The sequence below is a fragment of the Heptranchias perlo genome, unplaced genomic scaffold (genome assembly GCF_035084215.1).
Source record: "Heptranchias perlo isolate sHepPer1 unplaced genomic scaffold, sHepPer1.hap1 HAP1_SCAFFOLD_129, whole genome shotgun sequence".
In the NCBI taxonomy this organism is placed as follows: domain Eukaryota; kingdom Metazoa; phylum Chordata; class Chondrichthyes; order Hexanchiformes; family Hexanchidae; genus Heptranchias; species Heptranchias perlo.
The window spans coordinates 82,824-154,912 of record NW_027138527.1 but is presented as its reverse complement, the minus strand read 5'-3'; the positions used below and the strand labels follow the sequence as shown (position 1 = coordinate 154,912).

Below are 72,089 nucleotides of genomic sequence, written 5' to 3'. Positions count from 1 at the left end.
TTATAAACAGTGAGAGCACCATGCATTATAAACAGTGAGAGCACTGTGCATTATAAGCAGTGAGAGCAACATGCATGATAAACAGTGAGAGCACAATGCATTGAATGCAGTGAGAGCAACATGCATGATAAACAGTGAGAGCAACGTGTATTATAAACAGTGAGAGCACCATGCATTATAAACAGTGAGAGCAACGTGCATTATAAACAGTGAGAGCACCATGCATTATAAACAGTGAGAGCACCATGCATTATATACAGTGAGTGCACCATGCCTTATAAGCAGTGAGAGCACTATGCACATTAAACAGTGAGAGCACCATGCATTATAAACAGTGAGATACCAAGCATTATAGACAGTGAGAGCACGATGCATTTTAAACAGTGAGAGGACCATGCATTTCAACCAGTGAGAGCACCATGCATTATAAACAGTGAGAGCGCCATGCATTATAAACAGTGAGAGCGCCATGCATTATAAACAGTGAGAGCACTATGCACATTAAACAGTGAGAGCACCACGCATTATAAACAGTGAGATACCAAGCATTATAGACAGTGAGAGCACGATGCATTTTAAACAGTGAGAGGACCATGCATTTCAACCAGTGAGAGCACCATGCATTATAAACAGTGAGAGCGCCATGCATTATAAACAGTGAGAGCGCCATGCATTATAAACAGTGAGAGCGCCATGCATTATAAACAGTGAGAGCGCCATGCATTATAAGCAGTGAGAGCACCATGCATTTTAAACAGTGAGAGGACCATGCATTATCAACAGTGAGAGACCAATGCATTTTAAACAGTGAGAGCACCATGCATTACAAACAGTGAGAGGAGCATTGATTATGAACAGTGAGACCAATATGCATTATAAACAGTGAGAGCACCTTGCATTAGAAACAGTGGGAGCACCATGCATTATAAAGAGTGAGAGCAACATGCATTATAAACATTGAGAGCACCATGCATTGTAAGCAGTGAGAACACCATGCATTTAAAACAGTGTGAGCACCATGCATTATAAAGAGTGAGAGCCGCATGCATTTTAAACAGTGAGAGCACCGTGCATTTTAAACAGTGAGAGCACCGTGCATTATAAACAGTGAGAGCACCGTGCATTTTAAACAGTGAGAGCACCTTGTATATTAAACTGTGAGTGCACCTTGTATTTTGAACTGTGAGAGCACCGTGCATTTTAAACAGTGCACCTTGTATTTTAAACTGTGAGAGCACCATGCATTATAAATTGTGAGAGCACCATGCATTAAAAACAGTGAGAGCACCATGCATTGTAAACAATGAGAGCACACTGCATGACAAACTGTGGGAGCACCATGCTTTATAAGCAGTGAGAGCACCATGCATTATAAACCGTGAGAGCACCATGCATTTAAAACAGTGAGAGCACCATGCATTTTAAACAGTGAGAGCACCATGCATTATGGGCAGAGAGAGCACCATGCATTTTAAACAGTGAGAGCACCGTGCATTATAAACAGTGAGAGCACCGTGCATTTTAAACAGTGAGAGCACCTTGTATTTTGAACAGTGAGAGCACCGTGCATTTTAAACAGTGAGAGCACCGTGCATTTTAAACAGTGAGAGCACCGTGCATTTTAAACAATGAGAGCACCGTGCATTTTAAACAGTGAGAGCACCGTGCATTATAAACATTGAGTGCACCGTGCATTTTAAACAGTGAGAGCACCTTGTATTTTAAACCGTGAGTGCACCTTGTATTTTAAACTGTGAGAGCACCGTGCATTTTAAACAGTGAGAGCACCTTGTATTTTAAACAGTGAGAGCACCGTGCATTTTAAACAGTGAGTGCACCTTGTATTTTAAACTGGAGAGCACCGTGCATTTTAAACTGTGAGAGCACCTTGTATTGTAAACTGTGAGAGCACCTTGTATTTTAAACTGTGAGAGCACCGTGCATTTTAAACAGTGAGAGCACCGTGCATTTTAAACAATGAGAGCACCGTGCATTTTAAACAATGTGAGCACCGTGCATTTTAAACAATGAGAGCACCGTGCATTTTAAACAGTGAGAGCACCGTGCATTTTAAACAGTGAGAGCATCGTTCATTATAAACATTGAGTGCACCGTGCATTTTAAACAGTGAGAGCACCTTGTATTTTAAACTGTGAGTGCACCTTGTATTTTAAACAGTGAGAGCACCGTGCATTTTAAACAGTGAGAGCAACGTGCATTTTTATCAGTAAGTGCACCGTGCATTTTAAACAGTGAGAGCACCTTGTATTTTAAACAGTGAGAGCACCTTGTATTTCAAACTGTGAGTGCACCGTGCATTTTAAAATGTGAGTGCTCCTTGTTTTTTAAACTGTGAGAGCAACGTGCATTTTAAACTGTGAGAGCACCATGCATTTTAAACAGTGAGAGCACCGTGCATTTTAAACAGTGAGAGCACCGTGCATTTTAAACAGTGAGAGCAACGTGCATTTTAAACAATGAGAGCACCGTGCATTTTAAACAATGAGAGCACCAGACATTTTAAACAGTGAGAGCACCGTGCATTTTAAACAGTGAGAGCACCGTGCATTTTAAACAGTGAGAGCAACGTGCATATTTATCAGTAAGTGCACCGTGCATTTTAAACAGTGAGAGCACCTTGTATTTTAAACTGTGAGTGCACCGTTCATTTTAAACAGAGAGCACCTTGTATTTTAAACTGTGAGAGCACCTTGTATTTTAAATAGTGAGAGCACCGTTCATTATAAACATTAATGCACCGTGCATTTTAAACAGTGAGAGCACCTTGTATTTTAAACTGTGAGAGCACCGTGCATTTTAAACAATGAGAGCACCATACATTTTAAACAGTGAGAGCACCGTGCATTTTAAACAGTGAGAGCACCGTGCATTTTAAACAATGAGAGCACCGTGCATTTTAAACAGTGAGAGCACCGTGCATTTTAAACAGTGAGAGCACCGTGTATTTTAAACAGTGAGAGCACCGTGCATTTTAAACAGTGAGAGCAACGTGCATTTTAAACAGTGAGAGCAACGTGCATTTTTATCAGTAAGTGCACCGTGCATTTTAAACAGTGAGAGCACCTTGTATTTTAAACTGAGTGCACCGTTCATTTTAAACAGTGAGAGCACCTTGTATTTTAAACTGTGAGAGCACCTTGTATTTTAAACAGTGAGAGCACCTTGTATTTTAAACAGTGAGAGCACCGTGCATTTTAAACAATGAGAGCACCGTGCATTTTAAACAATGAGAGCACCATACATTTTAAACAGTGAGAGCACCGTGCATTTTGAACAGTGAGAGCACCGTGCATTTTAAACAGTGAGAGCAACGTGCATTTTTATCAGTAAGTGCACCGTGCATTTTAAACAGTGAGAGCACCTTGTATTTTAAACTGTGAGAGCACCTTGTATTTTAAACTGTGAGAGCACCTTGTATTTTAAACAGTGAGAGCACCGTTCATTATAAACATTAATGCACCGTGCATTTTAAACTGTGAGAGCACCTTGTATTTTAAACTGTGAGAGCACCGTGCATTTTAAACTGTGAGAGCACCGTGCATTTTAAACAGTGAGAGCAACGTGCATTTTTATCAGTAAGTGCACCGTGCATTTTAAACAGTGAGAGCACCTTGTATTTTAAACTGTGAGTGCACCGTTCATTTTAAACAGTGAGAGCACCTTGTATTTTAAACAGTGAGAGCACCTTGTATTTTAAACAGTGAGAGCACCTTGTATTTTAAACTGTGAGTGCACCGTTCATTTTAAACAGTGAGAGCACCTTGTATTTTAAACTGTGAGAGCACCTTGTATTTTAAACTGTGAGAGCACCTTGTATTTTAAACAGTGAGAGCACCGTTCATTATAAACATTAATGCACCGTGCATTTTAAACAGTGAGAGCACCTTGTATTTTAAACTGTGAGAGCACCGTGCATTTTAAACTGTGAGAGCACCGTACATTTTAAACAGTGAGAGCAACGTGCATTTTTATCAGTAAGTGCACCGTGCATTTTAAACAGTGATAGCACCTTGTATTTTAAACTGTGAGTGCACCGTTCATTTTAAACAGTGAGAGCACCTTGTATTTTAAACAGTGAGAGCACCTTGTATTTTAAACAGTGAGAGCACCTTGTATTTTAAACTGTGAGAGCACCTTGTATTTTAAACAGTGAGAGCACCGTTCATTATAAACATTAATGCACCGTGCATTTTAAACAGTGAGAGCACCTTGTATTTTAAACTGTGAGAGCACCGTGCATTTTAAACTGTGAGAGCACCGTGCATTTTAAACTGTGAGAGCACCGTGCATTTTAAACTGTGAGTGCACCTTGTATTTTAAACTGTGAGTGCGCCTTGTATTTTAAACAGTGAGTGCACCGTGCATTTTAAACTGTGAGTGCGCCTTGTATTTTAAACTGTGAGAGCACCGTGCATTTTAAACTGTCAGAGCACCGTGCATTATAAACAGTGAGAGCGCCGTGCATTATAAACAATGAGAGCGCCGTGCATTTTAAACAATGAGAGCACCTTGTATTTTAAACAGCAATTGCACCTTGTATTTTGATCAGTGAGAGCACCCTGCATTTTAAACAGTGAGAGCACCATGCATTGTAAACAATGAGAGCACCTTGTATTTTAAACTGAGAGCACCGTGCATTATAAACAGTGAGAGCACCGTGCATTTTTTTCAGTAAGTGCACCGTGCATTTTAAACAGTGAGAGCACCGTTCATTATAAACACTGAGTGCACCGTGCATTTTAAACAGTGAGAGCACCTTGTATTTTAAACAATGAGAGCACCTTGTATTTTAAACAGTGAGTGCACCGTGCATTATAAAGTTGCAACAATGTCCAGATCTGAAATTACATTCTGCACATTACAAGGTGGCTTGGACTCAGTCCATATCTGAAATTACATTCTGTACAATACACAGTGGGGTGGACTCAGTCCATATCTTTTATTACATTCTGTACAATACACAGTGTGTTGGACTCAGTCCATATCTTATATTACATTCTGTACAATACACAATGGGTTGTACTCAGTCCATATCTTATATTACATTCTGTACAATACACAGTGGGTTGGCTCAGTCCATATCTTATATTACAGTCTGTACAATACAAGATGGGTTGTACTCACTCCATATCTTATATTACATTCTGCACATTACAAGGTTGGGTGGACCCAGTACGTATTTTATATTACATTCTGTATATTACAAGGTGAGGTGGACCCAGTAAATATCTTATATTACATTCTGTATATTACAAGGTGAGGTGGACTCAGTCCATATCTTATATTACATTCTGGACAATACAAGGTGAGGTAGAGGTCGAGATTGAACATGGAGGGGCGAGCTTCGAATTCAAACAGGAGAAAACAGTTGAGGGAAAAGCTGTTGACCTTTCGCTGACAGCAACTGACAGAATTAAAGTTGCAACAATGTCCAGAGCAGGTGTGGGCGAGGCCCAGGGACAGAAGAGAAAACACACCCAGGGGGAGGGTTGGACCCTGCAGCAAACACTTAGCAGCTCAGACAGGCAGTGCGGCACCGGTTCGAGGCATTCAGAGGAAAGGCAGGGGAGAAACAAGCTGCAGACTTGGATTAGGGAGAGATTCTGTGCAACTGGGGGAGTGTGAGAGAGGGAGAGGGAGAGGGGTCGAGAGAGGGAGGGAGAGGGAGGGAGAGAGAGAGGGAGAGTGGGAGGGAGGGAGAGTGAGAGAGGGAGTGGGAGAGAGAGAGAGGGGGGAGAAAAAGAGAGAGTGAGAGAGGGAGTGGGAGGGAGGGAGTTCTGGCCTCTTGCTGTGCCTTTTTAATCCCTTGCTTTTTTATTTTAATCAATTCCCTCTCTCTCCCCTCAGGAATCTTTTTGATGAAATGCTGCAAGGAGATGATCCAGAAAGAGACATTTTGTGAGGAGGAGGAGGAGTGGGAGAAATCCTGGGCCAAGCATCGTTCTCTCCGCTGGGGACGGACTGACTGAGACCTTCACCACAGCCTGGACCCGATGGGGAGCACGTGAGTAATGTCTGGGTTACTCTGGGGTCACTGGGTGCACACTGGAATCACTGGGATATTCAGGGGACACTGGGGTGGGGTCACTGGGACATTCAGGGGACACTGGGGGGGTCACTGGGACATTCAGGGGACACTGGGGGGGGGGTCACTGGGACATTCAGGGGACACTGGGGGGGTCACTGGGACATTCAGGGGACACTGGGGGGGGGGGGGTCACTGGGACATTGTTGTGGTAGTTCTTATTGTTGTGGTGGTGGTCTGAACATCAAGACCGCCACTCTGACATCACTCTGGCATGACTGGGTGCAAGCTGGGAACCCTGGCTGCACCCTGGCATCATTGTGGGTTGACTGGGGGATCACTGGGGACACTCGGTTGGCTACTCATTAAATATCTGGTGTTCTCATTACATATCTTATATTACATTCTGGACAATACACAGTGGGGTGGACTCAGCACATATCTTAAATTACATTCTGCACATTACAACGTGGGTTGGACTGAGTCCATATCTCATATTACATTCTGCACATTGCAAGGTGGGTTGGACTCAGTCCATATCTTATATTACATTCTGTACATTACACAGTGGGTTGGACTCAGTCCATATCTTATATTGCATTCTGCACATTACACAGTGGGTTGGACTCAGTCCATATCTTATATTACATTCTGTACATTACACAGTGGGTTGGACTCAGCCCATATGTTATATTACATTCTGTGCAATACACAATGGGTTGTACTCAGTCCATATCTTATATTACATTCTGTACAATACACAGTGGGTTGGACTCAGTCCATATCTTATATTACATTCTGCACATCACACAGTGGGGTGGACTCAGCCCATATGTTATATTACATTCTGTGCAATACACAATGGGTTGGACTCAGCCCATATGTTATATTACATTCTGTACAATACACAGTGGGGTGGACTCAGTCCATATTTTTTACTACATTCTGTACAATACACAGTGGGTTGGACTCAGTCCATATCTTATGTCATATTCTGTACAATGCACAGTGGGTTGGACTCAGTCCATATCTTATATCACATTCTGCACAATACACAGTGGGGTGGACTCAGCCCATATCCTATATTACATTCTGTACAATACACAGTGGGGTGGACTCAGTCCATATCTTATATTACATTCTGTACAATACACAGTGGGTTGGACTCAGTCCATATCTTATATTACAGTCTGTACAATACAAGATGGGTTGGACTCACTCCATATCTTATATTACATTCTGCACATTACAAGGTTGGGTGGACCCAGTACATATCTTATATTACATTCTGTACAATACACAGTGGGGTGGACTCAGTCCATATCTTATATTACATTCTGTACAATACACAGTGGGGTGGATCCAGTCCATATCTTATATTACAGTTGGTACAATACACAATGGGTTGGACTCAGCCCATATCTTACATTACATTCTGTACATTACACAGTGGGTTGGACTCAGCCCATATGTTATATTACATTCTGCACATCACACCGTGGGTTGGACTCAGTCCATATCTTATATTACATTCTGTACAATACACAGTGGGGTGGACTCATTCCATATCTTATATTACATTCTGTGCAATACACAGTGGGGTGGACCCAGTCCATATCTTATATTACAGTTGGTACAATACACAATGGGTTGGACTCAGCCCATATCTTATATCACATTCTGTACATTACACAGTGGGTTGGACTCAGCCCATATGTTATATGACATTCTGCACATCACACAGTGGGGTGGACTCAGTCCATATCTTATATTACATTCTGTACAATACACAGTGGGGTGGACCCAGTCCATATCTTATATTACAGTTGGTACAATACACAATGGGTTGGACTCAGCCCATATCTTATATTACATTCTGTACATTACACAGTGGGTTGGACTCAGCCCATATGTTATATGACATTCTGCACATCACACAGTGGGGTGGACTCAGTCCATATCTTACATTGCATTCTGCACATTGCACAGTGGGGTGGACTCAGTCCATATCTTACATTACATTCTGTACAATACACAGTGGGTTGGACTCAGTCCATATCTTATGTCATATTCTGTACAATGCACAGTGGGTTGGACTCAGTCCATATCTTATATTACATTCTGTAAAATACACAGTGGGGTGGACTCAGCCCATATCTTACATTGCATTCTGTACAATACACAGTGGTTTGGACTCAGTCCATATCTTATATTACATTCTGTACAATACACAGTGGGTTGGACTCAGTCCATATCTTACATTGCATTCTGCACAATACACAGTGGGTTGGACTCAGTCCATATCTTATATTACATTCTGTACAATACACAGTGGGTTGGACTCAGTCCATATCTTACATTGCATTCTGCACAATACACAGTGGGTTGGACTCACTCCATATCTTATATTACATTCTGCACATTACAAGGTTGGGTGGACCCAGTACATATCTTATATTACATTCTGTACAATACACAGTGGGTTGGACTCAGTCCATATCTTATGTAATAGTCTGTACAATACACAGTGGGTTGGACTCAGTCCATATCTTATATTGCATTCTGGACAATACACAGTGGGTTGGACTCAGTCCCTATCTTATATTACAGTCTGTACAATACAAGATGGGTTGTACTCACTCCATATCTTATATTACATTCTGTACATTAGAAGGTTGGGTGGACCCAGTAAATATCTTATATTACATTCTGTATATTACAAGGTGAGGTGGACTCAGTCCATATCTTATATTACATTCTGGACAATACAAGGTGAGGTTGAGGTCGAGATTGAACAGGGAGGGGCGAGCTTCTAATTCAAACAGGAGAAAACAGTTGAGGGAAAAGCTGTTGACCTTTCGCTGACAGCAACTGACAGAATTAAAGTTGCAACAATGTCCAGAGCAGGTGTGGGCGAGGCCCAGGGACAGAAGAGAAAACACACCCAGGGGGAGGGTTGGACCCTGCAGCAAACACTGAGCAGCTCAGACAGGCAGTGCGGCACCGGTTCGAGGCATTCAGAGGAAAGGCAGGGGAGAAACAAGCTGCAGACTTGGATTAGGGAGAGATTCTGTGCAACTGGGGGAGTGTGAGAGAGGGAGAGAGAGAGGGAGATGGGTAGAGAGAGGGAGAGGGAGAGGGAGAGAGAGAGAGAGAGAGAGGGAGAGTGGGAGGGAGGGAGAGTGAGAGAGAGTGAGAGAGGGAGTGGGAGAGAGAGAGAGGGGGGAGAAAAAGAGAGAGTGAGAGAGGGAGTGGGAGGGAGGGAGTTCTGGCCTCTTGCTGTGCCTTTTTAATCCCTTGCTTTTGTATTTTAATCAATTCCCTCTCTCTCCCCTCAGGAATCTTTTTGATGAAATGCTGCAAGGAGATGATCCAGAAAGAGACATTTTGTGAGGAGGAGGTGGAGTGGGAGATATCCTGGGCCAAGCATCGTTCTCTCCGCTGGGGACGGACTGACTGAGACCTTCACCACAGCCTGGACCCGATGGGGAGCACGTGAGTAATGTCTGGGTTACTCTGGGGTCACTGGGTGCACACTGGAATCACTGGGATATTCTGGGGACACTGGGGGGGGGGTCACTGGGACATTCAGGGGATACTTGGGGTGGTCACTGGGACATTCAGGGGACACTGGGGGGGGGTCACTGGGACATTGTTGTGGTAGTTCTTATTGTTGTGGTGGTGGTCTGAACATCAAGACCGCCACTCTGGCATCACTCTGGCATGACTGGGTGCAAGCTGGGAACCCTGGCTGCACCCTGGCATCATCGTGGGTTGACTGCGGGATCACTGGGGACACTCTGTTGGCTACTCATTAAATATCTGGTGTTCTCATTACATATCTTATATTACATTCTGGACAATACACAGTGGGGTGGACTCAGTACATATCTTAAATTACATTCTGCACATTACAAGGTGGGTTGGACTCAGTCCATATCTTATATTACATTCTGTACATTACACAGTGGGTTGGACTCAGTCCATATCTTATATTACATTCTGTACATTACACAGTGGGTTGGACTCAGTCCATATCTTATATTACAGTCTGTACAATACAAGATGGGTTGTACTCACTCCATATCTTATATTACATTCTGCACATTACAAGGTTGGGTGGACCCAGTAAATATCTTATATTACATTCTGTATATTACAAGGTGAGGTGGACTCAGTCCATATCTTATATTACATTCTGGACAATACAAGGTGAGGTAGAGGTTGAGATTGAACAGGGAGGGGCGAGCTTCGAATTCAAACAGGAGAAAACAGTTGAGGGAAAAGCTGTTGACCTTTCGCTGACAGCAACTGCCAGAATTAAAGTTGCAACAATGTCCAGAGCAGGTGTGGGCGAGGCCCAGGGACAGAAGAGAAAACACACCCAGGGGGAGGGTTGGACCCTGCAGCAAACACTGAGCAGCTCAGACAGGCAGTGCGGCACCGGTTAGAGGCATTCAGAGGAAAGGCAGAGGAGAAACAAGCTGCAGACTTGGATTAGGGAGAGATTCTGTGCAACTGGGGGAGTGTGAGAGAGGGAGAGGGAGAGAGGTAGAGAGAGGGAGAGAGAGAGAGAATGAGAGGGAGAGGGAGGGAGAGAGAGAGGGAGAGTGGGAGGGAGGGAGAGTGAGAGAGAGAGAGAGGGGGGAGAAAAAGAGAGAGTGAGAGAGGGAGTGGGAGGGATGGAGTTCTGGCCTCTTGCTGTGCCTTTTTAATCCCTTGCTTTTGTATTTTAATCAATTCCCTCTCTCTCCCCTCAGGAATCTTTTTGATGAAATGCTGCAAGGAGATGATCCAGAAAGAGACATTTTGTGAGGAGGAGGAGTGGGAGAAATCCTGGGCCAAGCATCGTTCTCTCCGCTGGGGACGGACTGACTGAGACCTTCACCACAGCCTGGACCCGATGGGGAGCACGTGAGTAATGTCTGGGTTACTCTGGGGTCACTGGGTGCACACTGGAATCACTGGGATATTCTGGGGACACTGGTGGGGTCACTGGGACATTCAGGGGACACTGGGGGGGGGGGGTCACTGGGACATTCAGGGGATACTGGGGGGGATCACTGGGACATTCAGGGGACACTTGGGGTGGTCACTGGGACATTCAGGGGACACTTGGGGTGGTCACTGGGACATTCAGGGGACACTGGGGGGGGGTCACTGGGACATTCAGGGGACACTGGGGGGGGGTCACTGGGACATTCAGGGGACACTTGGGGTGGTCACTGGGACATTCAGGGGACACTTGGGGTGGTCACTGGGACATTCAGGGGACACTGGGGGGGGTGGTCACTGGGACATTGTTGTGGTAGTTCTTATTGTTGTGGTGGTGGTCTGAACATCAAGACCGCCACTCTGGCATCACTCTGGCATGACTGGGTGCAAGCTGGGAACCCTGGCTGCACCCTGGCATCATTGTGGGTTGACTGCGGGATCACTGGGGACACTCTGTTGGCTACTTGCCGCCATCTGACCAAGATGCCGGCTGGCGCAACCGCCATTTTTCCATAATGTTGGCCTGGCTGTCCTCCATTTGGTCCAATGAGGAAGCCAAGTTGGCCTCCATTTTGTCCAAGGTGGTGGCGACGCGGGCCTCATTTTGTACGGCATGGGAGCCGCGTGAGCGGCGACTTTTTAAAAAATGTTGGTCGCGCTCGCCCCCATTGTGTCCGGGACGCACTCCCCGCTGGCCTCCATTCGGTCCAAGCCCGGCTGCCGTACCTGCTGCCGTGCTGCCCCTGTGCAAATACACTTCCAAATATATAAATACATAATAAATATACAGGTAATATATCTATATTATAAACACAAGTCAGTCAGAGCTTGAGTGATTGGTGAGTGACTCACCAATCAAAAAAACAGTGGTGTGGATGGAATCCCTGGCGAGGATGTGGAGATTTTGGGGCCAAAGATCATGACTTCCCAATTTTTAACTGGAGGAACTGGTGGCTCATCTAAAACAGAATGTGGACCTGACAACACAAAGATATTGGAAGGGTCAAGAGAGGCGGTGGTTTTGTCAGCGTCCATCTGAAAGCTGGTCCATGTCTGTGGACTGTGTCACCAAAGGGCAGCATGTAGATGAGGAAGAGGAGGGAGCCAAGGATTGAACCTTTAGAAACATCAGAGAAAACGGTGATAGGGTGGGAAGAGAAGCTTCTTCTGGCTCTGATCAGATAGGTGAGTGGAATCAAGTGAGGGGACTCCCAGCAAAAGAGGCCAGTGTCCGATGAATGAGATGGTGACGGGTGGGTTGTCTGCAGGTCTGGAAATGGGGAGGGTTTTAAACCCAAGGATGAGGATTTTAAATTTAATGGATATGTAACTGGGAGCCAGTGAGGGTCAATGAGTCCGAGCAGGACCTGGTGCTGGTTGGACACGGACAAGAGTTTTGGACGAGCTCACGTTTATAGAAGGTGGGGATTGGGTGGCCGGCCAGGAGTGTATTGGAGGAATGGAGTCTGGAGGGGACAGAGGCATTGATGAGGGTTTCAATGGCAATGGGCTGAGGAAGGAATGGAGGCGGGTGAGGGAATCACCGGGCCTTGTGATGGAGGTGAAAAAGGGTCATGAGCTCAGCTCGGTTTTACACGGGGCCAATTTTACTGGAACCGTTAACCAATGTAGAATAAACGGGTAAACATCCGCAGTAAAATAGCGGAGAGAGGAATGTCAATGGGACACGTTCAGTGTCCGTCCCCTAATATCACCCACAGTCATTTCTAGGCTGCAATCCTCAACCTGCCCTTTAACTGTCCTCGTATCAGAGACTCACAATTCATATTTTAACTGGGAAACTGCAGGAACAGAGTGAAACGGGTCTGCTTGTGTCCCTGGGTTCAGTCTACACTGTGGAGACATCTGTCTAAATTATAAATGGAACACCAGGAGTGAACATGGTCAATGCAGTTATAAAGAAGCTGCAAATCCAGCCGTTTATTATTGTTGGATCAGTCCTGTATGAGATCAGATTTAAACTTTATTCCTGAGAGAGGTCTGATTAAGTAATATCGTGGACTTTCAGATGTTTGTGTTTTATTCACCACATTATTTACATCGGAGTCAAAGCTGCTGATATAATGTGTTTGTTAAACTGTCTGTAACTAATAGCAATGGTCAGGAGTATAACCGTGTCAGTGGAGACTTATCCCCTGTATAAATCAGGGCTTGTTGGAATGGATCAGCTCAGAGTGTCTGCTGGAGCTGTGGTTTCCAGGGTAACAGAAGTCAGTGCTTCTCACAGAAATGGAATATCCAGTAATCTATCAGATAGAACTTATTTATTATCCAGTTCTTGCAGCCATTGGAGTTCCGGGTAAGCCGTTATCTCATCTGTTAAAGGTGTAAATCGGTGTTAACTCTGCTGCTGTACTTGGAAAATTGTTTTGTGTCCCTACATATTTTACACAGTCACTTGTTCTGTTGTATTGGTTGAATGATGGAATGTGTTAAGTCTCTGCTCTTTCGGTATTGAGGCGCTGCATTATATCTGTCATGAATTTGTCTATCCAACCCTGGCATTGTTACTGCATTATTCTCTGTACTGAATGTATTGGGCTAAGAGTTGGTATCAGACCATCAGGAGCTGATAACAGTTTCTTGTTGTGGAACTAACCTGTCCTGGAATATGTTTTCATCAATGTGTTTTCAATGATTGATAATGAGACAGCTCACGGTCTCAGTGTTGCAAGGAGGCAGCGCAGTGTCCTCCCTCCCCAATAATATGCTTCAGTTTAACTGAGATTTCAATGTATTTATTGGTGATCACTGTTATGAAATATTATTTCATTATGTGTGTATCTGACGCCGCTTCAGATGTCTGGTTACTGAACTGAGTTTGCTGCTGACTCTTTCACATCTCCTTCTCTGCTTCACTGTGGATGAATTCACTGACTGTCACTGGACTTCACTGTAAAATGAAATGTTTTGATGTTTTGTGGTCTCAATTTGCACTGTCCCTGTTGGAATCAGCAGCCCTTCTATGTACCTGTAGGTTATAAGTATGATGTTGGCGTTTTGTAAATTGAACAATCCCGCCATCTGTCCCTTTACTTTATAATTACTGGAGAAGGAATCTCAATTATTGTGAGATCTGCCTGGGAGAGGGATTCGATTCTGTTTATTCCATGATTTGTGGATGAAGTGAACAGTGTTGGTGAACAGGTGGAGAATTGGATGATCTGTGGAAATATTAAACTATTCCACAGAGGCTTCACTATTTAACAAACTAACACTGAGAATAGGATCGGTGGAACACGGGGCTGGTGAACAGAATGCAGGCACAGGATGATAGGATTTAATCGGATATGAAAATGGACTTGAGATAGGGAGTAGAGTGAGTGATAGAGAGGGTGACTGAGAGGGAAAGCGAGAGGCTGTGGTGTGAATAATTCATCAGAATGAACTGCTGAAACTTCCAGTACAATTAAACATGGAAAATGTGATTTGAAGGTGTTATTATGAAGTGGTCAGATTGGGTGAGTTTTTATTGTGGGACTCGCTCCTCATGTTTATATCCCTGTCAGGTCCTCAGTCTGTTTTTGTGAATGTTCCTTGTTTTCCAACTTAAAATTAAACATAATGAAAACTTACTTCAAGAACACAATCAGTAATTTCTTGATCGTAATGAATTATTCGGATACTCTGTTTTTAAAGCTCGGCTGAATTCAATAAACAACTGGGTTGATTTAATTAATAAATGTCTATTTAATTTCAATTGAAGGTACAAAGTAAATTTATTGAACATATTTTACACCCAACACAGGTTCCCTGACATCAATAACCACAGAAATGAACTGTTGAATGTATTAGTTGGATTGTGTAAGTTGGAGCTATATATTTCATTGCCTCTAACACTCTGCTGCAGTCGCTCTCTCTCCGAATCCCAGCCTCTCCTCCCACTGCATTTTATCCTCTGTCTCCTCATCCCTTACTTCAGTTTGTCCACTTTCCCAAACCATCTGCTCCTGACTCCCCTCCAGCTCTTACATATCCTTTTCCTTGTCTCCCTCCCAATCTCACTCACTGGCTCGGTCTCCAACTGCCTTTCCCATTTAGTGCCTGCCCCTGTCGGCTCTCTTAACCCAGAACAACAAAGCAGCTGCACCTCCCCCTGTCCCCTCACCTTCACGGCCTTTCCCCTCTCTTTCCTCGTCCGTCTGGAGCCCAAACCCGGTTTAATCCACTGTATTCCCGGTGTGTAAAACCCCTTCTCCCTTCCCCAAGGCACTGCACCCTCACTCAGCCCTTCCACTAGATCCGGTGCTCACTTTATTCACTTTCTGTATCCATCTCCCAATTCATTATTGATCATTGTGTTTAAAAACATCTCTCTGCCCGAAAGCACTGCCCAGGTCAATCAATTACTTTCCACCCTTCGATGCAGCAACAAAGCTGGAAATTTCACCCCAGATCCTCTCAATCTGCTGCTTTGACTCCAGGTCTGATCAGTAATTTCTCTGCTTCCTTTTCTCTCTCACACAGTTAACTTGGTGGCGATTGTGATCCTGTCCCGAGGAAAGTGCGGTCTCTCCAAATGTATCAGTGCCTACCTGGTGGGAATGGCAGTGGCCGATCTCATGGTCGTTATCGCTGATCCGATATTGAGATGGATTAATGAGCTGTATCTCTCATGGTCATTCCTGCACATCACTCCCGTGTGTAGTTTTGTTATATTCTTGTGTTATGTAACCGCGAATGTTTCTGTCTGGTTCACAGTCGCTTTCACCTTTGATCGATTTGTTGCCATTTGTTGTGAGAAGCTGAAAACTAAATATTGCACCGAGAGAACGGCGGCTGTGGTTCTGGGAACAGTGAGTGTGCTGGGCTGTTTGGAGAGTGTCCCCTGGTACTTTATATATGAACCTCACTATATAATTGATAATGTTCCCTGGTTTTGTGTGGTTAAACCGAGCTTCCGTACTTCCCCCGCATGGACCGCATTTGACATGTTTCACCTCATTTTAACCCCTTGTGTCCCGTTCTGTCTGATTTTACTGTTCAATGTTCTGACTGTCAGGCGTATTTTAGTGTCCAGTCGAGTCCGCATGGGACTCCGGGGCCGCAGCAATGGAGAGAATCAGAGTGATCCAGAGATGGAGAACCGAAAGAAATCCATCATTTTACTCTTCAGTATATCGGGCAGTTTTATACTGTTGTGGCTGACATGGGTTGTATTTTTCATTTATGTGCGAATTGCAGACATTCGGAATTTTTACTCCTACACTGACCCTGTTTATCTCACACAACAGACAGCAAAGTTGCTGCAGCTTCTCAGTTCCTGCACAAACACGTGTATTTATGTCCTGACCCAGACTAAATTCAGAGAGGAGCTGAAGAACGCGGTGAAATACCCACTCAATCTAATTATTAAATTAGTGAAATCAGAGAAAGAACAGAAGGGTTTCAAGCACTAGAACTAAATCCCATTTCATTCTCCATCCCCTACACTTCCCGGGGGATGGAAAGTACATTTTATATTAGCAGCACAGAGCCATTAAATGATCTTAAATCTGATTCGAAGATTATATTTTATTGATAATCTGACCTATTGAGGCAGCATTTGCTTTGCAGACAACACGTGAATTGTTGCTCAAAATAGCGGCACCAAAGAGCTCAGCTGGACTTTAATTAACTGACCGCAAGGCAAAATGGGCAAAGCTGGAAATCAAAGTCACTTCTGTGGCCCTGTTCAGAATGTGTGTACTCCACATAAATTGTGAGAGAGAGGGAGAGAGGAAGGGAGAGACGGAGAGAGAGACGGGAGACAGAGAGAGAGAGCGTGAGAGACAGAGAAAGAGGGACAGAGATAGTGTGGAGGGGGAGAGCGGGAGAGAGAGAGAGAGAGTGAAAGAAAGAGAGAAGGAGCTAGAAGGAGGGAGAGAAAGGGAGAGGCAATTAGAGAGGGACAGAGAGAGGGAGAGAGAGAAAGAGTGAAAGAGGGAGAGAGGGTGCTCGAAAGAGGGAAAGAGAGGGATAGGCAATTAGAGAGAGACAGAGAGAGGAAGACAGAGAAAGAGAGACAGAGGGGGAGAGAGGGAGAGAGAGACAGAGAATGTGACAGAGAGAGACACAAAGAGAGAGGCAGGGAGAGAGAGACAGAGAGAAAGAGAAAGAGAGAGGGAGGGTAGAGACAGAGAGAAAGAGAGAGGGAGAGACAGGGAGGGCAGAGAGAGAGAGAGACAGAGAGAGGGAGACGGAGGGAGAGAGAACACAAGGACAAAAGAAATGTACCAATTACAAAAGTGCAGAAACAAAGAGGGGCAGAGACAGAGTTACTCGGAGACGAAGAGAAACAAGGAGTAGGTTATTTAGATTGGAGATAAAAATAAAGAGAGAAAAAATGCATATATTATAATGAGAGAGAGACAACACAAATATGGATGGAACGAGAGTGAAACACTGACAAATGATTATAAAGTGATCGGAGCGGAGAGGTAATTCGATGGAAGAAAGCAATTCAAAATAACTAGAGACTGAGAGTGAGGCAGAGCAGGAGAGTGTCAGACATAAAAAGACAATACGAGAAAGAGAGAAATAGGAACAGAAAGCAAGGAGAATAATAGAAAACAGGAGAGATGGGAGAAATACAAAGATTAAAATGGAGACTGAGAGAGATGGAATGAAATACTGAAACAGATGGAAAGAAGAGATCGAGAAGTCAAATGGAACCGGAGAGAAAGAAGGAGACAGAAGTAGAGCTGGAGAGAGTGAAAAACAAACAGAATAGAACAAAGACAGGTGAAAAGGGAAAAGTAGATCCACAGAGAGAAACAATGAGAGAGGTGATGCCGGGATGCCCCACAATAAAGTCACTCAGCCTTGTGTACCTGACCCTGACCATTACTTACTGCAGGAGTTTCCCAGCTGCTCTGTGCAGTAAAAAATCATCTGATAAACGAAAGGCTGAAATTAAATCAGCTTCAGCATGTCTGAAGGAAAAGGATGATTAAAAGGAGGAAGGACTGTTAAAAGGATTGTTAATGACACATTGTAAAAGATCACACAGCAGAGGATAGATCACCATAGCAACAAGAACGATTCAAGGAGGGCTCGAGGTCGTTTGAACACCTGCCGACTTAACTTGGTTACGTTGTGGACACTGAGAGACAACAAGTGAAGTGTCAATCAATCGTGGGTTATATTTGTCTGAACCAATTGTTGATAACCCACCGTCCCAGAGGTGTGATTCTTTGTTAAAGAGGTCTTTAAAATCTGGGCAGACGTTGATTGGAGAGAGACACAGATCCACCACGACTGCTCCAACCTCACCTTTCACTTCCTGGCAGCACCACCTCACCTGGAATCTTCATGACTGCTCGCTAACTCCCAGCTTGATGCCTCGATGCTGGTTTACAGATTGCCTGTGAAGCAGATGGCCTGGATACAAGAGAAAGTCACACTACACTACAACGGTCTCCATCAAAATACCTGGAATCTTCGCGGCAAGATTGAACCAACCATGAGGATATAACTGTTGTTATGGGATCAGTCTAAGATAGATATTTGATTTCCAAACAGTTACGTATTTTGGGAATTCAGAGTGTGTTGTTTTATTGTTGTTGAAGCAATTCTAAATCTGGCATAAACCAAAGATGTTGATTAAATTGTAATCTCAATTTTTCTAGTAAATTAATAATAATAATAAATGATTGTTTTGTTCATAAAGCCATGGTTTGTGCCTGAAGTTTCTTTAGGATAAAGAGCCCATTATTTCAATATAAAATTAAACATCGTGGAGACAAAAAGTCATTGATCCCAAATTAAAGTGTAAAATCACTTTGCACCTTTTTGCTCCTCCATCTGTACCATGTGTAACTTTCCCAGTGAGCTGCTGGATTCTGTAATAAATCACAATGTACTCTTACCCCTTCTGCTGTGTTACTAAACTGGACAGGGTCCCACAGCACTCTCCTGTTCTGTTACTGTTACAAATACTGTTATTGTTTCAGATTAAAGAAAAGTATTAATAATGGAGAAATGAATTAAATCCCAGATCAGAACTACATTCAGATTGAGTCCAATTTTACTCTGAATTATTTAACAGAAGCTAGAATTACATTCTCTACACAAAATGGCTAATTGGACCTTTCCTCCGAATGTCTGGTCTCTCCTTCTCGGTCACCATTACGTCCAAATAACCAAATGTTAATCCACTTTTTTTTCAGAAGTTCACCTTTTGTTGTTTAATTCCCTCACTGCACCGCTGTCTTTGTGTTACACACCAGCTGGTGCCGTTCTCACTCAGTTTGTAGTTCAACAGTGATTTAACAGGAACAACAAATGAACCCTCTCCATGTCTCTCACCAGAACAAGCTTCTCCTTGCCCCTCAGTAAGATGGCTGCCTTACTCATGTCCATTCAGTTTCACGTTCACGGCGTTGAAATTATTGTTCATCGATTCATGGTTTCATGGTGGGTACGATGCAAGAGGGAATCCATTCAGCCCACCATGCTTTTGCCAGCTCTTTGAAAGCGCTATCCAATTAGTCCCATTTCCCGCTCTGCTTTTCCCCCACAGCCCTTTTGGAGGCTTTGTAATAGTAGGTGTATAATGGAAATACATATATATGTGTATGTGCAAATTTAGTTGCAAATGATTGTCTCTCAATCTTTTACTCTTGAGATTCTTCTCCTTTATGAACTGGGCTTTGCTTGTGCGCAAATGAATGTTGCTGAGAGATTGTCCCTGCAACTGAGTGAGGGATCATGCTGTGCATTAGTTTTTTGAAAAAAACACTTTTTTGCTTTGGCTCTTTTATACGTCATGAATTTGTTTGAACTCTTTGGCAGATTGGAAAAAGCCACTAACTGTAAGTTGACCACAAACTACAGGCTTTTTGTCCATTGCTAATTAAAACAAGAGAAAAGAGCAAAGGTAAAGTTCGTTCACCTTTGCAAACTGCAACATAAAGGGGTAAAGTAGCAAAAAATGCCCAGAGTTTTGTCGCCTGCTCCAGCAACAGAAGAGAAAATGAGCACAGGAGTAATGTGGACCATGCAGAAAACACTAACCAGAACAGACAGACAGACCAGCACCTTTTAGGGGAGAGGTGAGAGGGAGTGGGTGAGTGAGGGAATGAATTTCAAAGCAGGAGAGAAAACCCTGCAAACTTGTATTAGAGAGAGAGAGAGAAGCAACTTGTGCTCTTCAGCCTGCCCTGAGTGTCTTTCTGTCTCTCTCTCTCTCCCAACTTTTCTCTCTTTTCTTTAGATTCTCTGATTTGTAACTGGGGAGTTTCTTTGTCAGTGGTGTTTGGTGAGAGATTGCCTGCCTATGTAATGGAGCGAGTGAGTGAGTGAGTGAGTGTGAATGTGTGTGAGTGAGTGAGTGTGAGGGAGCTCTGGGCTCTTGCTGTGCCCTTTCAATCACTTGCTTTGTTTTTAATCAATTCCTTTTCAGCACCTCTCTCTCCCTGCAGAGGATATTTTTTTGTGGAAATGCTGTAACATGAAGATGTGGAAAGAGAATTTTTGGGAGGAGGAGGAATCCTTGGACAAGAAGCTTTCTCTCCACAGGGAACTGACCGAGGCCTTCATCCCAGGCTGCATTCAATGTGGCTCATGTGAGTTTTGCCTGGGTCACTGTGGGATCGGTGGGAGCACTGTGGGATCACGGGTTCCTGTGGGATCACTGGGATACTGCAGGTTCACTGGGGCACTGGCGGCCATTTTGTTTCAGCTTCATGGGGTGACAGGAGAAACTACTTTACCCATTCTATGTAATATAGAAATATTATATACATATATATATATACATATATATATATATCTTATTTTATATAACATGAAAGTCTCTCAAACATTTACACAAATTCAGTTTGGATACTGGGACCTCTGGGTGCACTGTGGGATCACTGGGATCACTTTGGGAGCACTGTGACATTATCACTGGGTGTGCAGGAGGATCACTGTGTCACTCTGCGATCACTGTGGGATCACTGGGTTCAATGTGGATCACTGGGACAATGTGGATCACTGGGATACTGTGCATAACTGTGGCATAACACTGGGTGTACTGTGGGGGTCACTGGGTCACTCTGCGATCTCTGTGCGATCACTGGGTGCACTGTGGATCACTGGGACACTGTGGATCAATGGGGCACTATCACTGGGTGGAGTGTGGGATCACTGGGTCACTCTGCGATCACTGTGCGATCACTGGGTTCTCTGCGGATTACTGGGACAATGTGGATCACTGGGACGCTGTGCAAGACTGGGGCAGTAACACTGGGTGCACTGTGGGGGTCACTGGGTCACTCTGCGATCACTGGGTGCACTGTGGATCACTGTGACACTGTGGATCAATGGGGCACTATCACTGGCTGCACTGTGGGATCAATAATCACTGTGGGGACTCTATGGGATATTTATTTACCCAGTTGGGCCGAATGACCTCTGTTTCTCTGCTGTACATTCGATGTAATTCTATGTAGTATACAAATATAGATAATGTTGTTATGATGTTGTGGGAAAACAGGGAATCCCGGAGAGACTTCCTTACACAGATGGGCCGAATGGCCTCTTTCTGTGCCGTGCAGTATTCAATGCTATATATATATATATATATATATATCTCAAAAGATAAATATTTTATATATACAAGCAAATGTTGTAAAATAGAAATAGAAATCGGGCTGAATGGCCTCTGTACTATACTCTGTTGTACTGTACATTCAATGTAAAATATATGTAACTGTATAATTCTATTATATATTATATTATACCATATATTCAACAATTTGTTGTTGTTGTCAAATAAGAAATTCAGGGGAATTTCTTTACCCAGATGGGCTGAATGGCCTGTTTCTGTGCCGTGCTGTATTCTATGTAAAATATATATAAAGAAATGTACGGGGTTAAATTCGATAACCCCCGAATCCGGGCGCGGGGGGCGATTAACCCCCGAGTGATTAACCTGCACCCGGTCGTTGAGATGCAGACAGTCCGTGAGATTGGTGCTGCCTGGTGATTTACCTGATTCCTGCGAGCAGTCAGGCCTGGCTGTGCTGTTGAGCGGCTTCTCACCAGCAGGGGGGCCCTGATATTTCGTGAGTGGTGAGCGCCTCGAAAAGGCAGCCCGCACCTCTTCAAGGCAGGCCGCACCTCTGAAAGGCAGGCTGCACCTCTGAAAGGCAGGCTGCACCTCTTAAAGGCAGCCCGCACCTCTTAAAGGCAGGCTGCACCTCTGAAAGGCAGCCGGCACCTCTTAAAGGCAGGCTGCACCTCATAAAGGCAGGTTGCACCTCTTAAAGGCAGGCTGCACCGATTAAAGGCAGCCTGTACCGATTAAAGTCAGGCTGCACCTCTTAAAGGCAGGCTGCACCGATTAAAGGCAGGCTGCACCGATTAAAGTCAGGCTGCACCTCTTAAAGGCAGGTTGAACCTCTGAAAGGCAGCCCGTACCTCTTAAAGGCAGGCTGAACCTCTGAAAGGCAGCCCGCACCTCTCAAAGGCAGCCCATACCTCTCAAAGGCAGGCTGAACATCTGAAAGGCAGGCTGCACCTCTTAAAGGCAGGCTGAACCTCTGAAAGGCAGGCTGCACCTCTTAAAGGCAGGCTGCACCGATTAAAGTCAGGCTGGATCTCACAAAGTCAAACATTTGATTCAGATTCAAACCTCCGGGGTAATTTCCTCTCGTACAGTTTTGATTGGCAGCTTCTTTTGAATTAAACAAACCATTGCTTAAAATGACTGGCTCCCAGTCACTGTTTTGAAGCCATTTTTCACCTTGTCTTTTTCAAACTGGTGAGTCTGTTTGGAATCTCTGAGAATGTTAATCAAGTCGACAGCTTCCATAGTTTGTGATAAAAAGACAACAAAGAACCAGGATGTTCGAAAGTTCGGTCACAGTTTCGTATAGTATTTGTGAATTATTTATTATTTTCTTTTCCATTAAGGATCTGGTTGAGCTTTACAGTAAAACTGTTGTCTTACTGCTACTATTTTGTTTGTTCTCTTATTGTTTCATCAATTTGTTTAAAGTCTAAAACAAGCACTAGTGTAGTGTGAATCTATCTCCCTCTGAAGAGCAGGCACTTTTAGGCACTGGATAGAACGAGTGGGCTGAGATAATCTGAAGGGGATTCACTGTTCATTACCTGGAGCCCTTCAAATGTTACATTGATATCAGGACAAGCGGAAACACTGAGACATTGGGAGTGAAGCCTCACCTAACAGAGGAGCTGCTTTTTCAAGCTTAGAAATACAGCTGAATTTAAATCAGCAAACATTCACTTCATTAAAGTAGACAAAAAGGCAACTATCTCTGAACTGTCGCCACTCTCTTAAAAACATAGATATTTTACTGATCTGGGAATAATGGTCTTGTTCAAACTGTACAAAATAAAAATCAATTGTGATCTTTTTAAAATAATGAACTGATTTAAAGCATTGTCCAACCAAACAAAGGCACCAAGAATTCCCAGGACATTGAGAGATTATGTGAGTGGGCAATACTGTGGCAAATGGAGTTCAATGTGGGGAAATGTGAGGTCATCCACTTCGGATCTAAGAAAGATAGATCAGAGAGTTTTCTAAATGGTGAGGAGCTCGGAACTGTGGAGGAGCAGAGAGATTTAAGGGTCCAAGCACAGAGATGATTAAAAGCTAGTGGACAGTTACAAAAATAATTAAAAAGGCTAATGGAATGTCGGCCTTTATTTCAAGAGGGCTGGAATATAAAGGGGTGGAAGTTATGTTCCAGCTGTACAGAGCTCTGGTTAGACCACATCTGGAGGACCGCATTCAGTTCTGGGCACTGCAACTCAGGAAGGATATATTGCCAATGGAAGGGCTGCAGCGCAGATTCACCAGAATGATCTCGTGGCTAAAAGGGGTTAAATGATGAGGACAGGTTGAATAGACTAGCCTTGTATTCCCCTGAATAAAGAAGATTAAGGCGTGATTGAATTGAGGTGTTTAAGATGATGAAAGGATTTGATAGGGTAGGTAGAGAGAAACTACTTCCTCTGTTGGGGGAGTCCAGAACAAAAGGCCATAACCTTAAAATTGGAGCTCGGCCGTCCAGGGGTGATGTCAGGAAGCACTTCTTCACACAAAAAGTCGTAGAAATCTGGAACTCTCTCCCACAAAAGTCTGTTGAGGCTGGGGGTCAATCCGAAATTTCAAAACGGAGATTGATAGATTTTTATTAGTCAAGGGTATTGATGATTAAGGAACCAAGGCGGGTAGATGGAGTTAACATACTGATCAGCCATGATCTAATTGAATGGCAGAACAGGTTGAGGAGCTGAATTGTCTACTCCTGTTCCTATGTAACAGGCTCGTGTGGCTGAATGGACTTCTCTTGTTCCTATGTAACATGCGCGAGGGGCTGAATGTTCTCATCTTCTTCCTATATTATCATGCTCGAGGGGCTGAATGGACTCCTCTTGTTCCTATGTAACATGCTCGAGGGGCTGAATGTTCTCATCTTCTTCCTATATTATCATGCTCGAGGGGCTGAATGGACTCCTCTTGTTCCTATGTAACATGCGCGACAGGCTGAATAGCGTCCAGATCCTGTATAACAGTCTCGAAGGGCTGAATGGCTTCCTCTGTTCAAGTGCAACGAGCTTGAGGGGCTTAATGGCCGAGTCCTATTCCAGTGTAATCGGCTCGAGGTGCTGAATGGCCTTCAGTTCCCGTGGAACACGCTCGTGGGGCTGAATGGCCTGCTGCTGTTCCTATCTAACAGGCTTGAGAGGCTGATTGGCCTCCAGATCTGATGTTTCGGGCTCGAGGGGCTGAATTGCCTTCAATTCCCGTATAACACGCTCGAGGGGCTGAATGGTCTGCTGCTGTTCCTGTGTAACAGGCTTGAGGTGCTGATTGGCTAACAGATCTAGTCTAAGGTGCTCGAGGGGCTGAATGGCCTCCTCCTGTTGCTATCTTACAGGCTTGAAGGGTTGATTGGCGTCTAGTTCCTATATAACAGGCTCGAAGGGCTGAATGGCCTTCAGTTCCCAGATAACAGGCTCGAAAGGCTAAATGGCCTCCTCCTTTTGATATTTGACAGGCTTGAGGGGTTGATTGGCCTCAAGTTCCTGTATAACAGGCTCAGAGGGCTGAATGGCCTCCTCCTGATTCTATGTAACAGGCTTGAGGGGATGATCGGCCTCCAGTAACGATGTAACGGGCTTGAGGGGCTGAATGGCCTCCTCCTTTTCCTGTGTAACAGCCTTCAGAGGCTGAATGGTCTTCAGTTCCCATATTAAAGGCTTGAGGAGCTCAATGGCCTCCTTCTGTTCCTGTCGAACAGCCGTGAAGGACTTGCGGCCAATTTGTCCAAGATGATTGCCAGACTTGCTGCCATTTTGTCCAAGATGTCGGGCGAACTTGCCACCATTTTGTCTAAAAATTAGAGCCGAACCTTTCAGGAGCGAGATTAGAAAACATTTCGACACACAAAGGGTGGTAGAAGTTTGGAACTCTCTTCCGCAAATGGCAATTGATACCAGCTCAATTGCTAAATTTAGATGTGAGATAGATAGCTTTTTGGCAATCAAAGGTATTAAGGTATATGGGCCAAAGGCGGGTATATGGAATTTGATCACAGATCAGCCATGATCTTATCAAATGGCGGAGCAGGAACGAGGGGCTGAACGTCCTACTCCTGTTCCTATGTTCCTATGATATTATTTATATGGAATTCCGACAGGCATTTGATAAGGTTCCACACAAGAGACTGTTGGCAAAAATGAAAGCGCATGGAACTTGAGGCAATGTGTTGACATGGGTAGAGAATTGGTTAGGAGATAGTAGTCAGAGAGTGGGGATAATGGGTACATACTCCAATTGGCAGGATGCGACTCGTGGTGTCTCCCAGGGATCTGTAACTGGGGTCTCAGCTTGTCACCATATTTATCAATGACTTAGATGAAGGAACAGAGAGTCGTATATCCAAGTTTGCTGATGAGACTCAGTTAGGTGGTACAGTGAGTAGTGTGGATGCGAGTGGAAAGTTGCAAAGGGACATTGATAAATTTAGTGAGTGGGCAAAACTATGGCAGATGGAGTTCAATGTGGGGTAATCCACTTTGGACCTATGGTCAGGGTATTTTCCAAATGGTAAGAAGCTCGGAACTGTGGAGAAGCAGAGAGAATTAACGGTTCATTTACATAAATCAGTAAAAGCTAACGGACGGGTCCAAAAATAATTTAAAAGGCGAACGGAGTGTTAGCCGTTATCTCAGGGGGCTGGAATATAAAGAAGTGGAAGTTATGTTCCAGTTATATAAAGCTCTGGTTAGACTGCGTCTGGAGTAACTGCGTTCAGTTTTGGACACTGCACCTCAGGAAGGATAGATTGACCTTGGAGGGGGTGCAGAGCAGATTCACCAGAATGTTACCGCGGTTAAAAAGGTGAAACTATGAGGACAGGCTGCATGGACTGGGCTCGTATTCCCTCGAGTACCGAAGATTGAGGGGCGGTCTGAGCGAGGTGTTTAACATGTTTAAATGAGTCGATAGAATAAAGAGAGAGAGAATCAATTTCCTCTGGGGAATCAAGAACGAGGGGGACAGAACCTTAAAATGAGAACCATGCCATTCAGGTTCGAAATCAGGAAGCACTTTTTTACACAATGGGCAGTAGAAGTCTGGAACTCTGTCCCCCAAAAGACTGTGGATGCTGGGGTTCAATTGAAGCTTTCAAGACTGAGATCGATAGTTTTTTGTTGGGTGAGGGTATCGAGAAATAGGGAGCAAAGACGGGTGAATGGATTTGCGGTTCAGATGATCTCTGATCTAATTGAAGGGTGGAACAGGTTCAAGGGGCGAAATGGCCTCCTCCTGTTCCCAATGGAAATATTGAGAATATGCTTTATTGATGCTGTGATGCCAGGTCCCACACCTGTCAAAACAAGGCCACATTTGGGAGTTTAATAACTTTGAAATGAACATTTTTCTTTTGTGACTTGTGCAACTTCGATCAATTGAATAGTTATGAAAGAGAATCAATGCCGTCATTCTAATTTCTGGCTGACCACCAAAGCAAAGGTTTCCGTAGTGTAGTGGTTATCACGTTCGCCTCACACGCGAAAGGTCCCCGGTTCGCTTCCGGGTGGAAACATTATGTTGGGGCAGATGTTTTTTTCATCTGTGAAAGAGCCGGTCCTGTTAAATTTAACACAAATTCGTGGTCTCACGAGCACTGAACATTTTAAACCGAGCCCTTCAAAATACAGTGTGTAAAATGAGAAGGGATAAAAAGTTCATCGCACAAAAGAAATGATTTCAAACTTCCCTCAGTCGCCTTTCTGCAAAATAACGTTATCGGTTAATTAATGGTGATGAAAACAATGATCGTTTTTTTTTTCTTGCCACAGCCTTTCAATTAGTTCATGCGACTAATATAACAAGTGTTCAAAAGTTGCTTTTCTGACCGGGAATCGAACCGGAGCCGCGGCACCCGCTGAAGAGCAAGCACTATTCGGCACTGGATCGAACGAGTGGGCTGGAACCCTTCAAATGTTGCACTGATATCAGGATAAGCGGAAACACTGATACATTGGGAATGAAGCCTCACCAACAGAGGAGCTGCTTTTTCAAGCTAAGAAATACAGCTGATTTTAAATCAGCAAAATTCCACTTCATTAAAGTAGACAAAAAGGCAACTATCTCTGAACTGTCGCCGCTATCTGAAAAACACAGACATTTTATTGATCGGGGAATAATGATCTTGTTCAAACTGTACAAGTTAAAAATCATTTCGAATCTTTTAAAAATAACAATCTGATTTCAAGCATTCTCCAACCAAACAAAATCACCAAGCATTCCCAGGATATTGGGAGATTATGTGAGTGGGTAAAACTGTGGTAAATGGAGTTCAATGTGGGGAAATGTGAGGTCATCCACTTCGGATCTAAGAAAGATAGATCAGAGAATTTTCTAAATGGTGAGGAGCTCGGAACTGTGGAGGAGCAGAGAGATTTAGGGTCCAAGTACAGAAATCATTAAAAGCTAGTGGACAGTTACAAAAATAATTAAAAAGGCTAATAGAATGTTGGCCTTTATTTCTCGAGGGCTGGAAAATAAAGGGGTGGAAGTTATGTTCCAGCTGTACAGAGCTCTGGTTAGAGCCCATCTGGAGGACTGCATTCAGTTCTGGGCACTGACCCTCAGGAAGGATATATTGGCCTTGGAAGGAATGCAGCACAGATTCACCAGAATTATAGCCGGGCTAGAAGGGTTATATTATGAGGACAGGTTGAATAGACTAGGCTTTATTCCCCTGAATATAGAAGATTAAGGGGTGATCTAATTGAGGTGTTTAAGATGATTAAAGGAGTTGATAGGGTAGATGGAGAGAAACTACTTCCTCTGGTGTGGAATCCAGAACAAGGGGGAATAACCTTAAAATTAGAGCTCGGCCGTTCAGGGTTGATGTCAGGAAGCACTTCATTCTGTTGAGGCCTGGGGTGAATACGAAATTTCAAAACGAAGATTGCAGATTTTTGTTAGGCATGGGTATTAATAATTAAGGAAATAAGGCGGGTAGATGGAGTTAAGATACAGATCAGCCATGATCGAATTGAATGGCGGAACAGGTTGAGGAGCTGAATTGTCTAATCCTGTTCCTGTGTAACAGGCTCGTGTGGCTGAATGGACTCATCTTGTTCCTGCATTAACATGCTCGAGGGGCTGAATGGACTCCTCTTGTTCCTATGTAACATGCGCGAGGGGCTGAATGGCATCCAGATCCTTTATAACAGTCTCGAAGGGCTGAATGGCCTCCTCCTGTTCCAGTGCAACAAGCTCGAGGGGCTTAATGGCCGAATCCTATTCCAGTGTAATAGGCTCGCGGTGCTGAATGGCCTTCAGTTCCCGTATAACACGCTCGAGGGGCTGAATGGCCTGCTGCTGTTCCTATGTAACAGGCTTGAGGGGCTGATTGGCCTCCAGATCTGATGTTTCGGGCTCGAGGGGCTGAATTGCCTTCAATTCCCGTATAACACGCTCGAGGGGCTGAATGGTCTGCTGCTGTTCCTGTGTAACAGGCTTGAGGTGCTGATTGGCTAACAGATCTAGTCTAAGGTGCTCGAGGGGCTGAATGGCCTCCTCCTGTTGCTATCTTACAGGCTTGAAGGGTTGATTGGCGTCTAGTTCCTATATAACAGGCTCGAAGGGCTGAATGGCCTTCAGTTCCCAGATAACAGGCTCGAAAGGCTAAATGGCCTCCTCCTTTTGATATTTGACAGGCTTGAGGGGTTGATTGGCCTCAAGTTCCTGTATAACAGGCTCGGAGGGCTGAATGGCCTCCTCCTGATTCTATGTAACAGGCTTGAGGGGATGATCGGCCTCCAGTAACGATGTAACGGGCTTGAGGGGCTGAATGGCCTCCTCCTTTTCCTGTGTAACAGCCTTCAGAGGCTGAATGGCCTTCAGTTCCCATATTAAAGGCTTGAGGAGCTCAATGGCCTCCTTCTGTTCCTGTCGAACAGCCGTGAAGGACTTGCGGCCAATTTGTCCAAGATGATTGCCAGACTTGCTGCCATTTTGTCCAAGATGTCCGGCGAACTTGCCACCATTTTGTCTCAAAATTAGAGCCGAACCTTTCAGGAGCGAGATTAGAAAACATTTCTACACACAAAGGGTGGTAGAAGTTTGGAACTCTCTTCCGCAAATGGCAATTGATACCAGCTCAATTGCTAAATTTAGATCTGAGATAGTTAGCTTTTTGGCAATCAAAGGTATTAAGGTATATGGGCCAAAGGCGGGTATATGGAGTTAGATCACAGATCAGCCATGATCTTATCAAATGGCGGAGCAGGAACGAGGGGCTGAACGTCCTACTCCTGTTCCTATGTTCCTATGATATTATTTATATGGAATTCCGACAGGCATTTGATAAGGTTCCACACAAGAGACTGTTGGCAAAAATGAAAGCGCATGGAACTTGAGGCAATGTATTGACATGGGTAGAGAATTGGTTAGGAGATAGTAGTCAGAGAGTGGGGATAATGGGTACATACTCCAATTGGCAGGATGCGACTAGTGGTGTCCCCCAGGGATCTGCAACTGGGGTCTCAGCTTCTCTCCATATTTATCAATGACTTAGATGAAGGAACAGAGAGTCGTATATCCAAGTTTGCTGATGAGACTCAGTTAGGTGGTACAGTGAGTAGTGTGGATGCGAGTGGAAAGTTGCAAAGGGACATTGATAAATTTAGTGAGTGGGCAAAACTATGGCAGATGGAGTTCAATGTGGGGTAATCCACTTTGGACCTATGGTCAGGGTATTTTCCAAATGGTAAGAAGCTCGGAACTGTGGAGAAGCAGAGAGAATTAACGGTTCATTTACATAAATCAGTAAAAGCTAACGGACGGGTCCAAAAATAATTTAAAAGGCGAACGGAGTGTTAGCCCTTATCTCAGGGGGCTGGAATATAAAGAAGTGGAAGTTATGTTCCAGTTATATAAAGCTCTGGTTAGACTGCGTCTGGAGTAACTGCGTTCAGTTTTGGAAACTGCACCTCAGGAAGGATAGATTGACCTTGGAGGGGGTGCAGAGCAGATTCACCAGAATGTTACCGCGGTTGAAAAGGTTAAACTATGAGGACAGGCTGCATGGACTGGGCTCGTATTCCCTCGAGTACCGAAGATTGAGGGGCGGTCTGAGCGAGGTGTTTAACATGTTTAAATGAGTCGATAGAATAAAGAGAGAGAGAATCAATTTCCTCTGGGGAATCAAGAACGAGGGGGACAGAACCTTAAAATGAGAACCATGCCATTCAGGTTCGAAATCAGGAAGCACTTTTTTACACAATGGGCAGTAGAAGTCTGGAACTCTGTCCCCCAAAAGACTGTGGATGCTGGGGTTCAATTGAAGCTTTCAAGACTGAGATCGATAGTTTTTTGTTGGGTGAGGGTATCGAGAGATAGGGAGCAAAGACGGGTAAATGGATTTGCGGTTCAGATGATCTCTGATCTAATTGAAGGGTGGAACAGGTTCAAGGGGCGAAATTGCCTCCTCGTGTTCCCAATGGAAATGTTGAGAATATGCTTTATTGATGCTGTGATGCCAGGTCCCACACCTGTCAAAACAAGGCCACATTTGGGAGTTTAATAACTTTGAAATGAACATTTTTCTTTTGTGACTTGTGCAACTTCGATCAATTGAATAGTTATGAAAGAGAATCAATGCCGTCATTCTAATTTCTGGCTGACCACCAAAGCAAAGGTTTCCGTAGTGTAGTGGTTATCACGTTCGCCTCACACGCGAAAGGTCCCCGGTTCGCTCCCGGGTGGAAACATTATGTTGGGGCAGATGTTTTTTTCATCTGTGAAAGAGCCGGTCCTGTTAAATTTAACACAAATTCGTGGTCTCACGAGCACTGAACATTTTAAACCGAGCCCTTCAAAATACAGTGTGTAAAATGAGAAGGGATAAAAAGTTCATCGCACAAAAGAAATGATTTCAAACTTCCTTCAGTCGCCTTTCTGCAAAATAACGTTATCGGTTAATTAATGGTGATGAAAACAATGATCGTTTTTTTTTTCTTGCCACAGCCTTTCAATTAGTTCATGCGACTAATATAACAAGTGTTCAAAAGTTGCTTTTCTGACCGGGAATCGAACCGGAGCCGCGGCACCCTCTGAAGAGCAAGCACTATTCGGCACTGGATCGAACGAGTGGGCTGGAACCCTTCAAATGTTGCACTGATATCAGGATAAGCGGAAACACTGATACATTGGGAATGAAGCCTCACCAACAGAGGAGCTGCTTTTTCAAGCTAAGAAATACAGCTGATTTTAAATCAGCAAAATTTCACTTCATTAAAGTAGACAAAAAGGCAACTATCTCTGAACTGTCGCCACTATCTGAAAAACACAGACATTTTATTGATCGGGGAATAATGATCTTGTTCAAACTGTACAAGTTAAAAATCATTTCGAATCTTTTAAAAATAACAATCTGACTTCAAGCATTCTCCAACCAAACAAAATCACCAAGCATTCCCAGGATATTGGGAGATTATGTGAGTGGGTAAAACTGTGGTAAATGGAGTTCAATGTGGGGAAATGTGAGGTCATCCACTTCGGATCTAAGAAAGATAGATCAGAGAATTTTCTAAATGGTGAGGAGCTCGGAACTGTGGAGGAGCAGAGAGATTTAGGGGTCCAAGTACAGAAATCATTAAAAGCTAGTGGACAGTTACAAAAATAATTAAATGGTTAATAGAATGTCGGCCTTTATTTCTCGAGGGCTGGAAAATAAAGGTGTGGAAGTTATGTTCCAGCTGTACAGAGCTCTGGTTAGAGCCCATCTGGAGGACTGCATTCAGTTCTGGGCACTGCACCTCAGGAAGGATATATTGGCCTTGGAAGGAATGCAGCACAGATTCACCAGAATTATAGGCGGGCTAGAAGGGTTATATTATGAGGACAGGTTGAATAGACTAGGCTTTATTCCCCTGAATATAGAAGATTAAGGGGTGATCTAATTGAGGTGTTTAAGATGATTAAAGGAGTTGATAGGGTAGATGGAGAGAAACTACTTCCTCTGGTGTGGAATCCAGAACAAGGGGGAATAACCTTAAAATTAGAGCTCGGCCGTTCAGGGTTGATGTCAGGAAGCACTTCATTCCGTTGAGGCCTGGGGTGAATACGAAATTTCAAAACGAAGATTGCAGATTTTTGTTAGGCATGGGTATTAATAATTAAGGAAATAAGGCGGGTAGATGGAGTTAAGATACAGATCAGCCATGATCGAATTGAATGGCGGAACAGGTTGAGGAGCTGAATTGTCTAATCCTGTTCCTGTGTAACAGGCTCGTGTGGCTGAATGGACTCATCTTGTTCCTCCATTAACATGCTCGAGGGGCTGAATGGACTCCTCTTGTTCCTATGTAACATGCGCGAGGGGCTGAATGGCATCCAGATCCTTTATAACAGTCTCGAAGGGCTGAATGGCCTCCTCCTGTTCCAGTGCAACAAGCTCGAGGGGCTTAATGGCCGAATCCTATTCCAGTGTAATAGGCTCGCGGTGCTGAATGGCCTTCAGTTCCCGTATAACACGCTCGAGGGGCTGAATGGCCTGCTGCTGTTCCGATGTAACAGGCTTGAAGGGCTGATTGGCCTCCAGGTGTGGTGTAACGGGCTCGAGGGGCTGAATTGCCTTCAGTTCCCATATAACAGGCTCGAGGGGCTGAGTGGCCTCCTCTTGTTCCTATTTTACAGGCTTGAGGGGCTGATTGGCCACCAGATCTGGTGTAAGTTGCTCGAGGGGCTGAATGGCCGCCTCCTGTTGCTACCTTAGAGGCTTGAAGGGTTGATTGGCGTCTAGTTCCTGTATAACCGGCTCGATGGGCAGAATGGCCTTCAGTTCTCAGATAACAGGCTCGAGGGGCTGAATGACCTCCTCCTTTTGCTATTTGACAGGCTTGAGGGGTTGATTGGCCTCAGGTTCCTGTATAACATGCTCGAAGGGCTGAATGGCCTCCTCCTGATTCCATGTAACAGGCTTGAGGGGATGATCGGCCTCCAGTAACGATGTACCGGGCTTGAGGGGCTGAATGGCCTTCTCCTTTTCCTGTGTAACAGCCTTCAGAGGCTGAATGGCCTTCAGTTCCCATGTAAGAGGCTTGAGGAGCTCAATGGCCTCCTTCTGTTCCTGTCGAACAGCCGTGAAGGACTTGCCGTCATTTTGTCCAAGATGGCCACCGTACTTACAGCCATTTTGTCCAAGATGTCCGGCGAACTTGCCACCATTTTGTCTAAAAATTAGAGCCGAACCTTTCAGGAGCGAGATTAGAAAACATTTCTACACACAAAGGGTGGTAGAAGTTTGGAACTCTCTTCCGCAAATGGCAATTGATACTAGCTCAATTGCTAAATTTAAATCTGAGATAGATAGCTTTTTGGCAATCAAAGGTATTAAGGGATATGGGCCAAAGGCGGGTATGTGGAGTTAGATCACGGATCAGCCATGATCTTATCAAATGGCGGAGCAGGAACGAGGGGCGTGATTGGCCGACTCCTGTTCCTATGTTCCTATGATATTATTTACATAGAATTCCGACAGGAATTTGTTAAGGTTCCACACAAGAGACTGTTGGCAAAAATGAAAGTCCATGAAACTTGAGGCAATGCATTGACATGGGTAGAGAATTGGTTCGGAGATTGGAGACAGCGAGTAGGGATAATGGATACATCCTCCAATGGGCAGCATGGGATGAGTGGTGTCCCCCAGGGATCTGTAACGGGGTTCTCAGCTTGTCACCATATTTATCAATGACTTAGATGAAGGAAGAGAGAGTCGTCTATCCAAGTTTGCTGATGAAACTAAATCAGGTGGTACAGTGAGTAGTGTGGAATGCGATTGGAAAGTTGCAAAGGGACATTGATAGATTAAGTGAGTGGGCAAAACAATGGCAGATGGAGATCAATGTGGGGTAATCCACTTTGGACCTATGGTCAGGGTATTTTCCAAATGGTAAGAAGCTGGGAACTGTGGAGAAGCAGAGAGAATTAACGGTTCATTTCCATAAATCAGTAAAAGCTAACGGATGGGTCCAAAAATAATTGAAAAGGCTAACGGAGTGTGAGCCTTTATCTCAGGGGCTGGAATATAAAGAAGTGGAAGTTATGTTCCAGTTATATAAAGCTCTGGTTAGACTGCGTCTGGAGTAACTGCGTTCAGTTTTGGACACTGCACCTCAGGAAGGATAGATTGGCCTTGGAGGGGGTGCAGAGCAGATTCACCAGAATGTTACCGGGGCTGAAAAGGTTAAATTATGAGGACAGGCTGCATGGACTCGGCTCGTATTCCCCCGAGTATAGAAGATTGAGGGGCAGTCTGAGCGAGGTGTTTCACATCTTTAAATGATTCGATATAATAGAGAGAGAGAATCAATTTCCTCTGGGGAATCAAGAACGAGGGGGACATAACCTTAAAATTAGAACCATGCCATTCAGGTTCGAAATCAGGAAGCACTTTTTTACACAATGGGCAGTAGAAGTCGGGAACTCTGTCCCCCAAAAGCCTGTGGATGCTGGGGCCAATTGAAGCTTTCAAGACTGAGATCGATCGATTTTTGTTGGGTCAGGGTATCGAGGGATAGGGAGCAAAGGCAGGAAAATGGATTTGAGGTTCAGATCATCTCTGATCTCATTGAAGGGCGGAACAGGTTCAAGGGGCTGAATGGCCTCCTCCTGTTCCCAATGGAAATGTTGAGAATATGCTTTGTTGAGGCTGTGAAGTCAGGGTCATCCCCTGTCCAAACAAGGCAGGCCACATTTGGGAGTTTAATAACTTTGAAATGAACATTTTTCTTTTGTGACTTGTGCAACTTCGATCAATTGAATTGTTATGAATGAGAATCAATGCAGTCATTCGAACTTCTGGCTGATGATTGAACAGAGGTTTCTGTAGTGTAGTGGTTATCACGTTTGCTTTACACGCGAAAGGTCCCTGGTTCAATCCCGGGCAGAAACATTATGTTGGGGCAAATTTATTTTCTCATTGTGAAATAGCCGGTCCTGTTAAATTTAACACAAATTCGTGGTCTCACGAGCATTGAACATTTTAAACCGAGCCCTTAAAAATACAGTGTGTAAAATGAGAAGGGATAAAAAGTTCATCGCATAAAATAAATTATTAAAGTTTTCCAAATTCCCTCAGTTGCCTTTCATTCTGCAAAATAACCTTATCGGTTAATTAATGGTGATTAAAACAATGATTGTCTTTTTTTTTCTCTTCCATGCGATTGATATAACAAGTGATCAAAAGTTGCTTCCCTGACCAGGAATCGCACCGAGGCTACGAAGGTAACAGCGCCAAATCCGAACCACTAGACCACCAGGGAACTCTGCTGGTTGTATTATCAGATTTAACATGGAATTCCCTTTCTCTGTGATTCAACTTTTAATTCTTTTTAGCTCCTGATTGCGGATATTCCCGTGTTTCAATAGGAATAAAGTGCAATAGGCTCAGGAAAACCCGGGGAGGTGGCATCCCGCTCACCGAGCCTTTCCAGCAGCATTCATCTCACCAAGCACTGGAGTGAGTGAAACTGTCTCCTGGCGGGGGGTCTCAATGTGGAAAGGGTGGCGAATGAGGGAATCATTTGTCAGTGAGGATGGCCGAGCGGACTAAGGCGCTGCGTTCAGATCGCAATCTCATTTGGAGGCGTGGGTTCCAATCCCACTTCTGACATCTGCTATTTTATTTGCCGCTTGAGCTGCAGTTGATTTTTCGGCCCAGTTGATTTGCTCTTCCCGCAACAACCAACCCGGTCTCGATCCACGGCACGTTTTGACGCCCACCGGCTCGTCCCTGAACCGAGCTTTAAACGAAAGTATGCTGGAAGCACAAGGCGGTCATTCAACAACTATGGAGAGAACAGACACTTGGGGAAATGTACCATAGGAACAGGAGTCGGCCATTCAGCACCTCGAGCCCGCTCATCCATTTGATAAGATCATGGCTGATCTGTGATCTAACTCCATATACCTGCCTTTGGCCCATATCCCTTAATACCTTTGGTTGCCAAAAAGCTGTCTATCTCAGATTTAAAATTAACAATTAAGCTAGCATCAATTGCCCTTTGCGGAAGAGAGCTCTAAACTTCTACCATCCTTTGTGTGTAGAAGTGTTTTCTAATCTCACTCCTGAAAGGTCTGGCTCTAATTTTTGGACTGTGCCCCCGAGTCCTAGAATCCCCAACCAGAGGAAATAGTTTCTCTCTATCCAGAAAACGTCAATGACACAGTCAATGAAAGGTGCAGTTCACGAAGGCGGCTCACCAGCACCTTCTCAAGAGCAATTCGAGATGGGCAATAAATGCTGACCTTGCCATTAACACCCACATCCCATGAATGAAGACAAAAAAAGTCGCCTGCATGGCCGAGTAATTTCCTGCTGCTAAACGACGGGAGGAATGAAACCGTCGGCTTCAGTCCTTTGAACGAACTGTATACACTTGCCGTCCAGCTCAATCCCCACTTGGTCCTCTGCCCCGAATATCCACTACATCAGAAAATCCTCCATAACATAGAATCGCAGCAAGGAAACATCACAGAAGGAGGCCATTCGGCCCATCGTGCCCGTGCCAACTCTTTGAAAGAGCTATCCAATTAGACCCGCTCCCCTTCCCTTTCCCCATCGCCCTGCAACATTTTCCCCTTCAAGTATTTATCCAGTTCCCCTTTGAATGTTATTATTGAATCTTTTTCCACCACCCTTTCAGGCAGTGCATTCCAGATCATGTCAACTCGCTGCGTAAAAACATTCTCCTCATCTCACCTCTGTTGCCAATTACCTTAAATCTGTGTCCTCTGGTTACCATCCTTTCTGGCACTGGAAATAGTTTCTCCTGATTTATTCTATCAAAACCGTTCATGATTTTGAACACCTCTGTTAAATCTCCCCTTAACCGTCTCTGCTCAAAGGAGAACAACCCCAGCTTCTCCAGTCTCTCCACCGCACTGAAATCCCTCATCCCTGTCATCATTCTAGTAAATCACCTCTCCACCCTCTCCAAGGCCTTGACATCCTTCCTAAAGTGTGGTGGGCAGAATTGTGTGATGACCAGCTGGGGCCTAACCAGTGATTTATAAATGTTTATCATAAGTTCCTTGCTTTTGTACTCTATGCCTCTATTAATGAAGTCAACGATTCCGGACATTTTTTTTTACAATCTATTCAACTTGTCCTGCCACCTTCAAAGATTTGTGTGCTTATGCCCCCAGGTCTCTCTGTTCCTGCAACCCCTTTAAAATTGCACTATTAAGTTTAAAGAGCTGGCACAGGCACGATGGGCCGAATGTCCTCCTGTGATTCTATGATTCTATGTTTTTGATTACACCTCCATGAAGCGCTTTGGGATATCCCCCAGAAGTGGGAGTCAGCAGTTCACTTTCTCCCTTAACACTTCCATCTGACCTGGGCTGGACTAAATCGATATTTTCGCGGTGTAATGGTTATCATGTTGGCCTCACACTCGAAAAACTCCCGGTTTAATCCCGGGTCAGAAAAAAATTGATGGAACTTGCTCCTCACAAACTTCCAGGCGCGAGCTTTCTATCGTGCAAATTGGGCTGCAATCCTTTCACATTCAACAACGGCTGCACCAGATTCCTGGTCTCAAAACCAGTGAACAGTTTTAAGCATTGCGTAAAATGAGAAGGGATGAAAGTTACAAAAGTTAGCGTAGTTTCGACAGTCACTCGGCAAACTTGTTAGCATTTCATTCAGTGCGAAACAGAAAGTTGTGGGTTTATTAATGGTGATTAAAAGAATCATCTGAGATATTGAATTATTTTGTGCAATTCAGTGAACTGTTTGGTAAAAATAGATTCCCTGATCGGAAAACGAACCCGAGCCGAGGTGCTAAAAGCGCCGAATCTTAACCACAAGACCACCAGCGAGTTTTGCTCACAATATTATTAGATTTAACGTGGATTTCCCTTTCTCTGTGATTCAGATTTTAACCCTTTTTAGCTGCTGATTGCGGATATTCCCATGATTAAATAGGAATAAAGTATATTAGGCTCAGGAAAACCCGGGGAGGTGGCATCCCGCTCACCGAGCCTTTCCAGCAGCATTCATCTTACCAAGCACTGGAGTGACTGAAACTTTCTCCGGGGTGGGGGCGGGCTTTCAATCTGGAAAAGGTGGCAAATGAAGGGATCATTTATCAGTCAGGATGGCGTTCAGGTCGCAGTCTCCTTTGGAGGCGTGGGTTCGAATCCCACTTCTGACATCTGTTATTTTGACTCCTATTTTATTTGTTGCTTGAGCTGCAGTTGATTTTTCGGCCCAGTTGATTTGCTCTTCCCGCAATAACCAACCCGGTCTCCGTCCACGGCACGTTTTGACGCCCAACGGCTCATCCCGAAGCCATTCGAAGTAATTGCCTTTCATGACTGCTGCTTACAAATGCATTTACATGTATCTGTATTATTTATTCATTTATTGGGGTATATATAATGTCAATGTATTTTCCGGATATTTATTTCTCTATTTCTTATTTTTTATTACACACAAATACATAACACAGATACACAGAGATATAATGATAACCACCACACAGTTACACCCAAATGTATTTATAAGTGTCACAGATGCAATCATATATATTTATAACAAGATATATCATATTGTAAAAATAATCAAAATAAATTTATAAATGGCACACATAATATAAACACTCACTTTATAAAGAAGCATGGCATCCATTTATGCACATCCATTGTTTAAATTTTCACACCGTCCTGTTCGCAGTCATGAACAAAGTCCACACACAGAAAGTCTCAGCGTTTTTTCAGATGCTGCCGGTCCTGTTATGCATTTTGAGCAGTTCCTTTCCTGTGATGTGATGATTCTGGGTGCCGGGTGTGTGTAATTGGATTTGCTGCAGTCATGTTGCCACGGACAGGTGACGGCTGCTTCTGAGGCTGCCTGACACCCGGTGGGAGTGGGCGGGGATTTGGTAATCTGAAATAAATTAAACGGTGTATGAGAAACTTTCATAAAGGTAAACATACAAATCTTTGTTATCAGACCTCGTGGCGCAACGGTAGCGCGTCTGAATCCCCATCAGATGGTTGTGTGTTTCAATCACGTCGGGGTCACGGTTGTCCTTATTGTTTTTAGGAGGCTGGATAATGCCCGCTTCCTTATTGCAATCCCTTTTTCACAATAAACAGAACCCTGCTCTGAATTCTGCCTCACTCGTTCCCCAGTGTCAGGGAGAGAAGAGTCTGATTCCCTCATTATTAATTGCAAGAAACATACACAAACACACTTATTAATTCAAAATCAGCCTGCAGCTCCACACGCACATAAATAAACACAGCCAGAGAGACAGGCAAACACCGGGAAATACATAAAGCGGTTTCTCAGAGAATTGCCTGTACCTCCACGGTCGAATGTAAGGGCTTTTGTTGTTCGCTTTCGTTCCACAACTTGGAATTCAGGAGAATCTGGTACATGGTTTGTCGGACAAGGCACGGGCGCGATGGCCCGAATGGCCTGCTTCTGAGCTGCATCCTTCTCTGATTCTGAACTCAGCCCCTTCGGGGGGGGGGGGGGCAGCCAGCAGCCGCCTCACTGCAATAACAGACCAAAGTGAGATAGTTCAGCCGGCCCGGCTAGCTCGGTCGGTAGAGCATGAGACTCTTAATCTTAGGGTCGTGGGTTCAAGCCCCACGTTGGGCGAATTCTGTTTTAAACTTTTCCGCTGCTTTCACGAGTGAACCGTCCGCTTGCTTGACTGTTGTTGCAAGAGACGAGTCTGTTCGTGCCGCGTAGTGTGCAATGGTCAAAACTTTAAAAGGAGCAGAAGGTTATTCGGGATTCAGATACACAAACCTCTCTCATGAGCCTGAGATTTTGTCAGAGGTTGCTGCCTCCCCTACATCTCTTGCCCTCTGACGAGGTACTTGCTCCGGTTTCAATTTACAAACTGGGTGAGTTGATGATCGGGTGTAGGAGAGCTGGTTTGTGATCTGCGTAGGAGACTCAGCGGCCCCGGGTGAGAGGGAGAAAAAAAAATCAGTCGAGGCCCGGCCCTAATCTGCGGATGTGGAAGAAAACACGGGAGGAGAGTGCGGTGTGAGGTCCCTGTCAAACCAACTGCCCGAACAAAGCTGGCCACAGTCACAGAATCAGAATGGCTACTTCCTGAGTGGAGGGGGAGGCCGGTTCATGTGGAAAAGGATCCGGACGAGAATGATCTGATTCATAAGGTTAGGGGAGGGAAATTAGGGAGCTCCTTCGGAACGTTAATAACTTGAAAATGAAGACTTTTTCCTGTGTAGCTTGTGTGGTTTTGATGAATGAAATGTTTGTAAAAAGGCATCCGTGGAGAAGGATTGAGAGCTTTTAGGACTAGAGGGGAAATGAGGAGATTTTTTTTCACACAGAGGGTGTTACGATCTGGTAGCCACTCCCTGAAAGGGTGGTGGAAGCAGCTTTCATAGGAACTTTCAAAAGGCAATTGGACAGGGACTTGAAGAGGACTGATTTGCAAATTTAGGGGGGAAAGGCTGGGTTTTTTGGACTAAATTGGACAGCTCTTTGAAAGAGTAGGCAGGGCAACACTGCCGAATGGCCTCCTTCTGTGCTGTAATATTCTATGATTCTATTCCATGGTTTTAGTGTGGGATAGGAGAGATGTTGTTTAAAGAGAAGTAAAACTGTCCCAATCAGAGCAAAGAGATGTGACTGGTCAGTTCCACTCTGTCCAGTATAAGTCACCAGCGGTTTTTTGTGGTGAAGTGGTTACCAGTTCGATTTACAGGGGACCGAGTGTAATGTATCCAAGTTTGCTGATGATACAAAGGTAGGTGGGAATGTAAGCCGTGAGGAGGACGCAAAGGGACGTGGAGAGGTTAAGTGATTGGGTAAGAAGGTGGCAGTTGGAGTATAAGGTGGGAAAATGTGAAATTGTCCACTTTGGAAGGAAGAATAGAAAAGCAGAGTATATTTAAAAGGTGAGAGTCCAATAAATGTTGGTATTCAGAGGGAGTTCGGTGTACTTGTAAACAAATCACAGAAAGTTAACATTCAGGTACAGCAAGAAATTAGGAAGAACAATGTTCTGTTGGCCTTTTTGCAAGGAGGTTGGAGTATAAGAGTAAGGAAGTCTTGCTGCAATTAAATAGGGCTTTGGTGAGAACACACCTGGAGTACTTTGATGTAGTCTGCATAGATTTTAGCAAGGCTTTTGACCAGGTCCCAATTGGCAGACTGGTCAAAAAAGACGTGCTTGCAATGGAGAGGGTACAGAGGAGATTTACGAGGAGGTTGCCAGGGCTGGAAAATTTTGGCTGTGAGGAAAGATTGCATAGGCTTGGGTTGTTTTCATTGGAACAGTGGAGGCTGAGGGGTAATTTAATTGAGGTGTACAAAATTATGAAGGGCCGAGGTAGAGTGAATGGGAAGGACCTATTTACCTTAGCAGGGAGGTCAATAACCAGGGGGGCATAGATTTAAAGTGATTGGTGGAAGGATGAGAGGGGAGCTGAGGAGAATTTTTTTCATCCAGAGGGTGGTGGGGGTCTGAAACGCACTGCCTGAAAGGGTGGTAGAGGCAGAATCTCTCGTTACATTTAAATAATACTTCGAGATGCAACTAAAGTGGCGTAACATACAAGGCTGCTGACCGAGTGCTGGGAAGTAGGATTCGGCTGAGGTGTCTCGCAAAGGGCAATAGAAGTATGGAAGGCTGCAACCTCTGACAAAATTTCATTCCCATTCGAGGTTTGTGCATCTGAACCCCGAACGCTTTCTGCATCTTTTAAAAGTTTTGACATTCACTGTCCAGGACGCGGCACCCAGAGTCTCGTCTCTTGCACTCACAGTGATGCGTCCGGCCGTTTTCACTCGTAAAAACAGCTATTGTGATATTGTGATATTGTCTTAGACTCCCTCACCAGCGGAAAGGGTTTGTCTATCTATCTTTCAAAATCCTAAAAAGCCTTCTATATTCCAGGGAATACAAGTATGGAACCGCTCCTCATAATTTAACCCTTCGAGCCCTGCTAACATTCTGGTAAATCTGGGCTACGCTCCTTCCAAGGCCAATATACCCTTTTAGAGTAAAAGGGAATAAAACTTGAAATGAGCATCACTGAGGATCAGTTTTCTCTCACTCAAAGTTAACTATTTAGTGAAGTAAAAGATGCAGCTTTTCAAGAATAAGGGAGCAGATACTGTCGCCCTTTTTGGCAGGAGAAAAAACTCCTCCCTGGATGTTTATCGTGAGCAAGGTTCAACATAATGTTTACACTCGGGAACCTTTCGCGTATAAAGCAAACGTGATAACCGCTACGCTACGGAAACCATTACTAGCTCGTTAAAAACAATGGGGAACTGACTTAGTCTCCTGTCTCTGTTCTGACTTGGAATGCGTTGCTTCTCGTTCCAGCAACACTTGATATGTTACAACACAGAAGGAGATCATTCGGCCCATTGTGCCTGTGCTTGCTCTTTGAAAGTGCTATCCAAGATGTCTCACCACCCATAAGCTCTTTCCTCATAAGCCCTGCAATTGTTTTCCTTTTCAAGTATTTATCCAATCCCCTTTTGAAAGTTACTATTGAATCTGCTCCCACCGGCCGTTCAGGCAGCGCATTCCAGATCATAACAACTCGCTGCGTAAATTATGTTCCCTCATGTCGCCTCTGGCTCTTTTGCCAATTACTTTAAACCTGTGTCCTGTTGTTACTGACCCTTCTGCCACTGAAAACAGTTTCTCCTTATTTGCTCTATCAAAACCTTTCATAATTTTGAACACCTCTGTCAAATAATCTCCCCTTAACCTTCTCTGCTGTCAGGGGATAATCCCAGCTTCTCCATTCTCGCCACATAACTGAAGTCCCTCATCTCTGTTACCATTCTCGTAAATGTCCTCTGCACCCTCTCCAAGGCCTTGACATCCTTCCTAAATTGTGTTGCCCAGAATTGAACACAATACTCCAGCTGCAGCCTAACCAGTGTTTTATAAACGTTTAGCATAACTTTGTTGCTTTTTTATCGATGCCTCTATTAATAAAGTCCATTTCACCAGGCAGTCTGTGTCCTCCTGAAGTCTGATACTGTCCACCACATTGTTTACTACATTCCCGAGTTTCATGTCATCTGCAAACTTTGAAATTATACCCTGTATACCCAAGTCCAGGTCATTAATGTATGAAGCAAAAATGAAAACTTTTTGCAGTGTGACTTGTGTGATTTTCAGCCTAGTTTATATCACATCTTCTCATAATTTAACGCATTGCACCCTGGTTACAATCTGGTTAATCTGTGCTTCACTCCTTCCAAGGCCAATATATCCTTTCAGATTAAAAAGGTATAAACTTGAAAAAAGCGTCACTGTGGATCACTATTCGCTCACGCAAAGTTATCTGTTGAGTGAAATAACAGAAAGCGCTTTTAAAGAATAAGGAAGCAGCCACTATCGCCCCTTTTGACAAGCCTACTTTGTGGCACTTTATCAAACGCCTTTTGAATGGCCATATACACAACATCAACCACATTGCCCTCATCGGCCCTCTCTGTTAACTCATCACAAAACTCAATCATGATTTGCCTTTAACAAATCCACAGTGGCTTTCTATTATCAATCCACACTTGTCCAAATGACCATTAATTTTGTCCCAGATTATCATTTCTAAAAGCTTCCCACCACTGAGGTTAAACTGACTGGCCTGTAGTTGCTGGGTTTATCCTTACACCCTTTTTGAACAAGGGTGTAACATCTCGAATTCTCCAGTTCTCTGACACCAAACCCTGTATCGAAGGAGGATTGAAAGATTATGGCCAGGACCTCTGCAATTTACACCCTTACTTCCCTCAGCAACCTAAGATGCATCCCATTCCGTCCAGGTGACTTATCTACTTTAAGTACAGCCAGCCTTTCTAGTATCTACTCTTTATCAATTTTCACCCCATCCAGTATCTCAACTACCTCTTCTTTTACTGTGATTTCGGCAGCATTTTCTTCCTTGGTAAAGACACGTGCAAAATACTCATTTACTACCTCAGCCATGCCCTCTGCCTTCATGCGTAGACCTCCTCTTTGGTCCCAAATCGTTCTTACCACTCCTCTGACTACCCGTTTACTATTTATATGCCTATAGAAGACTTTTAATGACTTGTTGAAGGGATCGAGTGTAATGTATACAAGTTTGCTGATGAAACAAAACTAGGTGGGAAAGTAAGCTGTGAAGAGGACACAAAGAGTCTGTAAAGGGATATAGACAGGTTAAGTGTGTGGGCAAGAAGGTGGCAGATGGAGTATAATGTGAGGTTATTCACTTTGTTTGGAAGAACAGAAAAACAGAATATTTTTCAAATGGTGAGAAAATATTAAATGTTAATGTCCAGAGAAACTTGGGTGTCCTGGACACCTGAACTCCAGGTTGTGCTAACCTAGTATAAGCATCCAAAACCAGATGACGGAGAAAGGCTAAATAAACACGGAGAGATGAAACAATCCTTGGTGGTTTCTGAGAGTCAGCAAAGTGGGATGGTTTACGACCATGAGTTAAGATCAGTGGTGCTTACGTACAGAACAATGCAGCCGAATCGTATAAAGATAGGACATGCTCCCTTCTCAAATGTTAGAGCTCTCAATAGGGGTCAGTCAGAAGTCCATTGCCACAGGCAGTCCGCAAATGTCAGGTCCGATATTCCAGGATTCGCAGACAGGTCAGGTTGTGTTGATTGCTTGCCATTACTGTAATCTGTAAACAGTTGTATTATAATAATAATACTGTTGAATGTAATGTTGAAGACAGCTGTAGTGCAACTCTGTTGTAAGTCAATCTATTAAACTTGCTATTTTGTAACCACTCGGGCTAAAATCAAGCGGAAGTTATTGTTGATGGATTAACAACCCATAGTTGCCACAGTAACGGGAGAAATCCGCGAACAAACATTCACTTTATGTATAAACATCACACCCATAGTTTATATTTTCTCACGTTCTTTTTTGCAGTTCTAATCGAAGTCGAAACTCCAAAAGTCTAAGTGTTTCACAGAAGTTTCCCCTCCTGTTATGTAGCTTGAGCAGTTTCCCACATCTTTTTCCTGTGATGTGATAATTCTGGGCGCAGGATGAATGTAATTGGATTTGCTGCAGTCCGCTGACAGCAGGCGATGGAAGCGAGCGCCATGCTGCCGCTGACAGGTGAAGGCGACTTCTGATGCCGCCTGACATCCGGTGGGAGTGGGCGGGGATTTGAAAGCCAACCCATTCCACCAATCTCAGAGCTATAAAGTGGTGCTTGACAAACATTGATTGAAACAGACACCCATTGTATCAGTCTGGCCTCTTTGCGCAACGGTAGCGCGTCTGACTGCAGGTCAGAAGGTTGCCTGTTCAAATCACGTTAGAGGCATAGTGTTTTTCCCTCAGAGCTGGTTTGTATAATCCCGCAATTAATGTTTTCTTTGCGTCTTCACAATTAACAGGACCCTGCGCTAAAGTCTGCCTCTGGTTCCCCAGTGTCAGGGAGGGAAGCACTTGATGTCCTCATTTAATTAATGTAACAAACAGATGACAAACACACGTCTTCGTTCAAAAACCACCCTGCAGGTGGACACATAGTGAGATAAAAACAGGGCAGAGATGCAGACAGTATCCGGAAACATCGGGAAATAGACAAAAGAAATAGATTGAGCGCTTTGTTCTCAGAAAATTGTCTGAACCTCCACGGTCAATGAAAGGGCTTTTGTTGGTCGGTTTCCCATTGAACCGGAGAATTCGGGAGAACTTGGTGGATGGTTGGTTCGTATTCCCCTGTCCCCCACCAGCGGAAAAGGTTTGTCGTTCCCACCCCACTAACTCCTTTCAAAAGCCACTCTGTCCAAAGACAATATATCCTTCCAGATTAAAAGGGAATAAAACTTGAAAAGAGCGTCACTGTGGATCAGCTTTCTCTCACTCAAAATTATCTGTTTAATGAAGTCAAAGATGCAGCTGACAAAGAATAAGGGAGCAGCCACTGTCTCCCTTCATGGCAGGAGAAGAAAATCGATCTGGATGTTTATGGAGACCAAGTTCCAACATAATGATTCCGCCCGGGATCAAACCGGGGACTTTTTGCGTATAAAGCAAACGTGATAACCGCTACACTACGGAAAACGATAGCGTTGCACTCAACAAATTGAGCTAATGAATGGTGTCCTCTCTCTGCTCGGACTTGGAATGTGTTGTTTCAAGTGCAACACGAGATACCGACAGTGGCTGCTCCCCCTTTTCTTTAAAGTGCAGAAATTATGCAGAATGAAATCACAGCCCGGTAGTCAGGATGGCCGAGCGGTCTAAGGCGCTGCGTTCAGGTTGCAGTTTTTTCTGGAGGCGTGGGTTCGAATCCCACTTCTGACATTTTTTACTTCTCCGTGGAAATATTTTTTTTGTGGATTGGGCTGCAGCTGATTTTTCTACCAAGTTGATTTGCTCCTCCCACAAAAGCAACTGGCTTTGTCATGGAAATGTGACTTGAGAAGATTCGAACGATGAAATGGTTGACATATTAATGACCTGGACAAAGAAATAGAACAGCAGTGGGAAACATTTAAAACAGTGATCAATGGAGTCCAGGAGAAACATATCCCACTAAAAACAAACTATCCAGAAATGACACACCAGGGATGAATAAAGAAATAAGTGCAAATTTGAAACTAAATAAAAAGGCCCACACTGGACAATAAAGGAGAGAGGGGAAGTCTAAAGAACTATTCGAAAGGCAAAAAGGAATATCAAAAAAAGCAGAGTATTCCAGACACATCAACAGCCAAGGATAGGAATCGGGCCACGAAGGGATACACATGACAAACTCACAGGCAATGACAGCGAAATGGCAGAAATATTAAATAATCACTTTGCTTCGGTATTTGATAGAATCATAGAATCATAGAAGTTACAACATGAAAACAGGCCCTTCGGCCCAACATGTCCATGTCGCCCAGTTTATACCACTAAGCTAGTCCCAATTGCCTGCACTTGGCCCATATCCCTCGATACCCATCTTACCCATGTAACTGTCCAACTGCTTTTTAAAAGACAAAATTGTACCCGCCTCTACGACTGACTCTGGCAGCTCGTTCCAGACACTCACCACCCTTTGAGTGAAAAAACTGCCCCTCTGGACCCTTTTGTATCTCTCCCCTCTCACCTTAAATCTATGCCCCCTCGTTATAGACTCCCCTACCTTTGGGAAAAGATTTTGACGATCTACCTTATCTCTGCCCCTCTTTATTTTATAGACTTCTATAAGATCACCCCTTAACCTCCTACTCTCCAGGGAAAAAAGTCCCAGTCTGTCTAACCTTTCCCTATAAGTCAAACCATCAAGTCCCGGTAGCATCCTAGTAAATGTTTTCTGCACTCTTTCTAGTTTAATAATATCCTTTCCATAATAGGGTGACCAGAACTGTATTTACCAGGGAGACTAGTATTGTGGGCATGACAGTAGAAGAAGAGATCAACAAAATATGAAAATACATTTAAGATCGAAAGGGGGGGAGATAATTGATAAACTAATCAAACCTAGAGAGGAAATTTCCTGTTCGGAGCCTGACCAGAGTTTCAAACCGTTCAGTCACGCTAATTTCCGTATTACTGTTCAGGAGCTCATTTCACAGGGACACGATTACTGCGCTCCATTTAGGGAGGCTCAGTGAAAGGCGGAAATTGATCTATTTATAGAATCATAGAATAAGAAAGCGCTATTCGGATGCCATTCGGCCCATCGTGCCTGTGCCAGCTCTCTGAAAGAGCTGTCCAGTTCGTTCCATTCGCCTGCTGTTTCCCATTTCGCCCTGAAAATGTTTCCATCCAAGCGTTTATCCAATTCCCTTTTGAAAACTGTGAGTTAAGAAATACAATATTGAAAGGGGTGCTGGGGTCTCTGCAGCGTCGATGTAGAGTGTGCGATGATTGAAGTTATCAAGATGGTTGCTTTACACGTGGTATGTTGTGCAATCATGTTGAAATATCTTCAATATCCAATACAAATTGAATTGCAATCCTGACGGACAAACACTGGAAAACAAGTCACGAGTGAACGCAAATCATCTGGGACCCGTTTTCAGCCTCACGGCACTTTAAGTGAAGTGAAATAACTTTGCATTGAAAAGATTTGGAACTTGCATCTGTCCCTTTATCTGTTCCATTTCTTAAAGTTGCTGGTGTCTGATGATGTACACGCCTCTGCTCCCTCTATTGAACAAGAAAGGAGGTGTTTGACGATGACGGGACCTGTTGGTTGTGAGTTCATCCTTTACATTGAGTGGGTTCGCATCTTTTAAACGGCGTCAACTTTAGTACAGCGGTGAACTTCGAAGCAAACAAATTCATCACCGTCTCACCGCGGGCGCTGACTGACATGTTTATTGTTATTTCTTTCAGACCTAAATAAATAGTAACCGTGATTTTAAATTTGCACTAAGTGATTTTTAGGTAGTCGCCTTCAAATGTTTCACAGGCGACTCCTAATTTATGATAGTCCGGCCATTTCACCAGCCGTGTTGAAAACAAAACATGTCTCTGCTTTTCGCGTCTTTTTTCGAAAGGCAAAAAATATATTTCCCGTGACCTATGAAGGATGGACAAGTACATTTCAGAAAGCTGAAGAAAGTTCACCGAGCTTAAATCGTCTGACCACGTTAACTGCACTATATATATATATATATATATATATATACAAGTACTTGCTGTCTGTTTCTGTGGTTGTCATTTTTCTGTGTGTGTCCATCTGCAGGTCGATTTTGAATCATGTCAGTTTGTTGCATGAAACAAATGAGGGTATCAGGCGCTCCCCTCCCTGCCACTGGGTGGATACTGAGTCAGGGTTTAGACCGAACTTCTGTTTTTTTTGTGAAAAAGCAATTAAAACCTTCATTCTGGAATTATCCAGTCTCATGTGAGCGGTGAAAGAAACAGTGACCCCGATGTGATGTGAACACGCAGCCTTTTGATCTGGAGTCAGACTTTTGCGCCACGTACTCTGAAGACAGGATCCTGGATGTTATCATATATGTCAATGTTTCTCAAACACCGTTTCATGTATTGGTTGAATGGATAGGGCTTGTCAAATCTCCGCCAGATCCCACCGGGAATGAGACAGTATTGGAAGCAGCCTTCACCCCCAATCGCCTGCTCTCAGCGGACTGCAACAACAGGGCTGGCAGAAATGGACTTTGTTCACATTATTCAGCAATGTGAATCGTTTAATATTTAATCATTTTTAATGGGGACAAGGTTTCAAAATGTTTCCGCCCGGTTTCGAACCGGGGACTTTTCGCGTGTTAGGCGAACGTGATAACCACTACACTACGGAAACCTGACATTTGACGCTCCGTGCAAGGAGCAAACCCCCTCAGCCAAACTAACTTCCGTATTACTGTCCAGGAGCTCATTTCACAGGGATACATTTACTGCGCTGTATTTCGGAAGGCTGCAGAGAAGGATCGGTGACGATGGTCAGGCAGGGAATCCCAGAGCATCGCGCCGACACAAACATTTCACTGTTTTTTTTTCATGTGCCTGATATCCGACCGCAGTGTAAATTATGGCGAATCAGGCATGCTCAGATGACATTGTTCACAGAGTGTTTTCTTGCAGCCAAATCACACATTAGAAAAATTGAAATGAGATTAAGAGATCGGAGCCATTTAAAGTGCTCCCAGTTACTGCTGATCATGAATTAAAACCTGGTACCGGCTTCAGGGCTATCAGAATGAGGCAATGTATCGGAAAGTGGGAAGAAAAAGGTGCAATTTCCGTTCCTGGGTGGGCTCAAATCACCAACTTTTTGGTTAATAGCCGAATGCGCTAACCGATTGCGCCACAGAGACCGCCCGCTGGTTTTGTTCTTGCAAGATACACTAAAGCAGCGTGTCACCTAGCCAAAGTTACATGTTGCAGCAACAGAAATGCAATTGACAACTATCAGTGTTACTTTTCCAGAAATAAAGGATGGGACATTGTTTGTGGAAACATGGAAACGGTCTGGTCTCGCTCACAGCATCGATATCACCGCCAACCAGCTCTCCTGCAATCGGCGCGCCCACCGGTGCTTTGTCTGTTGCCAAGTCGGACTGTGGGAGAACCTTCACCACACTGACTGCAGCGGTTCAAGAAGGCGGCTCACCACCACCTTCTCAAGGGCAATGATGGATGGGCAATAAATGCTGGCCTCGCCAGCGACGCCCATATCCCATGAACGAATAAAAAAAATGTATTCTGAGCGTTCAGGGGAGGTCGTGTCTCACTGACCTGATTGAATTTTTCGAGGAGGTGACAAGAAGGATCGATGAGGGTAGCGTAATTGATGTAGTCTACTTGGATTTTAGCAAGGCTTTTGAAAAGTTCCCACATGGCAAATTGGTCAAAAAAGTAAAGGCCCATGTGATCCAAGGGAATGTGTCTTGGTGGATCCAAAATTGGCTCAGTGGCAGGAAGCAAAGGGTAATGGTTGACCGGTGTTTTTGCGGCTGGAGGCTGTTTCCAGTGGGGTGCCGCAGGGCTCGGTACTTCGTCCTTTGCTTTTTGTGGTATACATTAACGATTTGAACTTTAACGTAGGGGCAAAGATTAAGAAATTTGCGGGTGACACAAAAATCGGCCGTGTGGTTGATAGCGAGGAGGAAAGCTGTAGACTGTCGGGGTTCAGGCAATTTTCTGATAAAAAAGCACTCAATCTATCTCTGAACGAATTTTGAACGAATACGTGTGCTTGACCCGGCACAGGCACGATGGGCCGAATGATCTCGACTCCCCTCCAAGTCACACACCATCCCGACTTGGAAATATATCGCCGTCCCTTCATCGTCGCTCGGTCAAAATCCTGAAACTCCCTAACTAATAGCACTGTGGGAGTGAGAACTTTCACCACACGGTCTGCTGCGGTTCAAGAAGGCGGCTCACCACAACTTCCTCAAGGGCAATTAGGGATGGGCAATAAATGCTGGCCTTTCCAGCGACGCCCACATCCCACGAACGAATACAAAAATAAAAAATAATTCACAGTCCGCCCTTTATTTAATAAACATTCCCAAGGGGATTCACGGAGAAGTAAAAGGAGTAACAATATATCAGGAGGACTGGTGAAAGAGTGGTTTTAAGGAGGGTGTTTAAAGGAAGAGAAGTAAATGGAGAATAGGAGGGGTTAAGATTGGTTTTCAAGAGTAGAATTTCGATGTCTGAAGGACAAAAATGGACCCCCGGCCGAAGAAGGTGATATTAGGAGGGATGACAAAAGCTTGAAGCAAGAAATAGTTTTCATGAAAGGTCTGAAAGAAGGAAAGAACTTGCCTTTATAATGCGCTATTCAAGGTGTCAGGACGCCCAGAACAGTCAATGAAGAACATTGTGAAGTGTAGTCACTGTGGTAATGTAGGAAACGTGACAGACAATTGGCACACAGCAACATCCCACACACTGCAATGAGATAAATGTCCAGAAAATCGGCTGCAGTCATGTTGGTTGAGGGATAAATATTTGCCAGGACACCGGAATGAACTCCCCTGCACTTTTTCGAATATTGCTATGGGATCTTTTACATCTATCTGAGAGGGTAGATGGGCCCTCGATTTAACGTATCCTACTGTTGGCACCTCCGACAGTACAGCGCTCCCACAGTACTGCCCCTCCAACAGTACCGAGCTCCCGCAGCACTGACCATCCAACAGAGTGCCACTCCCTCAGTACTGACCACTCAACAGTGCAACAGTTCCTCAGTACTGACTCTCCAACAGTGCAACACTTCCTCAGTACTGACTCTCCGTCAGTGCAAAACTCCCTCAATACTGAGCCTCCGACAGTGTAGCACTCCTTCAGTACTAACCCTCCGACACTGTAGCACTCCCTCAGTGCGAAGCCTCCGACAGTGTAGCACTCCTTCAGTATGAAGCCTCCGACAGTGTAGCACTCCTTCAGTATTAACCCTCCGACAATGTACCACTCCCTCAGTACGAAACCTCCGACAGTGTAGCACTCCCTCAGTACTGATCCTCAACAGTACTGAGCTCCCGCAGCACTGACCATCCAACAGAGTGCCAGTCCCTCAGTACTGAGTCTCTGACAGTGCATCACTTCCTTAGTACTGTCTCTCCGACAGTGCAGCACTTCCTTAGTACTTACTATCCGACAGTGCAACACTTCCTCAGTACTGACCCTCCGACAGTGCAGCACTTCCTCAGTACTGACCCTCCGACAGTGCAACACTTCCTCAGTACTGACCCTCCGACAGTGCAGCACTTCCTCAGTACTGACTCTCCCACAGTTCAAAACTCCCACAGTACTGACCCTCCTACAATGCAGCACTCCCTCAATACTGACCATCCGACATTGCAACATTCCCTCGGTACTGACTGCCCGACAATGCAGCACTCCTTCAGTACTGAGCCTCTGACAGTATTACACTCCCTCAGTCGTGACTTTCCGACAGTGCACCACGACCTCACTACTAACCTGCACTGGTGGCCCCTCAGTACTGCACTGCAATGTCAGCCCGGATTATGTGTTCAAGTCTCTGGAATTGGACTTCAATGCACAGCTTTCTAACTCACAGATGAGACTGCGAACACTGAGCCACGTCTGACACCTGAAAGGAGGAGAGGGCGATGGAGGGGCTTCGGGAGGGCATTCAGGAGCGTGGCCATGGCTGAAGGCACGGCTTTCAAAAATAGGACAAATGGACTGCGGATGCACAAGTGGCCAGAGGTGGAGGAGTAGAGTGTTTGGGAGGGGCTGTCGGACTGGGGAGTTTACAGAGATAGGGAGGGGTGATGCCCTGATTCAATTAAGTGTAAGAAAGAATATAAATAAATTACAGGCTTAGGAGACTGGAATCCAATACAGGTCAGTAAGGGCTTCGGTGGTTGGTGAGCAACTCACCAATCAAAAAGCCAGGGATGGGGATGGAATTCCTGGCAAGGATGTGGAGATTTTGGGGCCAAAGATCATGACTTCCCAATTTTTAACTTGAGTGAATTGTGGCTCATCTAAGACAGAATGTGTGCCTGACAACACAAGCATATTGGAAGGGTCAAGAGAGGCAGTGGTTTTGTCAGCGTCCATCTGAAAGCTGGTCCATGTCTGCGTACTGTGTCACCAAAGGGCAGCATGTCGATGAGGAAGCATGTACGAAGAATATCCAAACACTGGACAAACAGGGGGCTCGAGGGGGGGGGAGGAGCTAAATACGATTAAAATCACTAAGGAATCGGTACTCAGTAAAATAATGGGACGCAAGGCGGATGAATCCCCTGGACGTGATGGCTTACATCCGAGGCTCTTGAGGGAAGTGACAGTAGGGATTGTGGATGCTTTGGTAATAATTTTCCAAAATTCTCTGGACTCGGCAAAGGTCCCAGCAGATTGGAAAACTGCTAATGTAACACCCTTATTTAAAAAGGGTAGCAGGCAGAAGGCTGGAAATTATAGACCAGTTAGCCTAACATCTGTGGTGGGTAAAATTCTGCAATCTATTATCAAGGAGACAGCAGCGGAACATTTGGATAAACATAATTTAATAGGACAAAGTCAGCATGGCTTTACGAAGGGGAAGTCATGTCTGACAAATTTGCATCAGTTCTTTGAGGACATAACGTGCAGGGTGGATAAAGGGGAACCAGTGGACGTCGTGTATTTCGACTTCCAGAAGGCATTCGATAAGGTGCCACATAAAAGATTATTGCTCAAGGTAAAGAATCACTGGATTGGGGGTAATATTCTGGCATGGGTGGAGGATTGGTTATCCAACAGGAAGCAGAGAGTTGGGATAAACGGTTCATTCTCGGACTGGCAACCAGTAGCCAGTGGTGTTCTGCAGGGGTCGGTGCTGGGTCCCCAACTCTTTATAATCTATATTAACGATTTGTAGGAGGGGACCAAGTGTAACATATCAAAGTTTGCAGATGATACAAAGATGGGGGGGAAAGTAGAGAGCGAGGAGCACATAAAAACCTACAAGGGGATATAGACAGGCTGGGTGAGTGGGCGGAGATTTGGCAGATGCAATACAATATTGGAAAATGTGAGGTTATGCACATTGGCAGGAAAAATCAGAGAGCAAGTTGTTATCTTAAAGGCGAGAAACTGGAAAGCACTGCAGTGCAAAGGGATCTGGGGGTCCTAGTGCAAGAAAATCAAAAAGTTAGTTTGCAGGTGCAGCAGGTGATCAAGAAGGCCAACGGAATGTTGGCTTTTATTGCTCGGGGGATAGAATATAGAAACATGGAGGTATTGCTGCAGTTATATAAGGTATTGGTGAGACCTCACCTGGAATACTGCATACAGTTTTGGTCTCCATACTTAAGAAAAGACATACTTGCTCTCGAGGCAGTACAAAGAAGGTTCACTCGGTTAATCCCGGGGATGAGGAGGTGGACATATGAGGAGAGGTTGAGTAGATTGGGACTCTACTCATTGGAGTTCAGAAGAATGAGAGGCGATCTTATTGAAACATATAAGATTATGAAGGGGCTTGATAGGGTGGATGCGGTAAGGATGTTCCCAAGGATCGGTGAAACTAGAACTAGGGGGCATAATCTTAGAATAAGAGGCTGCTCTTTCAAAACTGAGATGAGGAGAAACTTCTTCACTCAGAGGTTAGTAGGTCTGTGGGATTTGCTGTCCCAGGAAGCTGTGGAATCTACATCATTAAATAAATTTAAAACAGAAATAGACCGTTTCCTAGAAGTAAATGGAATTAGGGGTTACGGGGAGCGGGCAGGAAATTGGACATGAATTTAGATTTGAGGTTAGGATCAGATCAGCGATGATCTTATTGAATGGCGGAGCAGGCTCGAGGGGCCGATTGGACTACTCTTGCTCCTATTTCTTTTGTTCTTATGTTCTTATGAAGAGGAGGGAGCCAAGGACTGAACCTTTAGAAACATCAGAGATAATGGTCTTGGGTTGAGAAGAGAAGCTTCTCCTGGCTCTGATCAGATAGGTGAATGGAACCAAGTGAGGGAAGTCCCAGCAAAAGAGACCAGCGTCCGATGAATGAAAAGGCGACGGGTGAGTTGTCTGTTGGTATGGAGACGGGGAGGGGTGGGCTATGGAGGGTTTTAAACCCAAGGATGAGGATTTTAAATTTAAGGCATATGGAACTAGGAGCCAGTGAGGGTCAGTGAGGCCGAGCAGTACCTGGTGCTGGTTGGACACGGACAACAGAGCCTTGGACGAGCTCACGTTTATGGAAGGTGGAGGTTGTGTGGCCGGTCAGGAGTGAATTGGAGGAATGGAGTCTGGAGGGGACAGAGGCCTTGATGAAGGTTTCAATGGCAATGGGCTGAGGAAGGAATGGAGACGGGTGATGGAATCACGGGTCCTTTGTGATGGAGGTCAAATCGGGTCATGAGCTCAGCTCGGTTTTACACGGGACCAATTTTAATGCAGTCGTTAACCAATGTGGAATAAACGGGTAAACATCTGCAGTAAAATAGCGGAGAGAGGAATGTCAATGGGACACGTTCAGTGTCCGTCCCCTAATATCACCCACAGTCATTTCTGGGCTGCAATCCTCAACCTGCCCTTTAACTGTCCCCGTGTCAGAGACTCACAATTCATATTTTAACTGGGATACTGAAGGAACAGAGTGAAACGGGTCTGCTTGTGTCCCTGGATTCAGTCGACACTGCGGAGAATCGGTAATATTTATGAATGAACCACCAGGAGTGAACATGGTCAATACAATTGTATAAAAACTGTAAATGGACCCGCGCATTATTATTGGATCAGTCCTGTATGAGAACAGATTTAAACTTTATTCCCGAGAGAGATCTGATTCAGATAATATCCTGGACTTTGAGATGTTTGTGTTTTATTCACCACATTATTTACAGCGGAGTCAAAGCTGCTGATGTAATGTGTTTGTTAAACTGACTGCAACTAATAGCAATGGTCAGGAGTATAACCGTGTCAGTGGAGACTTATCCCCTGTATAAATCAGAGCTTGATGGAATGGATCAGCTCAGAGTGCCTGCTGGAGCTGTGGTTTCCAGGGTAACAGAAATCAGTGCTTCTCACAGAAATGGAATATCCAGTAATTTTTCAGATAACACGCATTTATTATCCTGTTCTTGCAGCCATTGGTGTTCCGGGTAAGCCGTTATCTCATCTGTTAATGGTGTAAATCGGTGTTACCTCTGCTGCTGTACTTGGAAAATTGTTCCTTCACCCTGCATATTTTAACAGTTACCTGTTCTGTTTTGTTGGTTGAATGATGGAATGGATCTTGTAGGAGATGCATTTTTTTCTATATTCGTTCATGGGATGTGGGCGTCGCTGGTGAGGCCGGCATTTATTGCCCATCCATAATTGCACTTGAGAAGGTGGTGGTGAGCCGCCTTCTTGAACCGCTGCAGTCCGTGCGGTGAAGGTTCTCCCACAGTGCTGTTAGGAAGGGAGTGCGGGGATTTTGACCCAGCGGCAATGAAGGAACGGAGATATATTTCCAAGTCAAGATGGTGTGTGACTTGGAGGGGAACGTGCAGGTGGTGTTGTTCCCACGCGCCTGCTGCTCTTGTCCTTCTCGGTGGTAGAGGTCGCGGGTTTTGGAGGTGCTGTCGAAGAAGCCTTGGCGAGTTGCTGCAGTGCATCCTGTGGATGGTACACACTGCAGCCACTGTGCACCGGTGATGAAGCGAGTGAATGTTTAGGGTGGTGGACAGGGTGCCAATCAAGCGGGCTGTTTTATCTTGGATGGTGTCGAGCTTTTTGAGTGTTGTTGTAGCTGCACTCATCCAGGCAAGTGGAGAGTATTCCATCACAGTCCAGATATCTGTAATGAACATTGTATATCCAACACTGGCATTGTCACTGGATTTTTCTCTGTACTGAATGTATTGCAATCAGGTGTCTGGGCTAAGAGTTGATATGAGACCATCAGGAGCTGATAACAGTTTCTTGTTGTTGAACTAACCTGTCGTGGAATATGTTTTCATCAATGTGTTTTCAGTGATTGATAATGAGACAGATCAAGGTCTCAGTGTTTACAAGGAGGCAGCGCGTGTCTTCCATCCCCAATAATATGTTTCAGTTTAACTTGGATTTCAATGTATTTATTGGTGATCACGGTTATGAAATATTATTTCATTATGTGTGTTTCTGACGCCGCTACAGATGTCTGGTTACTGAACTGAGTTTGCTGCTGCCTCTTTCACATCTCCTTCTCTGCTTCACTCTGGATGAATGCGCTGACTGTTACTGGACTTCACTGTGAAATTAAATGTTTTGATATTATGCTGTATTAATTACTTGGATGAAGGGACCGAATGTATGGTTGCTAAATTTGCTGATGACACAAATGAAGGTAGGAAAGTAAGTTGTGAAGAGGACGTAAGGAATCTGGAAAGGGATACAGATAGGTTAAGTGAGTGGGCAAAAAATTGACAGCTGGAGTATAATGTAGGAAAATGTGAACTTGCCCACTTTGGCAGGAGGAACAGAAGAGCAGTATATTATTTAAATGGAGAGAGATTGCAGAACTCTTAAGTGCAGAGGGACCTGGGGGTCCTCGTACAAGAATCTCAAAAAGTTAGTATGCAGATACAACAAATGATTGGGAAGGCAAATGGAATGTTGTCATTTATTGCAAGGGGAATGCAAAATAAAAGTAGTGATGTTTTGCTCCAGTTGTACAGGGCATTGGTGAAACCACATCTGGAATACTGCGTGCAGTTTCGGTCTCCTTATTTATGAAAGGACATAATTGCCTTGGAGGCGGTTCAGAGAAGGTTCAATTGACTGATTCCTGGGATGAGGGAGCTATCTTATGAGGAAATGTTGGACGAGTTGGGCCTGCACACACTGGAGTTTAGCAGAATGAGAGGTCGTCATATTGAAACATACAATATCCTGAGGGGACCAGAAGGCGTAGATGCTGAGAGGATGTTTCCCCTTATGGGAGAGACTAGAACCAGGGGTCACAGTTTAAAACTAAGGGGCCTCCCATTTAAGACGGAGATTATGAGATTTTTTTCTCTCCAAGGGTCCTGAGTCTGTGGAACTCCCTTCCCCAGAGAGCGCTCGAGGCAGGGTCATTGAGCATTTGTAATGCTGAGTTAGATAGATTCCCGATTAACAAGGGAGTCAAAGGTTATAGGAGGTAAACGGGAAAGTAAGATTGAGGTCATAATCAGTTCAGCCATGATCTTAAAAAATGGCAGAGCAGGCTTGACGGGCCGAATGGCTTAATCCTTCTCTTAATTCGTATGTCCGTATGTTCGTAGTTTGCACTGTATCTGCTGGAATCAGGAGTCCTTCTATTTATCTGTAGATAATAAGTGTGATGTTAGCGGCTTGTTAATTGAACAATCCCGCCATCTATCCCTTTACTTTATAATTGCAGGAAAAGGAATCCCAATTGTTGAGAGATCTGTCTGGAAGAGGCATTCGATTCTGTTTATTCCATGATTTGTAGATGAAGTGAACAGTGTAGGTGAACAAATAGAGAATTGAATGATCTGTAGAAACATTAAACCATTCCACAGAGGCTTCACGATTTAACAAACCGACAATGAGAATAGGATCCAAAATTCTCTGAACTCGGCAAAGGTCCCGGCAGATTGGAAAACTGCTAATGGAACACCCTTATTTAAAAAGGGGAGTAGGCAGAAGGCTTGAAATTATAGGCCAGTTAGCCTAACATCTGTGGTGGGTAAAATTTTGGAGTCTATTATTAAGGAGGCAGTTGCGGAACATTTGGAAAACATAATTTAATAGGACAAAGTCAGCATGGCTTTATGAAGGGGAAGTCATGTCTGACAAATTTGCTTGAGTTCTTTGAGGACATAACGTACAGGGTGGATAAAGGGGAACCAGTGGACGTAGTGTATTTATACTTTCAGAAGGCATTCGACAAGGTGCCACATAAAAGATTATTGCTCAAGATAAAGAATCACTGGATTGGGGGTAATATTCTGGCATGGGTGGAGGATTGGTTATCGAACAGGAAGCAGAGAGTTGGGATAAATGGTACATTCTCGGACTGGCAACCAGTAGTTAGTGGTGTTCCGCAGGGGTCGGTGCTGGGTCCCCAACTCTTTACAATCTATATTAACGATTTGGAGGAGGGGACCGAGTGTAACATGTCAAAGTTTGCAGATGAGACAAAGATGGGAGGGAAAGTAGAGAGTGAGGAGGACATAAAAAACCTACAAGGGGATATGGACAGGCTGGGTGAGTGGGCGGAGATTTGGCAGATGCAATACAATATTGGAAAATGTGAGGTTATGCACTTTGGCAGGAAAATCAGAGAGCAAGTTATTATCTTAATGGCGAGAAACTGCAAAGTACTGCAGTACAAAGGGATCTGGGGGTCCTAGTGCAAGAAAATCAAAAAGTTAGTATGCAGGTGCAGCAGGTGATCAAGAAGGCCAACGGAATGTTGGTTTTATTGCTTGGGGGATAGAATACAAAAACAGGGAGGTACTGCTGCAGTTATATAAGGTATTGGTGAGACCGGACCTGTAATACTGCATACAGTTTTGGTGTCCATACTTAAGAAAAGACATACTTGCTCTCGAGGCAGTACAAAGAAGGTTCACTCGGTTAATCCCGGGGAAGAGGGGGTGGACAAAGGAGGAGAGGTTGAGTAGATTGGGACTCTACTCATTGGAGTTCAGAAGAAGGAGAGGCGATCTTATTGAAACATATAAGATTGTGAAGGGGCTTGATCGGGTGGATGCGGTAAGGATGTTCCCAAGGATGGGTGAAACTAGAACTAGGGGGCATAATCTTAGAATAAGGGGCTGCTCTTTCAAAACTGAGATGAGGAGAAACTTCTTCACTCAGAGGGTAGTAGGTCTGTGGAATTTGCTGCCTCAGGAAGCTGTGGAAGCTACTTCATTAAATAAATTTAAAACAGAAATAGACAATTTCCTCGAAGTAAAGGGAATTAGGGGTTACGTGGAGCGGGCAGGAAATTGGACATGAATTTAAATTTGAGGTTAGGATCAGATCAGCCATGATCTTGTTGAATGGCGGAGCAGGCTTGAGGGGCCGATTGGCCTACTCCTGCTCCTATTTCTTATGTTCTTATGATCGGTGGAACACGGGGCTGGTGAACAGAATGCAGGCACAGGATGATAGGATTTAATCGGATATGAAAATGGACTTGAGATTGAGAGTAGAGTGAGTGATAGAGAGGGCGACTGAGAGGGAAAGCGAGAGGCTGTGGTGTGAATAATTCATCAGAATGAACTGCTGAAACTTCCAGTACAATTAAACAGAGAAAATGTGATTTGAAGGTGTTATTATGATGCGGTCAGATTGGGTGAGTTTTTATTGTCGGACTCGCTCCTCATGTTTATATCCCTGTCAGGTCCTCAGTCTGTTTTTGTGAATGTTCCTTGTTTTCCACATTAACACTAAACATCATTAAAATTCAAGAATAGAATCAGTAATTTCTTCATCGTGATGAAATATTGGGATACTGTATTTTTAAAGCTCTGCTGACTTCAATAAACAACGAGGTTGAGTTTGTTGATACTTTTTAATTTAATTTTAATTGAATGAACACATTTTATACCCAACACAGGTTCCCTGACACCAATAACCACATAAATGAACAGTTGAATGTATTGGTTGGATTGTGTTGGTGGGACCAATAGATTAGATTTCCTCTAACACTCTGCTGCAGTCTCTCCCTCCGAATTCCAGCCTCTCCTCCCACCGCATTGAATCCTTTGTCTCCTCATCCGTTTCTTCAGTATGTCCACTTTCCCAAACTATCTGCTCCTGACTTTCCTCCAGCTCCTGCATGTCCTTTTCCTTGTCTCCCTCCCAATCTCACTCACTGGCTCGGTCTTCAGCTGACTTTCTCGATTAATGCCACCCCGGTCGGCTCTCTTAACCCAGAGCAACAAACCAGATGCACCTCCCCCTGTCCCCTCACCTTCGCGACCCTTCGCTCTCTTTCACCGTCCGTCTGGAGCCCAAACCCGTCTTTAATCCGCTGGATTCCCGGTGTGTAAAACCCCTTCTCCCTTCCCCACCCGCACTGCGCCCTCACTCAACCCTTCCAGTGGATCCAGCGCTCACTTCATTCACTTTCTGTATCAATCTCCCAATTCATTATTGGTCATTGTGTTTAAAAACATCTCTCTGAAAATGCTGGAAATTTCACCCCAGATCCTCTCAAACTGCTGCTTTGGCTCCAGGTCTGATCAGTAATTTCTCTGCTTCATTTTCCCTCTCTTACAGTTAACTTGGTGGCGATTGTGATCCTGTCCCGAGGAAAGTGCGGTCTCTCCAAATGTATCAGTGTCTACCTCGTTGGAATGGCAGTGGGCGATCTCATGGTTGTTATCATTGGTGTGATATTGAATTGGATTGGTATGATGTATTTCGGAGTTTCATTCCTGCTCATTACTCCAGTGTGTAGTTTTATTGCCTCCTTGAGTAATGCAGCCACGGGTGTTTCTGTCTGGTTCACAGTCACTTTCACCTTTGATCGATTTGTTGCCATTTGTTGTGAGAAGCTGAAAATTAAATATTGCACCGAGAGAACGGCGGCTGTGGTTCTGGGAACAGTGAGTGTGCTGGGCTGTTCGGTGAATGTCCCCTGGTACTTTACATATGAACCTTACTATATAATTGATAATGTTCCCTGGGGTTGTGTGAGTAAACCGAGCTTCCGTTCTTCCCCCGCATGGGCCGCAATTGAGATGTTTCACCTCATTCTAACCCCTTGTGTCCCGTTCTGTCTGATTTTGCTGCTCAATGTTCTGACGGTCAGGCGTATTTTAGTGTCCAGTCGAGTCCGCAGGGGACTCCGGGGCCGCAGCAATGGAGAGAATCGGAGTGATCCAGAGATGGAGAACCGAAAGAAATCCATCATTTTACTCTTCAGTATATCGGGCAGTTTTATACTGTTGTGGCTGACACGGGTTGTCTTTTATATTTATGTGCGAATTGCAGACATTCGGTATTATTACTCCAACACTGACTCTGTTGTTCTCACAGAACACACATCAAAGATGCTGCAGCTTCTCAGTTCCTGCACAAACACGTGTATTTATGTCCTGACCCAGACTAAATTCAGAGAGGAGATGAAGAACGCGGTGAAATACCCAATCAATCTAATTGTTAAATTCGTGAAATCATAGAAAGAGCTGAAGGGTTTCAAGCACTAGAACTAAATCCCATTTCATACTCCATCCCCTACACTTCCCGGGGGATGGAACGTACATTTTATATTAGCAGCACAGAGCCCTGGAATGATCCTAAATCTGAATCTGAAATTATATTTTATTGATAATCTGACCGATTGAGGTAGGATTTGCTTTGCAGATGACACGTGAATTGTTGCTCAAAATGGCGGCACGAAAGAGCTCAGCTGGACTTTAATTAACTGACCGCAAGGAAAAATAGGCAAATCTGGAAATCAAAGTCACTTCTGTGGTCCTGATTAGAATGTGTGTACTCCACATAAATGATGAGACAGAGGCAGAGAGGAAGGGAGAGAGGGAGGGAGACAGAGACAAAGAGAGAGAGAGACATAGAGAGAAGGAGGGGGCGAGCGGGAGACAGAGAGAGAGAGAGAGCGTGAGAGGCAGAGAGAGAGATGGACAGAGAGAGAGGGGGGGAGGCGGAGAGCTGGAGGCAGAGAGAGAGAGAGAGAGAAAGAGGGAGTGAGGAAGCGAGAAAGAGGGAGTGAAAGGGAGAGGCAATTAGGCAGAGACAGAGACAGACAGACAGAGGGAGACAGAGAGAATGAGAGACGGAAAGCCAGAGACAAAGAGGGAGGTGGATAGAGACAGAGAGAGTGACAGAGGAAGAGAGACAAGGGGGAAGAGAGATGAAGAGGGTGAGAAAGGGAGAGAGAGTGGGCGAGAGAGAGGGAGTGAAAGACGGAGAGGCTGAGAGACAGAGAGGGAGATATAGAGAGAGGGAAGCGAGGGAAAGAGAGAGATAGAGAGAGAGAGAGAGAGACAGTGAGAGAGAGACCGAGAAAGAGACAAAGAGAGAGGCAAGGAGTGAGAGACAGAGAGAGAGACCAAGAGAAAGACAACAAGAGAGGCAGGGAGAGAGAGACAGAGAGAGAGAGGGAGAGACAGAGAGGGCAGAGAGAGAGGGAGACAGAGAGAGTGAGAGACAGAGACAGACAGAGGGACAGAGGGAGAGAGAACACAAGGACAAAATAAATGTAGCAATTAGAAAAGTGCAGAAATAAAGAGGGGCAGAGACAGAGTTACTCAGAGATGGAGAGAAATAAAGAGTAGGTTATTAAGACAAGAGAGAAAAATAAAGAGAGAAAGAAAGTATATATATATATATATATATATATATATATATATATATATATAATGAGAGAGAGACACTGCCAAATAATTACAGAGAAATAGGAGTGGAGAGGTAAATAGACAGAAGAAATCAATTCAAAATAACTAGAGACTGAGAGAGAGTCAGAGCAGGAGAGTGTCAGACATAAAACGAGAAAGAGGAAGAGAGAAAGAGGAACAGAAAGCAGGGAGAAAATAGAGAACAGGCGAGAGGGAGACATACAAAGATTAAAACAGAGACTGAGAAAGATGGAATGAAATACAGAAACAGATTCAAAGAAGAGTTCGAGAAGTCAATTAGAAACAGAGAGAAAGAAGTGGACAGAAGTAGAGTTGGAGAGAGTGAGAAACAAACAGAATGATATAAAGACAGATGAAAAGGGAAGGAGGAAGAGACAGATAAAAGGAAGGGAAAGGAAAAAGTAGATCCACAGAGAGAAACAAAGAGAGAGGTGATGCCTGGAGGCTGCACAATAAAGTCACTCAGCCTTGTGTACCTGACCCTGACCATTACTTACTGCAGGAGTTTCCCAGCTGCTCTGTGTGGTAAAAAATCATCTGATAAACGAAAGCCTGAGTCTAAATCGGCTTCAGCATGTCTGAAGGAAAAGGACGATTAAAAGGTGGAAGAGCTGTTAAAAGAACTATTTATGTCACGTTGTGAAAGGCAAACACAGGAGAGGATAGATCACCATGCCAATAATAACGATTCCAGGGGGTCTAGAGGTCGTTTGAACTCCTGCCGACTTGACTTGGTTACGTGGTGGACACTGAGAGAAAACAAGTGAAGTGTCAATCAATCATGGGTTGTATTTGTAGGAACCTAGTGTTGATAACCACTGTCTCAGAGGTGTGATTCTGAGTTTAAAAGGTTTTTATAAGCCGGATAGAAGTTGAATGGAGGGAGACACAGATCCACCATTCCTGCTGCAACCTCACCTTTCACTTCCAAGCAACACAATCTCACCTGGAATCATCATGACTGGTCATGACCTCCCAGCTAATGCCTCAATGCAGGTTTACAGATTGCCTGTGAAGCAGATGACCTGGATACAAGAGAAAATCAGGCTACAGTGCAACGGTGTCCATCAATGTACCTGGAGTCTTCCTGGCAAGCTTGAGCCAACCATAAGGATATCACTTTCGTTATGGGCTTCGTCTAAGATAGACATTGGATTTGCAAACGGTTATGCATTTTGGGAATTCAGAGTATGTTGTTTTATTGGTGTGAAAGCAATTCTAAATCGGGCATAAATCCAACGTGTTGATTAAATTCTAATGTAAATTTTCTAGTGCATTAATAATAATAAATGATTGTTTTGTTCATAAAGCCATGGTTTGTGCCTGAAGTTTCTTTAGGATAAAGAGCCAATTATTTAAATTTTAAATTAAACCTTGTGGAGATAAAAAGTAATTGCCCCAAATTAAAGCGTGAAATCACTTTGCACTTTTTTGCTCCTCCATCTGTACCATGTGTCACTTTCCCAGTGAGCTGCTGGGATTCTGTAATAAATCACATTGTACTCTTACCCCTTCTGCTGTGTTACGAAACTGGACAGGGTCCCGCAGCACTCTCCTGATCTGTTACTGTTACAAATACTGTTATTGTTTCAGATTACAGAAAAATATGAATAATGGAGAAATAAACCAAATCCCAGATCAGAACTACATTCAGATTGAGTCCAATTTTACACTGATTTATTTAATATAAACTAGAATTACAAACTTTACACCAAATGGCTCGTTTGACCTTTCCTCCGAATGTCTGGTCTCTCCTTCTCTGTAAGAATTATGTCCAAATAACTAAATATTAATCCATTTTCTTGCAGAAGTTCACATTTTGGTCTTTGATTCCCGCACTGCACCGCTGTCTTTGTGTTAAACATCAGCTCGTGCCAGTCTCACTCAGTTTGTATCTTTAACTATGGTGCAAGTGATTTAACAGGAACAGCAAATGAACCCTCTGTGAAAATGCCGGTTTTGTTCAATTTAACACAAATTCGTGGTCTCACGAGCACTGAACATTTTAAACCGAGCCCTTAAAAATACAATGTGTAAAATGAGAAGGGATAAAAAGTTCATCGCACAAAAGAAATTATTAACGTTTTCCAACTTCACTCAGTCGCCCTTCATTCTGCAAAATAACATTATCGGTTAATCAATGGTGAATAAAACAAAGATTGTTATTTTTCTTACATGCGATTAATATAACAAGTGTTCAATAGCTGCTTCCCTGACGAGAAATCAGAATCGTACCCGGGTTACAGAGATAAGAACGCCGAATCCTAACCACCAGACAAGCAAAGAACCCTGTTTGCAATGTTATCAGATTTAACGTGGATTTCCCTTTCTCTGTCATTCAGCTTTTAATCCTTTTTAGCTCCTGGTTGCGGATATTCCCGTGATTAAATAGGAATAAAGGACAATAGGCTCAGGAAAACCCGGGGAGGTGGCATCCCGCTCACCGAGCCTTTCCAGCAGCATTTATCTCACCAAGCACTGGAGTGAGTGAAACTTTCTCCGTGGGCGGGGGGGGGGGGGGGTGTCAATGTGGAAAGGATGGCGAGCGAGCCAATTCTATGTCAGTTAGGATGGCCGAACGGTCTAAGGCGCTGCGTTAAAGTCATAGTTTCATTTACAGGCGTGGGTGCGAATCCCACTTCTGACATCGATTATTCTGACTCCTATTTTATTTGTTGCTTGAGCTGCAGTTGATTTTTCGGCCCAATTGATTTGCTCTTCCCGCAATAACCAACCCGGTCTCCATCCACGGCACGTTTTGACGCCCACCGGCTCATCCCAAAAGCATGCTTTAAACGAAAATATGCTGGAAACACAAGGCGGTCATTCAACATCTATAGAGAGAACATACACTTTGGGAAATGTACCATCGAAACAGGAGGAGGCTATTCAGCCCCTCGAGCCCGCATCGCCATTTGATAAGTTCATGGCTGATCTGTGATCGAACTCCATATACCTGCCTTTGGCCCATATCCCTTCATACCTTCGGTTGGCAAAAAGCTATCTATCTCAGATTTAAAATTAGTAATTAAGCAAATATCAATTGCCGTTAGGGGAAGAGAGTTCCAAACTTCTTCCATCCTTTGTGTGTGGAAGAGTTTTGTAATCTCACTCCTGAAAGGCCTGGCTCTAATTTTCAGACTGTGCCCCCTAGTCCCAGAATCTCCAAACAGCGAAAATAGTTTCTATCCATCCAGAAAATGTCAATGACACAGTCAATGAAAGGTGCAGTTCACGAAGGCGGCTCACCAGCACCTTCTCAAGATCAATTAGGGATGGGCAATAAATGCTGACCTTGCCATTGACACCCACATCCCATGATTGAAGACAAAAAAAAGTCGCCTGCATGGCCGACTAATTTCCTGCTGCTAAACGACGGGAAGAATGAAACCATCGGCTTCAGTCCTTTGAACGAACTGTATACACTTGCCGTCGAGCTCAATCCCCACTTGGTCCTCTGCCCCGAATATCCACTGCATCAGAAAATCCTCCATAACATCGAATGACAGCATGGAAACATCACAGAAGGAGGCCATTCGGTCCATCGTGCCTGTGCCAACTCTTTGAAAGAGCTATCCAATTAGACCCACTCCATTTCCCTTCCCCCATATCCCTACAAAATGTTCCCCTTCAATTATTTATCCAGTTCCCCTTTCAATGTTATTATTCAATCTGTTTCCACCACCCTTTCAGGCAGTGCATTCCAGATCATGACAACTTGCTGCGTAAAACAATTCTCCTCATCTCACCTCTGTTTCCAATTACCTTAAATCTGTGTCCTCTGGTTACCATCCTTTCTGGCACTGGAAATAGTTTCTCCTGATTTATTCTATCAAAACCGTTCATGATTTTGAACACCTCTGTTAAATCTCCCCTCAACCGTCTCTGCTCAAAGGAGAACAACCCCAGCTTCTCCAGTCTCTCCCTCTCACTGCAATCCCTCATCCCTGGCACCATTCTAGTAAATCACCTCTGCACCCTCTCCAAGGCCTTGACATCCTTCCTAAAGTGTGGTGGGCAGAATTGTGACGTGGCCTGCTGAGGCCTAACCAGTGATTTAGAAAGGTTTAGCATAAGTTCCTTGCTTTAGTACTCGATGCCTCTATTAATAAAGTCAACGATTCCGAATACATTTTTTTTACAATCTATTTAACTTGTCCTGCCACCTTCAAAGATTTGTGTACGTATACCGCCAGGTGTACCTGTTCCTGCACCCCCTTTAAAATTGCACCATTTATTTTAAAGAGCTGGCACAGGCACGATGGGCCGAATGGCCTCCTGTGATTCTATGCTTCTATGTTTTTGATTTCAACTCCATGAAGCGCTTTGGGTTATCCCCCAGAAGTGGGAGTCAGCAGTTCACTTTCTCCCTTAATACTTCCATCTGACCTGGGCTGGATTAAATAGATGTTTTCGGGGTGTAATGGTTATCATGTTGGCCTCACACGCGAAAAACTCCCGGTTTAATCCCGGGTCAGAAACAATTTGCTGGTACTTGCTCTTCACAAACTTCCAGGCGCGAGCTTTCTCTCGTGTGAATTGGGCAGCAATCCTTTCATATTCAATAACGGCTGCATCAGATTCCTGGTCTCATCACCACTGAACACTTTTAAGCAGACTCCTAAAATAAAGTGCGTAAAATGAGAAGGGATGAAAGTCAGAAAAGTTAGCGTAGTTTCGACAGTCACCCGGCAAACTTGTTAGCATTTCGTTCATTGCGAAACAGAAAGTTGTGGGTTTATTAATGGTAATTAATAGAATCATCTCAGAGACTTGAAACAGTTTCTCCTTATTTGCTCTATCAAAACCTTTCATAATTTTGAACACCTCGATCAAATCTCCCCTTCACCTTCTCTGCTCTAAGGGGATAATCACAGATGCTCCATTCTCGCCACTTAATTGAAGTCCCTCATCCCTGTTCCCATTCTCGTAAATCTCCTCTGCACCCTCTCAAAGGCCTTGACATCTTTCCTAAAGTGTGGTGCCCAGAATTGAACGCAATACTCCAGCTGCAGCCTAACCAGTGTTTTATAAACGTTTTGCATAACTTTGTTGCTTTTATACGATATGCCTCTATTAATAAATTCCATTTACCAGGCTGTCTATGTCCTCCTGAAGTCTGATACTATCCACCACAAAGTTTACTAAATTCCCGAGTTTCGTGTCATCTGCAAAGTTTGAAATTATAACCTGTATACCCAAGTCCAGCTCATTAATGTATGTATCAAAAATGAAAACATTTTGCAGTGTGACATGTGTGACTTTAAGTCTAGTTTATATAACATCTTCTCATAATTTAACACATTGCACCCTGGTAACAATCTGGTGAATCTGTGCTGCACTCCTTCCAAGGCCAATATATCCTTTCAGATTCAAAGGGTATAAACTTGAAATAAGCGTCACTGTGGATCAGTTTTCGCTCACTCAAAGTTATCTGTTGAGTGAAATAAAAGAAAGCGCTTTTAAAGAATAAGGAAGCAGCCACTATCGCCCCTTTTGACAAGCCAATTTTGTGGCACTTTATCAAACGCCTTTTGAAAGGCCATATACACAACATCAACCACATTGCCCTCATCAGCCCTCTCTGTTAACTCATCACAAAACTCAATCATGATTTGCCTCTAACAAATCCACAGTGGCTTTCTATTATCAATCCACACTTGTCCAAATGACTATTAATTTTGTCCCAGATTATCATTTCTAAAAGCTTCCCACCACCGTGGTTAAACTGACTGGCCAGTAGTTGCTGCGTTTATCCTTACACCCTTTTTTGAACAAGGGTGTAACATCTGCAATTCTCCAGTTCTCTGGCACCAAACCTTGTATCTAAGGAGGATTGAAAGATTATGGCCAGGACCTCTGCAATTTAAACCCTTATTTCCCTCAGCAACCTCGGATGCATCCCATTCGGACCAGGTGAATTTAAGTACAGCCAGCCTTTCTGGTATCTCCTCTTGATCAATTTTCACCCTATCCAGTATCTCAACTGCCTCCCCTTTTACAGTGATTTGGGCAGTATTTTCTTCCTCGATAAAGACAGATGCAAAATACTCATTTAGTACCTCAGCCATGCCTTCATGCGTAGATCTCCTTTTTGGTCCCTAATCGGTCTTACCCCTCCGCTTACTCACCGTTTATTTTTATATGCCTGTGGAAGACTTTAAAGACTTGATGAAGGGATCGAGTGTGATATATCCAAGTTTGCTAATGATTCAAAGCTAGATGGGAAAGTAAGCTGTGAGGAGGAAACAAAGAGTCTGCAAAGGGATATAGACAGGTTAATGTGTGCGTAAGAAGGTGACAGATGGAGTATAATGTGGGGAAATGTGAGGTTATTCACTTTGGTAGGAAGATCAGAAAAACAGAATATTTTTGAAATGGTGAGAAACTATTAAATATTGATGTCCAGAGCAACTTGGGTGTCCTGGACACCTGAACTCCAGGTTGTGCGAACCTAGTATCAGCACATAAAACGTGATGACAGAGAAAGGCTAAATAAACACTAAGACATGAAACAATCCTTGGTGCTTCCTGAGAGTCAGAAAAGTGGGATGGTTTACGACCATGATTTAAGATCAGTGGTGCTTACGTACGGAACAATTCAGCCGAATTGTATAAAGTTAGGGCATGCTCCCTTGTCAAATGTTAGGGCTCTCAGTAGGGGACAATCAGAAGTCCATTGCCACAGGCAGTCCGCAAAGATCATGTCTGATATACCTGGATTCGCAGACAGGTCAGGTTGTGTTGATTGCTTGTCATTAATGTAATCTGTAGACAGTTATATTATAATAATAATACTGTTGAATGTAATGTTGAAGGCAGCTGTAGTGCAACTCTTTTGGAAGTCAATCTATTAAACTTGCTATTTTGTAACCACTCGAGCTAAAATCAAGCGGAAGTTATTGTTGATGGATTAACAACCCATAGTTGCAACAGTAACGGGAGAAATCCGCTTACAAACATTCACTTTTTTTATAAACATCACACCATAGTTTCTTTTTTCACACGTTCTTTTTTGCAGTTCTAATCGAAATCGAAACACCGAAAGTCTAAGTGTTTTTCAGAAGACCCCCTCCTGTTATGTATCTTGAGCAGTTTCCCACATCCTTTTCCTGTGATGTGATAATTCTGGGCGCAGGATGAATGTAATTGGATTTGCTGCAGTCCGATGACAGCAGGCGATGGAAGCGAGCGCCATGCTGCTGCTGACAAGTGAAGGATACTTCCGATGCTGCCTGACATCCGGTTGGAGTGGGCGGGGATTTGAAAGCCAACCCATTCCTCCAATCTCGGAGCTCTAAAGCGGTGCTTGATAAACATTGATAGAAACAAACACCCAATGAAACACCCAGGCCTCGTGGCGCAACGGTGGAGCGTCTGACTCCAGATAAGAAGGTTATGTGTTCAAATCACGTCAGGGTCACAGTTTTTTCACTGAGAGCCGGTTTGAACAATTCTGCAATTCAAATTTTCTTTGCGTCTTCACAATGAACAGAACCCTGCTCTGAAGTCTGCCTCTGGTTCCCCAGTGTCAGGGAGGGAAGCACCTGATGACCTCATTTATTTAATGTAAAGAACAGAAGACAAACACACATCTTAGTTCAAAAACCACCCTGCAGGTGGACACATAGTGAGATAAACACAGGGCAGAGATGCAGACAGTATCCGGAAACATCGGTAAATAGACAAGAGACATGGATTGAGCGCTTTGTTAACAGAAAATTGTCTGAACCTCCACGGTCAATGAAAGGGCTTTTGTTGGCCGGTTTCCCATTGAACCGGAGAATTCGGGAGAGCTTGGGAGATGGTTGGTTCGGTTCCCTTGTCACCCACCAGCGGAAAAGTTTTGTCGATCCCACCCGACTAACTGCTTTCAAAAGCCACTCTGTCCAAAGCCAATATATCCTTCCAGATTAAAAGGGGATAAAACTTGAATAGAGCGTCACTGTGGATCAGTTTTCTCTCATTCAAAATTATCTGTTCAATGAAGTAAAAGATGCAGCTGACAAAGAATAAGGGAGCAGCCACTGTCTCCCTTTTTGGCAGGAGAAGAAAATCGATCTGTCTGTTTGTGGAGACCAAGTTCCAATATAATGTTTCCGCTCGGGATCGAACCGGGGACCTTTCGCATGTAAAACAAACGTGATAACCACTACACTACGGAAACCGATGATATGGTAGGTAACACAATGGACAGCTGAATGGTGTGCTCTCTCTGCTCGTACTTGGAATGTGTTGTTTCCATTGCAGCAAGAGACACA

At 44.2% G+C, this 72,089-nt stretch overlaps 7 non-coding genes across 7 annotated transcripts; 5 read left to right on the top strand and 2 right to left on the bottom strand.

The window, feature by feature from the left end:
- The first annotated feature begins 27,047 nt into the window (after positions 1 to 27,047).
- trnav-cac (transfer RNA valine (anticodon CAC)) lies at positions 27,048 to 27,120 on the top strand. Its single transcript has one exon. It is a non-coding gene; the product is annotated as a tRNA-Val (tRNA).
- Positions 27,121 to 31,230: 4,110 nt separating this feature from the next.
- trnav-cac (transfer RNA valine (anticodon CAC)) lies at positions 31,231 to 31,303 on the top strand. Its single transcript has one exon. It is a non-coding gene; the product is annotated as a tRNA-Val (tRNA).
- Positions 31,304 to 35,414: 4,111 nt separating this feature from the next.
- On the top strand, positions 35,415 to 35,487 carry trnav-uac (transfer RNA valine (anticodon UAC)). The gene has a single exon. It is a non-coding gene; the product is annotated as a tRNA-Val (tRNA).
- Positions 35,488 to 40,139: 4,652 nt separating this feature from the next.
- Positions 40,140 to 40,212, top strand: trnak-cuu (transfer RNA lysine (anticodon CUU)). The gene has a single exon. It is a non-coding gene; the product is annotated as a tRNA-Lys (tRNA).
- Positions 40,213 to 46,808: 6,596 nt separating this feature from the next.
- On the top strand, positions 46,809 to 46,891 carry trnal-cag (transfer RNA leucine (anticodon CAG)). Its single transcript has one exon. It is a non-coding gene; the product is annotated as a tRNA-Leu (tRNA).
- A 2,886-nt stretch (positions 46,892 to 49,777) lies between these two features.
- On the bottom strand, positions 49,778 to 49,850 carry trnav-aac (transfer RNA valine (anticodon AAC)). The gene has a single exon. It is a non-coding gene; the product is annotated as a tRNA-Val (tRNA).
- A 22,072-nt stretch (positions 49,851 to 71,922) lies between these two features.
- On the bottom strand, positions 71,923 to 71,995 carry trnav-uac (transfer RNA valine (anticodon UAC)). The gene has a single exon. It is a non-coding gene; the product is annotated as a tRNA-Val (tRNA).
- Positions 71,996 to 72,089: the final 94 nt, after the last annotated feature.